Raw genomic sequence first — 55,788 nt, 5'->3', positions numbered from 1 at the left:
TTGGTAAATTTATAATTATGCAACCTTTAATACAATCTAGTTTTAGAACATTTCTATTACCCTAGAAAGCTCCCTTGTGCCCATAAAAAAAACTTAGTGCAGTGTACACTGGAACTTTCTGTATTGTTTGTTTTTCTTGGGCAAATCTGAACTGTTTCAAAAATTAGAAGTTTATTTAAATAAAACAAGTGACACTGTAACATTCCATCAACGTCAAACACCAAAGACATAAAATTCATTCTGTCCTATTAGATGTCAGGAAATTTCGAACTTTGGGAGGTGATTGTGTGGAAGGGTACAGTAGGGGACAGTGGGGTGATAGTAACATTCTTTGTTATGGTCTATGTGCTGGTTACATGAGGCTGTTCCACAATGAAAATGAATGGAGGTAAACACTCATGTGTACTTTCTGTATGTAGTATTTTATTTCAATAAAAAGTTAAAAGCAAAAAAAAAAAAAAAAATACAAGGTCCAAATGATCTATTAGGAACATAGGAGGTAGATAATAAACTAATGATAAATACATCAGTTCAAAAGTGTTATGGGAAAGTGAAGCAGGCAAGAAAAAAAGAGAAGGTACTACAGACACATGCACAATGTCAAAGTACTCTGGGGCAGATAATGGCGGAAAAGGAAAATAAATATTATACCTTTTTACCAAAAAGTATTAGAAAAACAATGTTATGATCTGCCACCTCCTTCCAAAACCCTTTGAATAAATTTTAACTACTGGGCAACTTCAAGAATGTTTTGGTTGAGAACATTCAATTGAAATAGGTCTGCTCTCTCCCACTCACCTTTGTAGATGGGAAGTGGCAAATCAGACTTGTTTCAAAATCTGTGTATTGTATGGGTCTCCATAGATGTGTGTCTTCTCAGAGAGCCACCACTGGGAACTCAGTCTTCAACAAAATAAAAAACCAAAGAGCAGTCTAAAATGGTCATCTCCAATGGTATTAGAATGACAAAGGTGGAAAGTTCCACAGTTCTTATGTGTGAACCAAACCCACCATCATGATAACACCACAGATGAGAAATATAAAGCCTGAAACCACATACATCAAGTCTGTGAGTCTGGCGTTAGGATCTGCATTCTTTTGGAAAGATTTTGTATGTCCTCTGTTAACTGTGAAGTCACACACACACACACACAGACACACACCTATCTACTTTCTGGTAGAGATTCTGTTTAATACCACATTCCTCAAACTGGGAAACCTTGTACTGAACAAGGTCAGACACCTGTTTATTTTCAGGCTGACTGCATAGGATGTTTACTTTTTGTTGTTGAGATACATTTCATGTACAATGAAATGCTCATTTAAGAATTCACGCAATGAGTTTTGAAAACTGCACATACTTGAGTAAACACCAGCTGCAAAAAGATACAGAACATAATCTTCCCCTGAAACCAACTGCCTGTTCTAATTCATCCCCTCACCTCCATCCCCAGACAAGCACTTTCTAAGTTACTACAGTATTCAGTACACATGTATTAAACCCTTACTTGTTGTCATGAATGTCCTGATTATCCCCTATTGCTTGGAGAAACATTATGGGGTGAAAGATGATTAAGTCCCCTATGGAACAAGGTACTATCTCTTTTATTTCTGTCAAACATTCCTTTTATATGGTTTACAGAAATATTAAGTGGAGACACATCTAACCTTTCCTATTTTGAAGGACTGGAATGTTTTATCCAATTAACCCTGTATGTAGAAATGCTTTAAAGTCTACATGGTCTCATTAGGATCTCCTTTTGAGAGTTTCTGCAAATCATGGGCATTTTCTGTATCTTTTGATTACCAATGTCATAGAACCTTGCACAGAGCCTTGTTCACTGAAGGAAACCAGTGACTTGTGACTAACACATACTGCATTTCTGCTCACGAGTATTTTTTTAAATTATTTTTTAATTGAAGGATAAGTGCTTTACAGAATTTTGCTGTTTTCTGTCAAACCTCAACATGAATCAGCCATAGGTGTGTGTGTGTATGTATATATCTCCCCTCCTTTTGAACCTCTCTCCCATCTCCCTCCTCATCCCATCCCTCTAGGTTGATATAGAGACCCTGTTTGAGTTTCCTGAGACATACAGCAAATTCCCGTTGGCTATCTTCTCATGATTATTAAAGGATACCTAGATATTGCAAAATCACTAACTCTTACGTTGCTTGATGTAATACACAGTCCCCTGTGGCATGTAATAAACATCCATGTAGAGGCAAACACAGAAAACAGTAACATAAATTTAAAATGCTCTGGTGCTACAGAGAGCTTCCCTAGTGGCTTTATATCCAACTGAAGGAATTTGCATAGGTCAAAAGCTCCAATTTGTACTATTCCCCAAGTTCCTCTGAATACCATCCCTGTGCATTTCCAATTCATGGTGTTCAAAAGGGCCAAGTCTAATATATCGTTCCAACTCCATAACTTAACTAGAGGAATTTATTTCATAAAGACCTAGATAGAAAGTACAACAGTGGTTACCAGAAATAGAGTTAAGGGACAACAAGTTATTAATAAGTACCAAGTAGCAATTTGGGATGATGAAAAACACCTCGAGATGGATGGTGGCAATTGTTGCATAACAATAAGAATATACTTGGGAATTCCCTGGTAGTCCAGTGGTAAGGACTCTGTGTTCTCATTCCCAGGGCCCAGGTTTAATCCCTAGTTGGGGAGCTAACATTCCACTAGCCTCATAGCAGCCACATCTACCCAAAAAGGTATACTTAATGCAACTCGACATAACTGCATACTTAAAATGGTTAACACAGTAAATTTTACATGATGTACATCTTACAATAGAAAATTGTGAGTAGAGAATTACTAACAGTAGTATTTAATGGATCCTCCAGAAATAACACATCTGGGGAAAAGAGTTTTAAAACCAGCTTGATTGGCAATGCCTCTCTTAGAGACTCAGCTGTATAAAATATCTGTGCAGAGGACCCTAAAGTGCTAGAGGTTTCTTTAGTAATACATAAAATTTTATATATTTCAGCTGTTTATCTAAAATGGATATTTTAAATCAATTAGTAAACCAAAACTCAGATTCTTAGAAAATGTTAGTTTTTAAAAAACTACTGAAGTCAGATTGTAAATGGAGAAATGTAGAGTATGAAAAAAGAGAATATAAAGAAACTGGTTAGCTGGTTATTTCAAAGACTTACTACACTGAACAAAACACCTCACACAAAACATTATTTTTTGTGTGTGATGCACTGGGACTTCAAGGTTGTAAGGGGTTTTTCTCCAGTTGTGGTGCAATAGCTTAGTTGCCCCACTGCATGTGAGATGCTTGTTTCCCACCCAGAGAATGGATCTGTGTCTCCTGAATCTCCTGCATTGCAAGGTGGATTCTTAACCACTGGACCACCAGGGAAGTCCCACAAAACAGTATTTTAAAATACCCACTTGCAGGGTCACTTCTGTAGGCAGCCTGCTGGGGGAGGTCAGTAGTCTCACAAGTACAGCTGCCTCAGTCATACAAAAACAGGAATTCCCTGTTCACAGGCAGGTACCAGAGGGTGGGTCAAATGCAGAAGGTCATGCAAGGACAGTAGTGGACGGACATCACTGACAGTCAGTGCTGGTGGGGAAAGGTGAACTTCATTTAAAAAACGTTTTTTAAATTGGAGAGTAACTGCTTTACCATGTTGTGGTGGTTTCTGCCATACAACATGAATCAGCCATAAGAATACATATGTACCCTCCTTCTTGAACTTCCCTCCCAACATGCACACCATCCTACCCCTCAAACCAGGTGAGCTCCTTGTGTTGTACAGCAACTTCCCATTAGCTATCTATTGTACACATGGTAGTGTATATATGTCACTGAGTGAGTTGCTCAGTCGTGAGTGATTTTCCAAGTTGCTCAGTTGTGTCCAACTCTTTGGGACCCCATGGACTGTAGCCCACCAGGCTCTTTTGTCCCTGGAATTCTCTGGGCAAGGATATTGGAGTGGGTAGTTGTTCCCTTCTCCAGGGGATTTTCCCAACTCAGGGATCAAATCCAGGTCTCCCGTGTTACAAGCAGATTCAAATACTGCTCTCTTAATTTGCCCCACCTCCTCCCTTTCAGCCTAGGTCCAAAAGTCTGTTCTCCAGGTCTGCATTTCTATGGTTTCCCTGAAAATAGGTTCATAAATATAATTTTTTAGGTTCCATATGTATGTATTTGGAGAAGGAAATGGCAACCCATTCCAGTATTCCTGCCTGGAAAACCCTATGGACAGAGAGCCAGGCAGGCTACAGTCCATGGGGTCACAAGAGTCAGACATGACTTAGCAACTAAACCACATACATATGTATTAGTAGGCACTCTTTGTTTTTCTCTTTTTGACTTACTTCACTTTGTGTAACAGGCTCTAGGTTCATCCACCTCACCAGAACCGACTCGAGTATGTTGCTTGTGTTGGTGAGTAATATTCAGTTGTATATATGTACCACAACTTCTTTATCCATTCATCTGTCAATGAACATAAAGCTTGCTTCCTTGTCCTATCCACTGCAAACTGTGGTTCAATGAACACTGGGGTACATGTGTTGTTTTCAATTATGGTTTTCTCATGGTATATGCCCAGCAGTGGGATGCTGGGTCATGTTAGTTTTAGTCCTAGTTTTTAAAGAAATCTCCATACTGTTCTTCATAGTGGCTGTATCAACTTACATTCCCACCAACAATATAAGAAGGCTCCCTTTTCTCCACACCTTCTCCAGCATTTACTGTTTTTAGATCTTTTGATGACAGGCATTCTGACCAATGTGAGATGATACCTCATTGTAGATTTCATTTGTATTTCACTCATAATGTGTGATGTGGAGCATCTTTTCATGTGTTTGAGGGCCACCTCTATGTCTTCTTTAGAGAAATGTCCGTGTAGGTCTTCTGCTGATTTTTTGACTTGGTTGTTTGTTTCTCCGGTATTTGATCTGCCTACGCTGCTTATATATTCTGTAAATTAATCCTTTTTCAGTTGTTTCACTGCAATTATTTTCTCCCATTCTGAGGGTTGTCTTTTCATCTTGTTTATAGCTTCCTTTCATGTGCTAAAACATATAATTAGGTCCCACTTGTTTAATTTTGTTTTTATTTCTATTACACTAGGAGGTGGGTCAAAGAGATAATGCTGTCATTTATGTAAAAGAGTGTTCTGCCTATGTTTTCCTCTAAGAGTATTATAGTTTCTAGCCTTACATTTAGGTCTTTAATCCATTAAAAAAATTTTTTTGTGTATGGTGTTAGGAAGTGTTCTAATTTTATTCTTTTACATGAGGCTGTCCAGTTTTTCCAGTACCGCTTTTTAAAGAGGCTGTCTTTTTTCCAATGTATATTCTTGCCTCCTTTGTCCAAGAAAAGGTGCCCACAGGTTTGTGGGCTTACCTCTGGGCTTTATATCTTTTATCACTGGCCTGTGTTTCTGTGCCAGGACCATACTGTCTTAATGATTGTAGCTTTGTAGTATAGTCTAAAGTCATGAAGGTTGATTGCTCCACCTCCACTCTCTTTCTCAAGACTGCTTTGGCTATTTGGGGTCTTTTGTGTTTCCAGACAAATTAAAAAATTTTTTTTGCCTAGTTCTGTGAAAAGTGCCGTCAGTAATTTGACAGGGATTGCACTGAATCTGTAGAAATTACTGGATAGTAGTCATTTTCAGAATATGGATTCTTCTAATAACAACATGATACATGTCTCCAACTGTTTGTGTTACCTTTGATTTCTTTCATCAGTATCTTATAATTTTCTGTACAGAGATCTTTTGTCTGCTTAAGTAGATTTATTCCTTGGCATTTTATTCTTTGTGTTGTGATGGTGATGGAACTGTCTCCTTAGTATCTTTTATTTTTCAATGTTAGTGTACAAGAATGCAAGGGATTTCCACATATTAATTTTATTTCTTCCAACTTTGCTAAATTAATTGATTAGCTCTAATGATTTTCTGGTGGCATCTTTAGAGTTTTATACATATAGTATTATGTCATCTACAAAAAGAAAGGTGAGTTTTGACACACATCAGCCTGCAATAAGTATTTCAAGGAAGAAGCCCCCACAAGACAGTGCTCTGTATTCCCAGCTCAGGGGAGCCCAGTAGCTCCTGGAACTGCCCTGTAGATACCTGGGCTCCAATCTACCTGACTGGTGCAAAGGCATCACCTTGTCTTTCATGCCACTGCAGGGACCTGGTGTGCAGGAGTCACCATGGGTTGAACTGTGTGTGTGTGTCTAAACATGTTTTGTGATCAAGAACTCTAGGCTTTGCTCTAGAAACAAGACATGATAGATTTAGGCAGAAGGAAATCCTGAACTAGTCTTACTTTTTCCATTACTACTGAGATATGAATGATAAAATTGATCCCCATATTCCTGAAGTTTATGGTGTTTCTCCAGTGTGAATACACTAGTGAATGGTAAAGGGTGAAGAATTGGTGAATCAATCCTTTCCCATGTTTATTACCCTCAAAAGGATTCTCTCCTGTGTTGATTTTGAAAATGTTTAGTAGGGGACCTCCTTGGTTCTCCAGCAGTTAAGGCTCTACCTTCCCATACAGGGGGCATGTGTTAGATCTCCAGTTGGAGAACTAAGGTTTCATATACTGCACAGTGCAGTCAAATATTAAAAACAAAATGTTAAGACAGGAGGAATCAGCAAGGGCTCTCCCACATATCATGTTCCAATGGCTTCTCTCCCAATGTCATTGCACATAGGAAGGAGGTATTGAGGAACATAAAAAGGTTTACCCACGTTCCTTACAAGAATATGGTTTCTCTCCAGTGTGCCTTCGCTTGTGCATGGTAACAGACAAAGAAGTGGTAAATGTTTTCCCACATATATTGCACTCAAAAGGCTTCTCTCCAGTATGAGTTCTAAAATGTTTAGTAAGACGTGAGGAAACAGCAAAGGCCTTCCCACATTTGTCACACTTAAAAGGCTTCTCTCCAGTGTGAGTTCTAAAGTGTTTAGTAAGACACGAGGAATCAGCAAAGGCCTTCCCACATTTGTCACACTTATAAGGCTTCTCTCCAGTGTGTGTTGTCATATGTTGAGTAAGGCCTGAGGCTCGAGTGAAGGTTTTCCCACATTTTTCACATTTAGCAGTCTTCTCCCCGGTATGAGATTGTAAATGTCTACGAAGAATAGAAGAAAACCCAAAGCCTTTCCCACATGTGTCACATTTATACAGCTTCTCTCCAGTGTGTGTTCTCATATGTCGAGAAAGGTATGAGGATTGGCTGAAGGTTTTCCCACATGTGTCACATTTAAAAGGCTTTTCTCCAGTGTGAGTTTTCTTATGTTGAGAAAGGCCTGAGGATTGAACGAAGGTTTTCCCACATGTGTCGCACTTAAAAGGCTTCTCTCCAGTGTGAGTTCTGAAATGGTTACTAAGATATGAGTAAGCAGCAAAGGCCTTCCCACATTTGTTGCACTTAAAAGGCTTCTCTCCAGTGTGTGTTCTCATATGCTGAGTAAGGTATGAAGTTTGAGTAAAAGTTGTCCCACATATGTCACACTTAAGAGGCTTTTCTCCAGTGTGTGTTTTCATATGTTTAGTAAGGCATGAGGATTGAGTGAAGGTTTTCCCACATGTGTCACACTTAAAAGGCTTCTCTCCAGTGTGAGTGTTCATGTGTTCAATAAGGCGAGAGGAACCAGTGAAGGTTTTCCCACATTCTTGACATTTGTATAGTTTTATTCCAGTGTGAATTTGACTGTGAACACGAAGGTGTGAGGACGACCCAAAGGCTTTCCCACATTCCTTACATTTATACAGTTGCTCTCCAGTGTGAGTTTTTGTATGTCCAGTGAGGTCAGAGGATTGAGGGAAGTCTTTCCCACATACCTTACATTTATAGGACTGGTCTCTAGTGTGAGTTTTCATATGTCCAGTGAGGTTTGAGGATTGAGAGAAGTCTTTCCCACATTCCTTACATTTGTAGGGTTTTATTCCAGTGTGAATTCGACTGTGAACTTGAAGGTATGAGGAGGATACAAATGCTTTCCCACATCTCTTACATTTGTAGGGTTTTATTCCAGTGTGAATTCGTATGTGAATGCGTAGGTATGAGGATGATCCAAAGGCTTTCCCACATGTGTCACACTGAAAAGGCTTCTCTCCAGTGTGTGTTTTTATATGTCGTCTATGGCTTAGGGTTGCATCGGAGACTTTTCCAGAATCCTCATGTATGTAATGTTTGTTAGCTGTGTGAGTTGGTACACGTGCATGGAGGCTTGTTGACTGAATGGAAGCTCTCCCACATTCATTCCAATTGTAGTGTCTTTTTTTCTTCTGAGGTCTCACTTGTGCCTGAAGAAAAGACTCATTAGCAAAGGATTGCCCACGATCTCTGTGTTCTAAGGCTTTCTCTTGTATGCTAGATTGCCAGTACACAGTATCTGGAGTCAGCCTGATGGCTTTTCCACACTGAGTAAACATGCAACATTTTTCTCCAGTAAAGGATTCGTTGTGCAGAGTAAGGAAGCTTTCTCCATAATGATTATATTCATAAGAACTGCCTCTGTTTTCAGTTCTCCTGTGTGTACTAAGGTACAAGTAGTCACTGTCACTGAAGTCTTTCCAGCTGTGCTCACAGTCATACAGTTTCTGTCCATTGTGGCTTTGTGTCTGTGGAGAAATGGATAGATGATAATTCAAAGACCTCTCAGATTCATTAAGTGATCCTACCCATCTCAAAACAGAAACATCATTACAGAGAGGATGATGATTTTTACCATCTGTGTTACATTCATACACTTCCTGCCCTGTTGATTTCTTTAAAGTTAAATGATGAAATCCTTTTAACACAATGAGGTGCTGTATACTCTAATAGTAAAACAGTTCACTACTATTTCATTGAATTGTTCTCAAAGTTCATTGTCTAATTATATACATGGGAATGATTCCTTGTGGGAAGTCTGCAGCAACTATCTTGAACCTTGGGTTAGGATATTCCCAAATTGATCATAATCAGAATCTGTTGATAGACATTGCTATCTCTGGGGTGAATGCCACTCAAATATCTATCACTAATGTTCATGCTGTATGGAAATCCCAACATTAACTAAAAGGAAAATAAGTATTTTTTATGAATGAAACTTACTGATCTTACCATTTGTACCCTATTTGATGTTTTTTCCTGCAAAGTATCTTGCTGAATTTCCAAGTCATTGGAGATAAGTTGCATTTCCCATTCTAAAGTAAAAGAGAATAACAAATTTAAGACTTGGCAAAAAGAAGTGGGTGTTAAAGGGGTTAAAAACAATAAGGCTTATCTGTATAAGTTTCCAATTTAACACAATTTTTAAAAAGGCAAAACAGACATGAGAAATTTGACTATGACAAAAATTAAGCAAGAATATATATATGTAATCAAAATTGAGTACTTAATTTAAAAGATGAGTCTATGAAGAGTAAAAAGGAAGAAAAGAGAATATTATTAGGGAAAAATTCTGGACAAAGAATATACATCAACATGATAAGACTAAGGGACTTCACTGGTGGTCCAGTGAATAAGAATCTGCCTACCAATGCAGCGGACACATGTGAGATCCCTGGTCCTGAAACTAATATGGCATGTGCATGGAAGAGTCAAGGCTGTGTGCTACAACTGAGCCTGCACTGTAGAGCCCAAGTGACACAACTAGTGAGTCCGGAGACCCTAGAGCTCATTCTCTGCAACACGAGAAACTACCCAATGAGAAGCCTGCATACCAAAAGTAGAGTAGCCCCTGATCCCTGCAACTAGAGAAAGCCTGCACGCAGCAACAAAGAGCCTATATACAGCCCCCTCACCTCACCAAAAAATAAAATAAAATAACTAATACAGAAACAAAAGGCTATTTTATGAGATCACAGGAAAGTCTGATTAAATGTATGTATATATGAGAAGTTCAAGAAATCATAGAACATTAGAAACCAATGTCCTCAGCCTTCTGAGAGAAAGCCCATTTCAATAAGCTTCCTTCTTATAAATTCAAAACACACTGAAATTTAATTGACATGGGAAGTTCTTTATAACTGCTCACCTTGGAGGACTCCTCTCTCCACAGTTTTTAATACTTCTTGTTCCAACCAAGAGATTAAAGTGGGTTTGAATGCCTGATATCCTGTTCATGAGGAAAGATATATTAATGAAAAAGTCCCTGCCAAACATGACAAACCTTCCCATGAATCAGGTCCTATATCTAATCAAGTCATTAGAATGAATGTGGTAATAATTTTTAAAGAGATAAAAAGGCAAATAGCTCCTCTTTCTGTGTATCAAAGAGATTGTATCTGTGGCCAGTGAAAAACATATTCAGACCTATGTGAGCATTTACAAAGCACTGAGAATGTTGTTAAACGGGAAATGATGTAAATGTAAAAGAGATGTTTGGTCTCATGGAGAAGTCACTAAACAAGTGGTTGCCAAATGTTGGTTTCAAGAATCATGCGCACTGCTTGTTAAAACACAGATAACTGGTCCCAAATTCCAAAGTTTCATTCACTATGCCAAAGGTGAACTCTTGAGAATGCATATTTCAAACAAGAGTCAGTATCATGCTATTAGTTCTCAAAGCACATTGTTACAGAAAGAATACTGGGGTAAAACTCATTCCTTAGATACGAGTGTCTACTACTTTCCATTGTGTTCAGATTGGCATCACCCATCTTGGAACATAGAAGGTACAGCACATATATGTCCGTTCACTAAGAGTGTACTGGAATGATGGCAGCCTTACCTGCTGAGGTCAAGTTCTTGTAGTTTTCCAGCATCACATTTCTATATAGCTTTCTCTGAAAGGGGTTCAGTAAAGTCCACTCTTCCTGGGTGAAGTACACAGCCACATCAGCGAAGGTCACTGAGTCCTAAACCATTGGACACATAGTAGTTTCAGTAAAGTAAGATTTCCAACAATGTACAGTGGAGGATGAGGAAGGGAGCCCCAGTATCAACAGAGGGCCTCAAGGTGTCTCATCATCTCTCCCAGGACACAACGGTCTTAGCTCTCCTTTCTAGCCACACCCACTCGTGACTGATATGGAACCAGTAACACAATCCTAAACAAATTACACATACTTGTGCAAGCTAATAAATAAGGTCACTAAGAAATATATACTCTCATTCTGTACCATGTCAGAACAGTCAAAATAAAACACATGCAGCAGCAATCATGAGACAATATCAGAAGGTAACTACTGAAATACTAAGATTATTCATCCCTCATCAATGAGACCTTTCACATGGGGAGGAAATTCAAAGGGGACTCAGACTGGCTTTATTTAAGAAGCTGTGTACATAGGTCTAACCAGGAGGAAATGTTTCCATGTGGTACATGCAGTAGCTCACTCTGTATTAGGATGCCCTGTCTTCTTACCTGAGAACAATCACTCAAACAGTCAGCTACCATCCTGTCTTGCCTCTATCTTTTCCTCAGGATCACATAAAGGGTCCTTAGAAAGAAGATCTATGAAACAAGAAAGAAGGCATAGGCATTCAGACATGATCATAATTCCCACAATCACTGCATGAAAGTCATTCCATTCTAGTTTGAAACTCCTGAATATCCCTGCACACTCAGAAAATGTCACACTGACAGGAAAGCAGGTAAAGTAGGACCCTGAGCTCACCTCCCCCTCAGGAACATATCAAAAATACATCTATATGGAGCCCCTTCCCACTGAAAACAAACTGGAGACAGTCAGAATGATGTCCAAAACCAAGGCTGTAAAAGTGATCCACAGAGTCAGGTAGGAAAGGAGGGGAATTGATCTGGTTTTAGTGTTTGCTGCCAAATAGAGTGCACACTTGAGGGTATGCAGCAGATCTGGACCCAGTACTGCATCTGAATAAGGTGAGTTAGGCCAGTGCTGGCACTCTTGGAGGTGGTGGATCAGGAGCTGTCTGTATACCTGACTGGCTTCCTAGGCAGTCTCAGTGTGTGTCTGGCCCACAAAAACTCTCCTGTTCCAGCGCTGCTTCCTCCAAGGCAAAGGTACCATTGCTGGCAGCAGAGAGAGCGCAAACATGGAGAGAACAGAACCAACTGAGACGCAACACTCAGGGCTTCTGCTTCCAGGATCTTGGAACCAGACCTGGCTCCTGCTCCTGATGACAGGGTAGTGATAGCCACTGTGCACAGGAGAAAAACAGCTCACACAGGGCTCTAGCTCTAGCCATTGTATCACCAGCACAATCTCCCAACAAGGACATCCCGAGGGAAGACATAACCTGTGCTGACCACATTTTATTTTATTTTTTTTAAAGATTTATTTACTTATTTTTGGCTGTGCTGGGTCTTCTTTGCCACAATCAGTTATGGTGAGCTGGGGATACTCTGTAGTTGTGCATGGGCTTTTCTTTGGGTTGGCTTCTCTTGTTCTGGAGCACAGGCTCTAGGGTGAACGGACTTATTAGCAGTTGCAGCATGTGGGCTCAGTAATTGCAGTACCCAGGCTCTAGAGCACAGGCTCAATAGTTGTGGCACACAGTCTTAGTTGCTTTGAGACATGTGGGATCTTCCTGGACCAGAGATTGAACCCATGTTCACTGCATTGGCAGGTGGACTCTTCACTGAGCCACCAAGGAAGGCCCTTTATTTTAATGTTTAAAGTTTTATTTCTTAAATTTTGCCCATGCCACACAGCTTGTGGGATCCAAGCTCCACTACCAGGAATCAAGCACTGTAGTGGAACATGGAGCCTCAATCAAGGGACTGCCAAGGAAGATTCTTCTCTGCTTAAATCCAGCTCTCCCACCAAAGCTACTGCACACAAAGACAGCATAGGGACCTATAAAAGGACACACCTTCAAAGATGGGATAGGTAAGTGTTTCACTTAATTTCACAGAGACAGAGAAAGTAAAACAAAATGAGAAGATAGAGGAATCTGTTTCAAACAAAAGAACAAGGATAAAACATAGATGAAACAACTCATTTAACATAGATAAATAATATACCAAATAATCTGTTTAAAGCATTAGTGAAAGAACTCCAGGACTTCACCAGATGAAGCAAATGAAGATGAAATAGGTAGTCTACCTGAAAAAGAATTCAGTGTAATGACATTAAAGATGATACAAGACCTCAGAAATAAAATGTGGGCACAGAGAAAGAACGGAGGCACAGATTGAGAATGTATAAGAAACATTTAACAAGGACCTAGAAGAAACAAAGGACAGACAATCAACAATGAACAACATAAGAACTGAAATAAAATTACACTGGAGGGAACCAATAGCAGAATAACTGAGGCAGAAGAATGGATAAATGAGCTGGAAGATAGAATGGTGGAAATAACAAAGCAGAGAAGAATAGAGAAAAAAGAAGGAAAAGAAATGAGGACAGTCTTAAAGACTCTGGGACAAAATTAAATGCTCCAATATTCAAATGACAGGGGTTTCAGAAGAAGAAGAGGAAAAGGGTATGAGAAAATATTTGAGGAGATTACAGTTGGAAACTTCCCTAGGGTGACGGGAAAGGAAATAGTCACCCAAGTCCAGGAAGCCCAGAGTGTCTCATAAAGAAAAACCCCAAAAGAGCCATACCAACACACATACTATTCAAACTAACAAAAATTAAACACAAAGAAAAATGATTAAAAGCAGCAAGGGAATGCTAGTGGAAAAGGAAACTGATACAGCCAAATGGAAAACAATATGGAGATTCCTTTAAAAATTAAGAATAAATCTACCATATGACTCAGAAATCTCACTACTAAATTACAGTGTTTATTGCAGCAATATTTACAATAGCTAGGAAATGGAAGCAATCTAGATGTTCAGTGACAGATGAATGGATACAGCAATTATGGTATATTAATACAGTGGATTTTACCCAGCCATAAACAGGAACAAGTCTGAGTCAGTTATAGTGGATGAACCTAGACCATCTTATACAGAGTGAAGTCAGAAAGAGAAAAAAAAAAAAAAACAAGAATAATACATTAACACATATACATGGAATGTAGTGAAATGGTACCTATGAACCTGGCAGAGAAGAAACTTGTGGACATAGAAGGGGAAGGTGAGGGTGGGCTGTATTCAGAAAGCAGCACTGACATATATACACTATCATGTGTAAAATATTAGTGGGAAGTTGCTTAATAACAAAGGGAGTCCAGTCTGGTGCTCTGTGATGACCAACAGGGGTGGGATGTGGGAAGAAGAGGGAGACTCAGAAGGGAAGTCATACATACATACATACATACATACATATGCATATATATGTGTGTATATATATACATACGTATATATATGTAAACCTGTGACTGATTCTCATAGTTATATGGCAGAAACCAACACAAAATGTAAAGCACAAGAATGCTAGGGCTTTCCAGGTCATTCAGTGGTAAAGAACCCATCTGCCAATGCAGGAGACATGAGTTCGATCCCTTGATCAGGAATATTCCCTGGAAAAGGAAATGCCAACCCACTCCAGCATTCTTGCTTGGGAAATGTCATGGACAAAAGAGCCTGTTAGTCCATAGGGTCGCAAAGAGTTGGACATGACTTGGTGATTTAAGAACAACCACAAATAAGAATGCTAACTGAACTGGAGAAAAGAATGAATGAACATAGTTAAAGTTGTAACAAGGAACATAAACAACAAAAAAGAACCAGTCGGATGTGAAGAATAAAATAACTGAAATAAAAAACATTCTAGAAAGTATTAATATCAGATCAGGGGGCATAAGAGAATGCACAACTGATATGGAAGATAGAATAACAAAAATCACCCAATCAGAAAAACAGAAATAGAAAACAAATTTAAAAAATGAGAACAGTATGGCAACACCCTGGCAGACTAGTGGTTAGGACTCAGTGCTTTCACTACTGTGGGTCTGGGTTTGATTCCTCATTGAGAAATTAAGATCCTGCAAACTGTGTGTTGTGGTGGAAGAAAAAGGGACAGGTTAAGGAATCTCTGGTCTAACATAAATGATTCTAACATTTTTGTAATTGGGCCTCAGAAGAAAAAAGAAAAAGAGGGGGGAAAATGTATTTGATAAAAATATGAAAACATATTGCTGTAGCTCAGAACATGAGTTCCTGATTGCAAAATTTAGCCTTAAATTGAAGAAAGCAGGGAAAACCACTAGGCCATTCAGGAATGATCTAAATCATACCCATTATAAGTGAGGGTGACAAACAGATTCAAGGGATTATATTTGGTAGACAGAGTGCCTGAAGAACTACGGATGGAGGTTCATAATACTGTACAGGAGGCAGTGACCAAAACCATCCCAAAGAAGAAAATGCAAAAAGTCAAAGTGGTTGTCTGAGGCAGCTTTACAAATAGCTGCGCAAAGAAGAGAAACAAAAGGCAAAGGAGAAGAGGAAAGATATATACCCAAATGAATGAACAATTCCAGAAAACCACAAGGAGAGATAAGAAGGCCTGCTTAAATGAATAAAGCAAAGTTAATAGAGGAAAACAACAGAATGGGAAAGACTAGACATCTCTTTAAGAAAATTGGACATATGAAGGATGTTCATGCAAGAATGGGCATGATAAAAGATAGAAACAGTATCATCAAACAGAACCAGGGAAGATTAAGAAAAGGTGGCAAAAATACACAGAAGACCTATTAAAAAAAAGGTATTAATGACACGGATAACCACGATGGTGTGCTCACTCACCTAGAGATAGACATCCTAGAGTGTGAACTCAAGTAGGCCTTAGGATGCATTACTACAAACAGAGCTAGTGGAGGTGATGGAATTCCAGCTGAGCTATTTAAAATCCTAAAAGATGATGCTGTTAAAGTGCTGCACTCAATACATCTGCAAATTTGGAAAAGTCAGCAGTGGCCACAGGCCTGAAAAAGGACAGCTTTCATTCCAATCCCCAATAAGGGCAATGCCAAAAAATGTTCAAACTTCCATACAATTGCACCCATTTCACATATGCTAGTAAGGCTATGCTCAAAAATCCTTCAAGCTAGCCTTCAACAATACATGAACTGAGAACTTCCTGCTGTACAACCTGGGTTTAGAAAATGCAGAGGAACCAGAGATCAAATTGCCAACATTTATGGACCACAGGAAGGCAAGGGAGTTTCAGAAAATCATTTACTTCTGCTTCATTAAGTATGCTAAAGCCTTTGGGTGGATCACAACAAACTGTGGAAAATTCTTAATGAGTGAGAATAGCAGACCACCTTAACTGTTCCTTGAGAAACCAGTATGTGGATCAAAAAGCAAGTGAAGCAGACAGGGAAGGGTGACTGGTTCAAAGTTGAGAAAAGAGTACAAGAAGGCTGTATATTGTCACCCTGCTTATTTAATTTCAATGAAGAGTACATCATTTGAAATGCAAGACTGGATGAATCACAAGTGGGAATCAAGACAGGAGACATTATCAACAACCTCAGAAATACAGATGCTACCACTCTAATGACAGAAAGTGAAGAGGAACTAAGGAGCTTCTTGATGAGGGTGAAAGAGGAGAGTAAAAAAGCTGGCTTAAAACTCAATGTCAAAAAAACTAAGTTAATCATGGCATCTGTTCCCATTACTTCATGGAAAAGAGAAGGGGGGAAAAGTAGGAGCAGAAACCATATTTTCATTATCTCCAAAATCACTGTGGATGGTGACTGCAGCCATGAAGTTAAAAGACGTTTGCTCCTTGGAATAAAAACCTATGAAAAACCTAGACAGCATATTAAATAGCAGAGACATCACTTGCCAACAAAGGTCTGTTTATTCAAAGCTGTTTTTCCAGTAGTCACGTATGGATGTGCGAGTTGGATCATGAAGACTCAGTGCCAAAGTATTCATGCTTTCGAACTGTGGTTCTGGAGAAGATTTTTGAGAGCCCCTTGGAATACAAGGAGATCAAACCAGTGAATCCTAAAGGAATCAACCCTGAATACTCATTGGAAGGACTGATGCTGAAGCTGAAGTTCCAATACCTTGGCCACCTGATGCAAAGAGCTGACTCACTGGAAAAAACTGTGATGCTGGGAAAGACTGAAGGCAAAGGAGAAGGGGGTGGCAGAGATAAGATGGTTAGATAGCATCACTGACTCAAAGACATGAATTTCCCAGAGAAAACTCTGGGAGATACTTAAGGACAGTGAAGACTGACATGCTGCAGTCCATGGATCACAAAGTCAGACACATCTTAGCAACTGAACAACAACAAGAATGACTGAAAATTTCCTGAAATGGAAGAATGAAACAGATATCCAGCTACAGAAAACACAGTCTCAAACAAGATGAACCCAGAGACACACACCAAAATATATCATAATTAAAATTCAAAAGGTAAACAGAGAATTCTAAAGGCAGTAAGAAAAAATAAGGAGTCATACACAAGGGACCCACTTAAGGCTATCAGCTGATTTTTCTGCAGAAACCTTGCAGGACAGAAGGGCATGTACTTTGAAAGTGCTGAAAGGGAAAAACCTACAAATTAAAGATACTCTACCCAGCAAGGTTATCATTCAAAACCAAAGGAGAGACAAAGAACTTTCAAGTAAGCAAAAACTAGAGGAGGTCATCAAATCCAAAACAACTCTAAGAGAAATAGTAAAGGGTCTTCTCTTAAGTGGAAAAGAAAAGGCTACAAGCAGAAGAATGTATAGGAAAGAAAAGTCCCATTAGTAAAGTAAATATATAGTAAAGCCTGTGCAACAACCATTTAAGTAAGCAAGTACAAAGATTAAAAGAAACTATAACTGCAACAATCAATTGTTAAACAAGTAATATGACATTAAAGACAAAAAACGTGCAATAAGGGAGAAATAACATAGATCTTTTAGAATGTGCTTGAAATTAAATCACTATTAGTTTAAAACAAGCAGACCACTATTAGTTTAAAACAAGCAGATCTAGTTACAGGTCAACATATGAATCCCAGGGTAATCACAGATTAGTAAAGCTAAAGACACACATTCAGACTGAAAGTTAAAGGATGGAAAAAAGATAGTCCATGCAAAGGCACACAAACAAGAATTTGGAGTAGCAATACTCATAGTAAACAAAGTAGACTTTAAGACAAAGTCTAAATAAAAGACAAAGGACATTATATAATGATAAAGGCATTAACACAAGAGAATGTAACAGCTATTAACATATGTGTATCTAATACAGGAGAAGCTAAATAAATAAACTAAGTATTTACAGACATAAAGGGAGACATTGAGAGTAACACAATAATAATAGGGAATTTTAACACCCAGCTAGCATCAGTGGACCGGAGAAGGCAATGGCAATCCACTCCAGTACTCCTGCCTGGAAATCCCATGGACGAAGCCTGGTAGGCTGCAGTCCATAGGGTCGCTGGGAGTCGGACATGAATGAGTGACTTCACTTTCGCTTTCATGCATTGGAGAAGGAAATGGCAACCCACTCCAGTGTTCTTGCCTTGAGAATCCTAGGGAAGGGGAGCCTGGTGGGCTGCTGTCTGTGAGGTTGCATAGAGTTGGACACGACTGAAGTGACTTAGCAGCAGCAGCATCAGTGGACAGATCATCCAGACAGAAAATCCAGAATAAAACAGTAGTCTTAAGACACATTTGGCCACTTGGACTTAATAGATACCTACAAGACATTTCAACCTAAAACAGAGACATAAACATTCTTCACAAGAGCACATGGAATGTTCTCCAAGACAGATGACATGTATGCTCAACAAATTTAATGGACAGAAATAATATCAAATATTTTTTCTGACCACAATGCTGGGAAACAAAGAAATCAATTACAGAAAGAAAAATGGGAAAAGAACAAATACGTGGAGACCAAACAACATGTTACTACAAAATGAATGGGTCAATGAAGAAATTGGAGAATACCTCAAGACACATGAAAATAGAAACAAAACATCCCCAAATTGATGGGATGCAGCAGAAGTAGTCATGATGGGGGATTTTATAATGATACAAGCCTATCTCAAGAAGTAAGAAAAATCTCAAGTAAACAACCTAATTTACCATACAAAGGAATTAGAAAAAGAAGAACAAAACCTTAAGTTAGCAGAAGGAAAGAAGTAATAAATATCAGAGAGAAAATAAAATAGAGAACCCCACTCCCCCTAAATTAGAAAAGATCAGTGAACCCAAGAGCAGATCTTTTGAAAAGATAATTAGTGTTGATAAGGCTTTAGCCTGTCTCATTAAGGAAAAAAGAAGACCCAAATAAGCAAAACAAATAATGAGAGAGGAGAAATTATAACTGATTCCACAAACACAGAAATAATCAAAAGGGAATACTATGAGAAAAAAAGAAAGTATACTATAAACAGTTATATGTCAATAAATTGAACAACTAGAAGAAATATGTATCTGGAATTACAAAACCTTTGAAAACTGAATAGGAATCCATGGATAATCTAGGTAGACTGATTACTAATGTTGAAACTGAATCAGCAATCAAAATTCCCCTGAATTAAAAGTCCAGGCAAGGCAGCTGCACAGGAGAATTCTATCCCACAGATAAAGAAGGCTGACTACATATACTTGTGCCACACAACACATGGGATCCCAGTTCTCTGACCACCAGGGGTGAATCAGTGCCCCCTGCATTGAAATAGTCTTAAACACTGGACCACCAGGGAAGTCCCTTAATGTCTATTCCCAAAAACAGAAGAGGGAGGTACTCCCAAATTCTTTCTATGAGATCATGATTACCCTGATGCTAAAACCTTAAAGGGGCAGTATAAAAAAAAATTAGATTACAGGCCAATATTTCTTATGTATAGAGATACAAAAATTCCCAGCAAAATATTAGCAAATGGAATTCAACAGTCTATAAAATGGATTATTCACAATGATCAAGTGAGATTTATTCCAGGGATGAAAGAATGGTTCAACATCTGATCATCAAGCAATGTTATACACTACGTTAATAAAAGGATACTAAAAATCAAAGATAATTTAAATTAATGTAGGAAAAACACTGAATGAATTCACCATCTGTTCACGATAAAGACTCTCATCAAAGTTGGTATGGAGGGAAAACATCTCAACATAATGAAGGCCATTTATGACAAGCCCAAGCTAACATTACACTCAATGGAATACAGAAAGCTTTTCATTTAAAATCAGAAGTAAGACAAGAATGCCCACTATCATCACTTCTCTTTAATGCAGTATAGGATGTCCCAGCCACAGTTATCAGATGAGAGAAAGAAACAAAAGGTATCCAGGTTGGAAAGGAAGAAGTACAACTGCTACTGTTTGCAGATTACATGGTACTATATATAAAAAAACCCTAAAGTCACCATCAAAAAACTATTGGAATAAATGAATTCAGTAAAGTGGCAGTATACAGGATTAATATAAAGAAATCTGTATCTCTTCTATACCGTAATAATGAATTACCACAGAAAGAAAGCAGAAAAAAGAAGTTCCTTTGAAAAACAAATCAAAAAGAATTCAATTACTAGAAATAAACTTAACCAAAAAAAGACCTATACTTTGCAAACTATGTAACAGTGTAGGAAATTGAAGATGATATTACAAAGAAGTGGAAAGACATCCTGTGCTCATGGACTGAAAGAATCAATACAGGTAAAATTCCATACTACCCAAAGCAACCAGAAATTTAATGTAACCCCTAGGAAAGTACTCATGATATTTTTCACAGAAAAACAGAACAAGTAATTCTTAAATTATTTTAAATTACTCTGAAGAGCCAAGGCAGTATAGACAACAAAGAACAAAGCTAGGTGTATCACAGTCGTTGACTTCAAACTACACTACGTGTGTGTGTGTGCGTGCTCAGTAGTGTTCAACTCTGCAATTCCATGGGCTCCTCTGTCCATGGGATATCCCAGGCAAGAATATTGGAGCGGGTTGCCATTTCCTTCCCCAGGGGATCTTCCCAACCCAGGGAGTGAACCTGTGTTTGGTGTCTCCCTCAATGACAGGCAGGTTCTACACTACACTACAAAGCTACAGCAATGAAAACCATATAAAACTGATACAAAAACAGATCCATAGATGAATGGAATAGTATAAAGAACCAAAAAATAAACTCACACACTTAAAGTCAACTAATCTCCTACAATGTAGTCAAAAATACACAATGTAGAAAAGACAGTATGGCCAATAAATGGTGCTGAAAACACTGGACAGCTCATGTAAAAGAATAAAATTGGAATATTTTCACATACCATGTATGAAAAAAAAGCTCAAAATGGATTAAAGACCTAAATACAAGACTAGAAACTTGGGCTTCCCTTGTAGCTCAGTCAGTAAAGAATCTGCCTGCAAGGCAGGAGTCCTGGGTTTGATTCCTGGGTTGGGAAGATACCCTGGATTAGGAAATGGCAACCCACTCCAGTATTCTTGCCTGGAGAATCCAATGGACAGAGGAGCCTGGCAGGCTACAGTCTATGGGGTCGCAAGAGTCGGACACGACATAGTGACTAAACCACCACCAGAAACCGTAAAACTCCTAGAAGAAAACATACACAGAACGCTCTTTGACATACATATTAGCAGAATGCTTTTGGTTCTGTCTCCTAAGGCAAAGAAAACAGAGGGAAAGACAAACAAACGGGATTGAAATAAATGTAAAAGCTTTTGTAAAGCAAAATAACAATCAAAAAAATGTAAAGACAAAAAAAAAGTAAAGACAATCTACTGAAAGGCAGAAAATATCTGCAAATGATATGTCCAATAATAAAGTACAAAATATGTAAATAGCTCATAAAACTTAAAAGAAACCAAATAATCCTATTAAAAAAATGAACGAAGACCTGAAAAGACATTTTCCCAAGGATCACACACAGATGGCCCACAGGCTCATGAGAAGATTCCCAACTTATCGCTAGACAAATGCAAATCAAAACTACGGTGAGCTATCACTTCACACAGAATGGTCATCAAAAAGACCACAAATAACAAATTTGGCCAGACTGTGAAGAAAAGGGAACACTGGTATTCTGCTGGTGGGATGTAAATTGGTGCAGCCACTATGGAAAACAGTATGGAGATTCCTCAAGAAACTACACCATGATCTAGCAATTCCATTCCTTTGGGTGTATATCCAAAGAAACTGAAAACAGTAATTTGAAAAGATACATGTACCCCAATGTTCATAGCAACATTATTTACAGCAGGCAAGTTACGGAAGCAATCTAAGTGTCCATCAACACATGAATGGATGAAAAAGATTCAAAAATGAAATATTATTCAGACTCACTGGAAAAGATTCTGATGCTGGGAAAGACTGAGGGCAAGAGGAGAAGGGGGCAACAGAGGATGAGATGATTGGATGGTATAACTGACTCAATGGAAGCAAGTTTGAGCAAACTCAGGCAGATAGTGAAGCACAGGGAAGCTTCCCATTGCAGTGGTCAGGGGTTCAGTCCCTGTTGGGATAATAAGATCCTGCATGCCTCTGGGAGATAATATCCCACAAACACCATGGTGGGGCCAAAAATATACATAAGTAAATGATGATGGTGGTTTAGTGGCTAAGTCATGTCTGACACTTGCAGCCCCATGGACTGTAGCCCACCAGGCTCCTCTGTCCATGGGATTCTCCGGGCAAGAGTCCTGGAATGAGTTGCCAATTTCTTTTCCAGGGGAGCTTCCCGACCCAGGGATTGAACCCAGTCTCCTGCCTTGGAGGATTCTTTACTACTGAGTTACCAGGGAAGCCCCAAAATAAATAAATAAACACACAAACACACACTAAACAAGGGCTTTCTGTGATGTTCTTCCAGGGCTAATCCTCTAATATGGCTCAAATACAATTCCCAAATCTTTCTTAGATTAATGTTTCATGGACAGTTCAGTTCAGTTCAGTCGCTCAGTCCTGTCCAACTGTTTGTGACCCCATGGACTGCAGCACGCCAGGCCTCCCTGTCCATCACCAACTCTTGGAGCTTGCTCAAACTCATGTCCATCGAGTCAGTGATGCCATCCAACCATCTCATCCTCTGTCGAACCCTTATCCTCTTGTCTTCAATTTTTCCCAGCATCAAGGTCTTTTCCACTGAGTCAGTTCTTTGCATCAGGTGGCCAAATTATGGGAGCTTCAGCTTCAGCATCAGTCCTTCCAATGAATATTCAGTACGGATTTCCTTTAGGATTGACTGGTTTGATCTCCTTGCTGTCCAAGGGACTCTCAAGAGTCTTCACCAACACCACAGTTCAAAAGCATCAATTCTTCAGTGCTCAGCTTTCTTTATGGTCCAGCTCTCACATTCATCCATACACGACTACTGGAAAAACCATAGCTTTGATGACATAGACTTTTGTTGGTAAAGTCTCTGCTTTTTAATATGCTGTCTAGGTTGGTCGTAGCTTTTCTTCCAAGGAGCAAGTGTCTTTTAATTTCATGGTTGCAGTCACCATCTACAGTGATTTAGGAGCCCAAGAAAATAAAGTCTGTCACTGTTTCCCCATCTATTTAACATGAAATGATGGTACTAGATGCCATGATCTGTTTTCTGAATGTTGAGTTTTAAGCAAGCTTTTTCACTCTCCTCTTCCACTTTCATTAACAGGCTCTTTAGTTTCTCTTCACTTTCTGCCATAAGGGTGGTGTCATCTGCATATCTGAGGTCGATATTTCTCCCAGCAATCTTGATTCCAGCTTGTGCTTCATCCAGTCCAGCATTTCACATGAGGTACTCTGCATATAAGTTAAATAAGCAAGGTGACAACATACAGCCTTTTCCCAACTTGGAACCAGTCCGTTGTTCCATGTCCAGTTCTAACTGTTGCTTCTTGACCTGCATACAGATTTCTCAGGAGGCAGGTAAGGTGGTCTGGTATTCCCATCTCTTTAAGAATTATTCACAGTTTGTTGTGACCCACACAGGCAAATGCTTTTGCATAGTCAATAAAGCAGAAGTAGATGTTTTTCTTGAATTCCCTTGCTTTTTCTATGATCCAACGGATGTTGGCAACTTTATCTCTGGTTCCTCTGCCTTTTCTAAAACCAGCTTGAACATCTGGAAGTTCTCAGTTCACGTACTGTTGAAGCCTAGCTTGCAGAACTTTGAGCATTCCTTTGCCAGCGTGTGAGATGAGTGCAATTGTGCTGTAGTTTGAACATTCTCTGCATTGCCTTTCTTTGGGATTGGAATGAAAACTGACCTTTTCCAGTCCTGTGGCCACAGCTGAGTTTTCTAAATTTGCTGGTATACTGAATGCAGCACCATCATCTTTAATAGCATCATCTTTTAGGATTTTAAACAGCTCAGCTGGAATTTCATCACCTCCACAAGCTTTGTAGTAATGCTTCCTAAGACTCACTTGACCTCACATTCTAGGATATCTGGCTCTAGATGAGTGACCACACTATTGTGGTTAGCTGGGTCATTAAGACCTTTTTGGTATGGTTCTTCTTTGTATTCTTGCCCAAAGTTAAACACACCCACGTTAGGTTACCTAATCTGTGACAAAGGGAAGAATATCTGATGAAGAAAAAACAGACTCTTCAATAAGTGGTGCTGAGAAACCTGGACAGCTACATGTAGAAGAATGAAATTACAACACTTTCTAACACCCTACACAAAAATAAACTCAAAATGGATTAAAGACCTAAACATAAGCCGAGACACTATAAAATTCTTAAAAGAAAACATAGGAGAAACACTCTTTGACATAAGTCACAATAAGATCTTTTTTGACCTACTTAGTAAATTACTGAAAATTTAAGAAATTGAATGGGACCTAATTAAACTTAAAAAGACTTTTCAAAGCAAAGGAAACTACAGAGAAGATAAAAAGGCAACCCTCCAATTGGGAGCAAAAATTTTTCTAAGAAAGCAATACAGAAGGGTTAGACTCCAAAATATACAGGCAGGTTATGGAGCTCACTATCAAAAAAGAAAAACAAACAACCCAATCAACAAATGTGGCTTTCCCACATTTCTCACATTTGTAGGGTTTTAATCCAGAGTGAATGAATATTTTTGTGACACTGAAGGCATAAGGAACATTTAAAGTATATTCCACATTGCTTAGACTCTCTCCAATGTGAGATTTTCGATGCATCCTAATCTCAGATCTAACAAAAAAAGTCACCACAGTATTCACATGAAAACTTTCTATCATGGGTTTCCACATGTAAAGTAAGTAAAGAAGACAAGATGAAGGCTTTACCACGTTCCTCATATTTATATGGTTTTGTTCCAGTGTGAATTTGATTGTGACTCTTAAGATACGAAAAACTTTCAAAGAATTTTCCACATTTGTCACATGGAAATGGCCTCTCTTCACTATGAGATTTCATATCTTCTTTAAGTCTCTAGGAATTATGGAAGGGTTTCCCACACCACTTACATTTATGCAGTTTTATTTCACTATGTGATTCTGCATAAAGGGCTTTAATCAGGATGAGATTTTACATGGATCCTAAGACTTAGCCAAATAAATTAAAAACAAACAAACAAAAAACTCCACATGCTGCAGGGTTCAGGCAAAAAAAGAAAAGATATCCCTTATTGTTCTTGACAGATAAACACTGAAAATTAAATTCTTCCCTGAGCAATTTTCCCAATCAAATAAATTGTCTCATCAAACCTGGGGGTAAGCCTTCATGCATTTCACTGTCCCACCCTAGAAATGGAATCAACAAAATATACAAAGTTTTCCCTTCCTCCTACTCCCATCAATTCCCATGTGACAAATTAGAATGCTTTGTCTTTTTATGATTTCAGTGTCAACTCTCTCTTCTTTCCTTCACCTGCTACCATATAAAGATAAAGAATACTATCCTCTATTTAGCTCCAGAGCTCTATTCAATTAGTCACATTACATGGTTGCCTTCCCCAAAGCTCCCTAAGATAGCCCTGGATTTGATTTTTTCACTGAGTGCTAATCAAGCATTCTTTTAGTAGGGCATGTCATCTAGTAAATGGAAATAGGAAATCACTGGATTCCTTCATTTTTACCTCCTACAAAACTCTCAAATCATTTATTTTCTATAATAATCATGACATCTCTATAACCATGAACATATTTTAAAACTTAATCAGCATAAGATTCTAGCTTGACTCAATGCCTTTGGTCTGATCTTCCCTGAAGTCTTTCCAAAGCAGCAGTTAGTCAGTTATACTTAAGATGTACATGGACTCAATGTCTCTAAAATTGACATGAACTTAAGAATATGCCCAGAGCACCTCCTTCCCATGTCCTGTCCTTGTTTTCCACTTTAAATCTCATTACTATCTGTTCTGCTTCTGCAACTCCTTCTTCAGTAAAACATACACTGCACTTTCAACTACACTGTATGTTACTCATGAAGTTCCCTTCATCTGACAATTTTTACCCACTCTATGAATCCTTACTATTGCTCAGTGACCTGAATAGATACTGCCAGCATCCACTGGATCACAGAAAAAGCAAGAGAATTTCAGAAAAAACATCTACTTCTGCTTCATTGACTACACTAAAGCTTTTGACTGTATCAAAACAAACGGTGGAAAATTCTTAAAGATATGGGAATACCAGACCACCCTACCTGCATCCTGAGAAACCTGTATGTAGGTCAAAAGCAACAGTTAGAACTGGACATAGAACAAAGGACCGTTTCAAAATTGGGAAAGTAGTACATCAAGGTTGTATATTGTAACCCTGTTTATTTAACTTATATGCAGAGTACATCATGTGAAATGTCAGGATGGATGAAGCACAAGCTGGAATCAAGATTGCTGGGAGAAATATCAATAATCTCAGATATGCAGATGACTCCACCCTTATGGCAGAAAGCAAAGAGAAATTAAAGAGCCTCTTGTTGAAAGTGAAAGAGGAGAGTGAAAAAGCTGGCTTAAAACTCAACACTCAAAAAACAAAAATCATGGCATCTGGTCCTATCACTTTATTGCAAACTGATGGGGAAACAATTGAAACAGTGACAGATTTTATTTTCTTGGGTTCAAAAATCACTGCAGATGGTGACTGCAGCCATGAAATTAAAAGAGCTTTCTGCTGGGAAGAAAAGCTATAACAAACCTAGACAGCATATTAAAAAGCAGAGACGTTACTTTGCCAACAAAGGTCTGTATAGTCAAAGGTATGGTTTTTCCAGTAGCCATGTATGGATGTGAGAGTTGGACCATAGAGAAGGCTGAGCGCCGAAGAATTTGTTTTACAACTGTGGTGCTGGAAAAGGACTCTTGAGAGTCCCCTGGACTGCAAGGAGATCAAACCAGTCAATCCTAAAGGAAATCAGTCAGTCAAAAAGCCTCCACCATATCTCCTGGAGACTCGTGTTTGACTGTGGGATCTTAAGACCCTAGGTATTTCAAATGAGTTAACTGCTCTCGTTGTGTGTGTGTGTGTTTGTTTTGTTTGTTTTTTAAAAAGTTCTGTAATCTACATACATTTAGAATAGAGTAATATGCGCAGCTTTGATATCTGAGGAATCTGTACCTCTATGTAGCATTCAAAAACAACGCGTAAAGAGAAAGTCAAATTGTTTGGTGAAACGTTATTTTTCATACAAAAGAAGCAGGCGTTTTAACCAACTCTCCCCAATACTCTGAGCAACAGGGCAGGGTGGCCAGGTTACTAACACCCGGAGGACGTGGGGGACGGAGCAACGCACACTGGAACAGCGGAAATTTTTTTCCTCGTGGACGAAAGTCACAAAGAACTCATTGGAGGCTTTCGAATAGGGAAGCACAGTGAATGCCGACACCCCGCAGACGCGCCCTCACAGCACTTACCACCCGACGGTGACTCAGATCCCGAGGACGCGAAAGGAGAGGCCAGGCCTCTCTCAGGAGTCCCCTCGGAAGCCAGGCCCAAGATGCTGTATAACGACCTCGGTGCATCCCAGAGCCCTGCCTCGACACAAGACTCACCCATAACAATGTGAAACACAGGACAACTAGCCTACCTCTTTCCAACAGGCGCAGAGGAGCCCGACCAAAACGCTGTCGCGAGCCAGTGACGCCACTTCCGCTTAGTGCCACGGCTGTAGAGGGGCGGGGTTCCGGGACGCTGGCTGCCTTTCAAGTTCGATTGATTGGCAAGTTCCCCTGTTAGCCGCGATACGGTAGTTTTCACCGCGTTGGGGCGGGACCCCTAGGTCAGCTCAGAGCGCGGACTGCGGGCAGAAGCAGGCCCAGCGGAAGCGGCCGAGGCCAGAACTAAGTCTTTGGGCGGGGCTGCAAGCAGAAGGCGGGGCCCATAGCAGGATGTAGTTTTGGAGGCGAGTTTTGGGACGAGTAACGGTTCTGGGTTTAGAGGGCAAAAGGGAGGGGCTGGCGATGGTTACTCACCCAAACCGATGCTACTGAAAAACTTTTCTGCCTGCCTGTTCTCAGATTCCTGGAGCGCTTAAAATTAGATTCTCCCATATTGACAAACCTGGCGATCCTTGAGATGGCCAGATTCGGCCAGACACCACTTTCTGATCAAATTCGTTGTTGACAGGGGGTAGGGCCACAGAGCAAAGTGGGGCGAGTGCACCACCAACACACATGGACCTGCTCGACTACTACAGAAAATTTGGAAAAAGCAGAGTTATCCAAGAGGCAAAATTCCACCCCAAAGAAGGAAGAACGTTCAAGCCATTGACATGCTACACCTGAAATGGGCTGCAGCTGAGCTGGACACCACAAAGGTTGATGGTCTTGAAGGCGGTCATTCATTTGTGAAAAAGTTAGAAGAAAGGAAGGAATTTCCCCTAAAATAGTATCTGTACAAGATAATGGTGTTTATCATGCTCTCAGGGAAGGAATATTAGATTGTTAGTCAAAATGTGTGGGGTTTTTCCTCGTTTTTCTGATTGTTCAGTCACTCGGTCGTGTCTCCTTGCAACCTCATGGACATCAGCACGCCAGGCTTCCCTATCCTTCGCTATCTCACGCAGTTTGCTCAAAATCATGTCCATTTATCTGGGGGTGTTCATTAATAGGATAAAGTTTCTTTATATTTGGGGACTGCTGTTTGTTTGAATTAGCTTTGCTTTGTCGGTTACCTGGCACAGTGATCAGCTACATGGATGCAGAAAACCAAAAAGTTGTCTCAAAATTCCTCTTCTTGGGACTCTAAGAAGATCCAGACCAGCAGCCCCTCCTCTTCAGGTTTTTCCTGTCCATGTACCTGGTCCTGGTCCTAGTGCTCGGGAACCTCATCATCCTCACTGTCAGCTCTGACCCCAACCTCCACCCCCAATGTACTTTTTCATCTCCCACCTGTCTCTTTCTGATATTTGTTTCAATTCCACTGTAGTTCCAAAAATGCTACCGAATATCCAGGCACAGAGCAAAATTATCACCTATGAAGGCTGTATCACCCAGATGTATTTTTTCTTGGTTTTTGGGTATTTGGACAACTTCCTCCTGACTGTGATGGCCGATGATCACTATGTGGCCATCTGCCACCCCTTGCACTACACAATTACCATGAGTCCCCACCTGTGTGCCCTGCTGGCTCTAGTCTCTAGGTCTCTTAGTGTCCTAGTCGGCCTCTTGCACAGTCTGATGGTATTGCATCTCTCGTTCTGCACACACACAAATTCTGAACTTCTTCTGTGAATTTGCTGTGGTGCTCAAGTTGGCCCGTTCGGATGCTCTCAGCAATTACATCATGCTGTATTCTGTGACTGGATTTCTGGGAATTCCTCCACTTGCTGGGATCCTTTTCTCCTACACTAAGATTATTTCCTCCATATTGAACATCTCTTCGATGGAGGGGAAGTACAAAGCTTTCTCAACCTGTGGGTCTCGCCTAACAGTCACTTCCTTATTCTATGGGACAGGATTAGGAGTGTATCTCAGTTCTGCCTTCTCCCCCTCCTCCTCAAAGCGGGCAATTGCCTCAGTGCGGTACACTGTGGTCATCCCTATGCTGAACCCCTTCATCTACAGCTTGAGGAACAGGGATATGAATGGGGCACTGAGGAAACTTGCCAGCAGGTCTTTCTTGTCCTTGTGAGGAGACATGGATGTTGGGATGGGAGAATCACTGTAATAACCTATATAAATATACTGGCAATCAGAAATACCAAATCTTCAACTTCATTGAGTGTATGCTTTGTCCTTCTTTTTCTGAAATACCATAGCTTGAGTTTCTTCTAAGTTTCCACTTCCTAAAGCAACTGATTCTTGGACTGCTCTGATGACTTAGTGGATAAGAATCTGCCTGCCAATGAAGGGGACAAGTGTTTGATCCCTGGTCCAAGAAGATTCCACATACCGAGGAGCAACTAAGCTTGAGCGCCACAACTACTGAGGCCATGATCTAGAGCTCATGAGCCATAGCGACTGAGGCCCGGTGCTGCAACAAATGACATCAGTGCACCTCGAGTCTGTGCTCCATAACAAAAGAAGCCATTGAAATGGGAGGCCATCCAAAGACAGCTGGAAAGCAGCCTCTGCCAGCCACAACTAGAGAAAGCAAGCCTGTAACAATGAATACCCAGTATAATTAAAAATAAAATAAGTAATAAAAAATAAAACAAAAGCAACTGATTCTCAAGAACTTCCTTTAGTAAAATTTATGACCTCTTTCCTGTGCAGAAATGTTCATCCTTCAGTTCAGTTCAGTCGCTAAGTTGTGTCCAACTCTTTATGACCCCATGGACTGCAGCATGCCAGGCCTCCCTGTCCATTACCAACTCCTGGAGTTTACTCAAATGCATGTCCATTGAGTCAGTGATGCCATCCAATCATCTCATCCTCTGTTGACCCCTTCTCCTCCCTCTGTCAATCTTTCCCAGCATCAGGGTTTTTTCTAATGAGTCAGTTCTTCCCATCAGGTGGCCAAAGTATTGGAGTTTCAGCTTCAACGTCAGTCCTTCCAGTGAATATTCAGGACTGATTTCATTTAGGATGGACTGGTTGGATCTCCTTGCAGTCCAAGGGACTCTCAAGAGTTTTCCAACACCACAGTTCAAAAGCATCAATTCTTTGGTGCTCAACTTTCTTTATAGTCCAACTCTCACACCCATACATGATGACTGGAAAAACCATAGCCTTGACTAGATGGACCTTTGTTGGCAAAGCAATGTCTCTGCTTTTTAATGTGCTCTCTAGGTTGGTCATAACTTTTCTTCCAAGGAGTAAGCGTCTTTTAATTTCATGGCTACAGTCACCATCTGCAGTGATTTTTGGAGCCCGAGAAAATAAAGTCTGTCACTGTTTCCACTGTTTCCACATATATTTGCCATGAAGTGATAGGACCAGATGCCATGATCTTTGTTTTCTGAATGTTGAGCTCTAAGCCAATTTTTCACTCTCCTCTTTCACTTTCATCAAGAGGCTCTTTAGTTCTTCTTCACTTTCTGCCATAAGGGTGGTGTCATCTGCATATCTGAGGTTATTGATATTTCTCCCGGCAGTCTTGATTCCAGCCTGTGCTTCCTCCAGCCCAGCGTTTCTCATGATGTATTCTGCATATAAGTTAAATAAGCAGGGTGACAATATACAGCCTTGACGTACTCCTTTTCCTATTTGGAACCAGTCTGTTGTTCCATGTCCAGTTCTAACTGTTCCTTCCTGACCTGCATACAGATTTCTCAAGAGGCAGGAAGGTCAGGTGGTCTGGTATTCCCATCTCTTTAAGAATTTCCCACAGTTTGTGGTGATCCACACAGTCAAAGGCTTCGGCATAGTCAATAAAACAGAAGTAGATGTTTTTCTGGAACTCTCTTGCTTTTTCTATGATCCAACAGATATTGGCAAGTTGATCTCTGGTTCCTCTGCCTTTTCTAAAACCAGCATGAACTTCTGGAAGTTCCCGGTTCCCTACTGTTGAAGCCTGGCTTGGGGAATTTTGAGCATTACTTTGCTAGTGTGTGTGTGAGATGAGTGCCATTGTGCAGTAGTTTGAACATTCTTTGGCATTGCCTTTCTTTGGGATTGGAATGAAAACTGACCTTTTCCAGTCCTGTGGTCACTGCTGAGTTTTCCAAATTTGCTGACATATTGAGTGCTGCACTTTCACAGCATCATCTTTTAGAATTTGAAATAGCTCAACTGGAATTCCATCATCTCCACTAATTTTTTCATTGTGATGCTTCCTAAGGCCCACTTGACTTTGCATTCCAGGATGTCTGGCTCTAGGTGAGTGATTATACCCTTGTGATTATCTGGGTCATGAAGATCTTTTTTTGTACAGTTCTTCTGTGTATTCTTGCCACCTCTTCTTAATATCTTCTGCTTCTGTTAGGTCCATACCATTCCTGTCCTTTATCGAGTCCATCTTTGCATGAAATGTTCCCTTGGTATCTCTAATTTTCTTGAAGAGATCTCTAGTCTTTCCCATTCTATTGTTTTCCTCTGTTTCTTTGCACTGATGATGGAGGAAGGCTTTCTTATCTCTCCTTGCTATTCTTTGGACCTCTGCATTCAAATGGGCATATCTTTCCTTTTCTCCTTTGCTTTTTGCTTCTATTCTTTTCACAGCTATTTGTAAGGCCTCCTCAGACAGCCATTTTGCTTTTTTGTATTTCTTTTTCTTGGGGATGGCCTTTCTCCCTGTTTCCTGTTCAACGTCATGAACCTCCATCCATAGTTCATCAGGCACTCTGTCTATCAGATCTAGTCCCTTAAATCTATTTCTCACTTCCACAGTATAATCGTAAGGGATTTGATTTAGGTCATACCTGAATGGCCTAGTCGTTTTCCCTACTTTCTTCAATTTAAGTCTGAATTTGGCAATAAGGAGTTCATGTTCTGAGCCACAGTCAGCCCTCAGTCTTGTTTTTGTTGACTGTATAGAGCTTCTCCATCTTTGGCTGCAAAGAATATAATCAATCTGATCTTGCTGTTGACCATCTGGTGATGTCCATGTGTAGAGTCTTCTCTTGTGTTGTTGGAAGAGGGTATTTGCTATGACCAGTGCGTTCTCTTGGCAAAACTCTATTAGCCTTTGCCCTGCTTCATTCTGAGCTCCAAGGCCATATTTGCCTGTTACTCCAGGTGTTTCTTGACTTCCTACTTTTCCATTCCAGTCCCCTATAAGGAAATCATTTTAGGGTGTTAGTTTTAGAAGGTCTTGGAGGTCTTCACAGAACCGTTCAACTTCAGCTTCTTCAGCATTACTGGTCAGGACATAGACTTGGATTACCGTGATATTGAATGGTTTGCCTTGGAAACAAACAGAGATCATTCTGTCATTTTTGAGAATGCACGCAAATACTGCATTTCAGACTCCTTTGTTGACTATGATGGCTACTCCATTTCTTCTAAGGGATTCCTGCCCACCAGTAGTAGATATAATGGTCATCTGAGTTAAATTTACCCGTTCCAGTCCATTTTAGTTTGCTGATTCCTAAAATGTTGACGTTCACTCTTGCCATCTCCTGTTTGACCACTTCCAATTTGCCTTGATTCATGTGCCTAACATTCCAGGTTCCTATGCAATATTGCTCTTTACAGCATCGGACCTTGCTTCCATCACCAGTCACATCCACAACTGGGTGTTGTTTTTGCTTTAGCTCCATCTCTTCATTCTTTCTGGAGTTATTTCTCCAGTGATCTCCAGCAGCATCTACCTACCGACCTGGGGAGTTCATCTTTCAGTGTCCTATCTTTCTGCCTTTTTATACTGTTCATGTGGTTCTCAAGGCAAGAATACTGAAGTGGTTTGCCATTCCCTTCTCCAGTGGACCACATTTTGTCAGAACTCTCCACCATGACCCGTCCATCTTGGGTGGCCCTACATAGCATGGCTCATAGTTTCATTGAGTTAGACAAGGCTGTGGTCCCTGTGATTACACTGGTTCGTTTTCTGTGATTGTGGTTTTCAGTCTGTCTGCCCTCTGATGGAGAAGTGTAAGAGGCTTATGGAAGCTTCCTGATGGGAGAGACTGACTGAGGGGCAATCTGGGTCTTGTTCTAATGGGCGGGGCTATGCTCAGTAAATGCTTAATCCAATTTTCTGTTGGTGGGTGGAGCTCTGTTCCCTCCCTGCTATTTAGTGGGGCCAAACTATGGTGGAAGTTATGAAGATAATGGTGACCTCCCTCAAAAGATCCCATGCACATACTGCTACACTCAGTGACCTCAGTCCATGGCAGCAGGCCACCACTGACCCACGCCTCAGCTAGAGACTCCCAGACACCCACAGACAAGTCTGGGGCAATCTCCTGTGGGGTCACTGCTCCTTTCTCCTGGGTCCTGGTGCACAAGGTTCTGTTGTGCCCTCCGAGAGTCTATTTCCCAGTCCTGTGTAAGTTCTGGCCTCTCTATGTTGGGTTAATGGCGACCTGCTCCAAGAGGGCTTATGCCATACCCAAGTCTGATGCACCCAAAGCCTCTGTCCCTGTGGCAGACCACCGCCAACCCACACCTGCACAGAAGATGGTCAAAAACAGTTCTGTCTCAGTCTCTGTGGGGTCCCTGGGTCCTCGCTTGCACAAGGTTTTTTTGAGCCCTCTGAGTGTCTCTGGTAGGAATGGGGTTTGATTCTAAACGTGAATTCACCCCTCCTACCATCTTGCTGGGGCTTCTCCTTTGCCCTTGGATGGGGGGTATCTCCTCACAGCTGCTCCAGCACTTACCATCTTACAAGGGTATCTCTGACCTTGGACGTGGGATATCTCCATGGGTATCTCTGACCTTGGACGTGGGATATCTCCATATGGCCAGTCCAGCAAAGCACAGCCACGGCTCCTGACCTTGGACGTGAGGTATCTCCTCTCATCTCACATGCTAGTAAAGTAGTGCTCAAAATTCTCCAAGCCAGGCTTCAACAGTATGTGAACCGGGAATTTGTAGATGTTCAAGCTGGTTTTAGAAAAGGCAGAGGAACCAGAGATCAAATTGCTAACATCTTTTGGATCATCAAAAAAGCAAGAGAATTCCAGAAAAACATCTATTTCTGCTTTATTGACTATGCCAAAGCCTTTGACTGTGTGTATCACAATAAATTGTGGAAAATTCTGAATGAGATGGGAATAGCAGACCATCTGACCTGCCTCTTGAGAAATCTGTATGCAGGTCAGGAAGCAACGATTAGAACTGGACATGGAACAACAGACTGGTTCCAAATCGGGAAAGGAGTACTTCAAGGCTGTATATTGTCACCGTGCTTCTTTAACTTGTATGCAGAGTACATCATGAGAAACGCTGGGCTGGATGAAGCACAAGTTGGAATCAAGATTGCTGGGAGAAATATAAATAACCTCAGATATGCAGATGACACCACCCTTATGGCAGAAAGCGAGGAAGAACTAAAGAGCCTCTTGATGAAAGTGAAAGAGGATAGTGAAAAATTGGCTTAAAGCTCAACATTCAGAAAACAAATATCATGGCATCTGGTCCCATCACTTCATGGCAAATATATGGGGAAAGAGTGGAAACAGTGGGAACAGTGACAGACTTTATTTTGGGGGGCTCCAAAATCACTGCAGCCATGAAATTAAAAGATGTTACTCCTTGGAAGAAAAGTTATGACCAACCTAGGCAGCATATTAAAAAGCAGAGATGTTACTTTGCCAACAAAGGTCCATTTAGTGAAGGCTATGGTTTTTTCAGTAGTCATGTATGGATGTCAGAATTGGACTATAAGGAAAGCTGAGCACCAAAGAATTGATGTTTTTGAACTGTGGTGTTGGAGAAGACTCTTGAGAGTCCCTTGGACTGCAAGGAGATCCAACCAGTCCATCCCAAAGGAGATCAGTCCTGGGTGTTCACTGGAAGAACTGATGTTGAAGCTGAAATTCTAATACTTTGGCCACCTGATGCGAAGAGCTGACTCATTTGAAAAGACCCTGATGCTGGGAAAGATTGAAGGTGGCAGGAGAAGGGGACGACAGAGGATGACATGGTTGGAAGGCCTCACTGACTCAATGGGCACGAGTTTGAGTAAACTCCAGGAGTTGGTGATGGAGAAGAAGGCCTGGCGGGCTGAAGTCCATGGGGTCGCAAAGAGTCAGACATGACTGAGTGACTGAAATGAACTGAACTGAACTGAGTACTGTTAGCACTTAATAGTTCTGTAGTGATTATTGTTGTTTCACTTAAGTGTCCATGATATTATCTGATAACAATTTAATTAATTAAATTTGACATTCATTATGCAGGCTAATTTTCTATTCTCATCTTACCACCTTTTTAGTTGTTCAGGAGACTACTGAAATATTGAAGTTGGAATAGACTGACTTGTTCTGTTCATAAATTTAATAAGAATATTTTCATGTTTTAATGTAGAATATCCTTTTGGGTACAGTTTTAAAAACATTTTTAGTGAGTTAAAAATTTTCCTTGATTTCTTCAGTTAGTGAGAGGTTTTGTCCTGGCTGATAACCACAACTGTTAAATGTAATGGTTGGTACATATTCTCAAATGAATTTTTTATTGTAATCGTGATTATGATTTCTCTTCACTGACCTATTTTTGTGTTGAAGTATGTTAACAACCATCATTGTATTAAACAAGCTCTCCATTCTGAGAATAGTTATTACTTATTCATGATATATTATAGATATGAATGCATTTAACTAATATTAGTATTCAATTTTTTTATAAATTCAATGTATGATAAACTTGAAATTTTCTTTGTTTGTGTAATAGTTTATTCTTTTCAACTCAATCTTTATTACATGTGCATCATTTACGTGTGTTCAGCACCTACTATGTGCCAGGCATTATGCAGGTCCCTGGAAAGACAATGATGAGCAAAAACAGTCATGACCTCTGACCAACAAATAAATACAAAATTATCAACATGAGAAGCACAATCAAAAATAGTACAGGGTGCTCAACTTTGGGGCCTCATACTTTGTGCTCCATTACCAAGCCCAAGTTTACTCTGCTCACTGCATAGTAGGTTAATAAATTCACATATGAGATGTTGAGGCAAGGAATATTACTTTATTTCAGAACCCAGCAGACCTAGAAGATGGCAGACTAATTTCTCAAAATAACCATCTTATCTGGGTCTAGATGCCAGATTCTTTTATAGAACAGAGATGGGGGTAGGTGAGGAAGTAAAGTAAAAAAGCTGTTAATCTTGCAACTATCTCCTGGAATGGCCAGCGTCAGAGAAGGATGTATTAGTTTCTTCTTTCCTGCAGCCATTCACAGGTGGACAAGGTCTTGAATAAAGGCACAAACAAAGGTTTAACATTCAGGCACAGGGGCAGAGTTCTCCCAGGCAGGCTATTATGTATAGACAATATCCTTTTAGTGAACAAAAGGAACTGGAAGCAAAGGTTAAAGTGAAAGAAACAGATCCACATGTAGTCAGACTTTGTTCTTCCCTGTAGCACTCCTGAACCTCACTCTGCTCTCCATTTCACAGGGCTCTCACACCCCTTCTGTTTGTTACCAAGCTCACTGACCCACATGGCAAATGGGAATTCTGCCTCTCACCCAAAATGCTTGCCCTTTCCTTATTTCCTCTGATTAACAATTAGCCAGCCTTCTGCTCATAACTTAATATTCATATGTCAGAGAGACCTTTTCTACCTACCTCTCCCGGGCAAACTGGTTCTCAATGATTTTTTCACTCTTTAATGAACTGCATTTTCTAGGCTTTTATAATGCCAATACTTTTTTTTTTTACTATGGAGAAAATGCACATTTGTTTCCATTTTAAATTTGCCTTTCAATTTTTAGGGTGATCTATACAGGCTTTGAATATTTTTAATTAAAACTTTCAATACTTTTTTGCAATTATCTCCACTGATTTTTAATAAAATACAACCCCACTTGTGAGCGTGAGCACATGAGCTCACACTCTCCCACACACTTTGTATTTTATATTAATGGTTTTGTAATCATGTTTCCCCATCTTTTTTTTAATGTGTAGTTCATTTATTTTCTTTCATCTTCTTGGAATAAGCCACCTGGCAGGCATTCTCTGAAAGAGACAGCCATAAGAATCATCAGTAACCAGAAGTGCTGCATGGCAGGCAAAAGAGGTAACAGATCCATTGTGCTTGAATCAGAATTCCATCTTTGATGGCTGTCCTTATTTAAGGGGACTAGTGATCAACGATAGTTGTGTAGGACAAATTTATCATTTTTTTGAACATGCTCACATTTATCAAGTGTCTGCTGTATACGTGATAAGAACCACACTTGAAAAATTGTATCATCTCATTTAATTCACTCTTTAGTCTTACATTTTACAGTTTATTACTCCCATTGTTGAGGTGACGGGTCTGCACCAAAAGAGATTAAATAACTTTGTCAAGGTCACACAGATAATATGTTCACAGACCAAAATTCTGTTCTAGAAAATCTGACTCAAGATCTCATTGTCTAAATCACAACTCTATACTGTACTTTGGGAGAGTTATGTATCAAAATTATTGTCATAAAAACAGAAAAAAATAATAAAGTTATCATTTATTAAGATGGCATTTTCAAACCTCACAAAGAATGTAATAACAGTAATCACAATTTTAGAAAAAAAGTAAGGTACATGAGAGTTAACTGTGACATCAATATGGGTCACAGAATTAAGTTTGTTGGAATTGATAACCCATATCTTTGTTGCTGTTCAGTTGCTCAGTCGTGTCCAACTCTTTGCGACCCCATGGACTGGACCCCATATCTCAATCACAACTAAAAGAGTTACTGAATGAAAGAAGTATGGAGATTTTCAAAGCAAAGGCTATCAAGTGTCTTCAATTATTTTCAAAACTTCTTATCAAAGAAGAACTCTGCCTATGTTCATAGATTTGAGTAGGAAAATTAGAACCAGTGAGTGAGAGGCAAAAAGAGACACAGGGATTTCTGCTACATTAAAGTCTGAATAATTACACACAATTAAAATGGAAATGGGCTACCACTTGAATGAGTGAATCACTGCTATTGGAAGGACTAATGGAGAATGATATCCATGAAAATGTGGAATCAAAGGTGATAACTAGCTGTGATGCCAGTTGGCTGTGCATTGAATGTGTGTTTTGCCTCCTTCCCCAGCAGACACACTAGCTACATGGGATCGGGAAACCACACAGGAACAGTTCCTCCTCTTGGGCCTCTCAGATGATCCTGAACTGCAGAACCTCCTCTTTGGAGTTTTCCTGTCCATGCACATGGTCACTGTGCTTGGAAACCTTCTCATCATCTTGGCCATCAGCTCTGACTCCCATCTCCATACCCCAATGTACTTCTTCATCGCCAACCTGTCATCTGTTGACTTGTGTTTCATCACCACTACTGTCCCGAGGATGCTAGTGAACATTCAGACACAGAGTAAAGACATCTCCTATCTAGGATGCCTCACTCGGGTGCTTTTTTATGGTTTTCGCTGGAATGGATGATTTCTTTCTGACTGTGATGGCCTGTAACCAGTTTGTGGCCATCTGCCACCTGCTGCAGTACATGGTTATCATGAACCCTTGCCTCTGTAGCCTCTTGGCTCTGATGTGTTGGTTCATCACTTTATGGGTCTCCCTGCTTCATATTCTACTGATGATGAGGCTGACCTTCTGCACTGACATGGAAATTCCACATTTCTTCTCTGAACTGGCCCAGATTCTCAAGGGAGCCTGCTCAGACACCCTCATCAATAACATCTGCTTGTTTGCAGCCACTGCCCTGCTATGTGTGTTTCCTCTGACTGGGATCCTCTTTTCTTACTCTCAGATTGCTTCCACCTTAATGAAGATGGCCTCCACTGAGGGCAAGTATAAAGCATTTTCTACCTGTGGGTCTCATCTTGCTGTGGTTTCTTTGTTCTATGGGACAAGCCTGGGGGTTTACCTCACTTCTTCTGTGATCTATTCTTCCCAGAGAAGTTCCATTGCCTCAGTGATGTAAACTGTGGTCACCCCCATGCTGAACCCCTTCATCTATAGCCTGAGGAACAAGGATGTGAAGGGGGCCCTGGGAAGGCTCCTCAGTTGAGAAGCACCTTGTCTGTGATGGGCCTCTGTCTTCAGAACTAAGGCATGTCCAAGGGAAAATATTTTGAATTTAACTATCTTGGTTCTTTTTCTCCCCTAAATGGCATTCTTGATTTCTTCTATTTCCAAAGGATTTTTGACTTCGCATTTCTTTGTTTCTTTATTTATTTTTGGCTACACTGGGTCTTGGTTGCAGTGCACAATCTCTTTGTTGCTGCCCATGTGGTTCTTTAGTTGCAGTGAGTGGGGCTACTTTCTAGTTGTGTTGAATGGGTTTCTCCTTGTGGTAGGTTCTCTTGTTGCAGAGCATGGGCTCAAGAGTGGCCAGGCTTCAGCAGTTTGGGTTCATGGGCTGTGGGGCGTGTGTTCAGTTGCTTTAGCACATGCTTAGTTTCCTCGCAGTATGTGGAATCTTCCTGAACTAGGGATCAAACCCATGTACCTTGAATTGGCAGGCAGATTCTTAACCACTGGACCACTAGTGAAGGCCCATGTTTATTTTTGTATTGGGTTTTCCTCAACAACCTCTCCAGTATAATCCTTTTGACATTTTTTACTTATATGCTGTCCAAAAAATTCCATGTTTGCCCAGATTTTTGCAGTCATTCTTAAGATTTATAATGTTAGATTTAAAGCACTATGCCATATTCAAATATAAAGAATGCATAAAGCCAGATTCTCAGGTGAAACATTCTTTTTCATAAAGAAGAGGTAGCACATAAGTCAACATTCCCTAATACACTGGACAATAAGGCAGGGTCATCAGGTTCATAATACTCGGAGGATGTGGGTGATAGTATAACAATGACTGGACACAGAAATTCTTTTCCTCATCGGTGGCTTTTGAACAGGGAATCACAGTGAACGACAATAACCTGCAGATGCATCCTTAAAGCATGTTCCACCCTCAAAAATGCCTCAGGTGAAGGCAGACCCAAGCAGAGGGACCAGTCCTCTCTAAGGAGTCCCATCAGAGGCCTGGACACAACATGCTCTTTAATGATGTCCTTGTATTCCTGAGCCTTCCCTTGATGTGGGACTTACCAAGAACATTCTGACCCACACAACCAACCAGTGTGACTGGATGCCCCAGGTGCAGAGCTCTTGGACAAAAAAGCCTTCCTGAACCAGTGAGGCCACTTCTGCTTCGTGCCTTGTCTGTAGAGGGGCGGGATTCTGCGACTCTTGCAGACAGTCAAGTTCCATCCCTGTTAGCAGGGAAATAGTAACTTCTCCTGGCATTAGGGCTGGGGACCCCTGGGTTGACTTAGAGAATGTACTGGAGGCACAAACAGGCCCAGTAGAGGAGCCTGAGGCTAGAACTAAGCCTATGGGCAGGGCTGCATTTGGAGGATGGGCCCATATCTGGAAGTGGTTTTGAAGGTTGGACCAGTAGCAGTTTAGAGGTCAGAAGGGAAAGGCTGGGCATGGGTACTTATCCAATGGGATGCTCCTTCAAAAGGTTCTCTGCTTCACTGTTCTCAGCTTCCTGGAGGGCTTAGAATAAGATTCTGACCTGTTGATGAACCTGCCAATCCAAGATAGGGTCTATCTCCCAAATTCAGTCCATCTCATATTTAACCTTATATACATTTCTCCTTATATATACATATTTTTTATGAACTGTGGATGGCGTGGTAAAGTCTATTCATTGATTTCTTTGCATTTTCAAAGTAGTGACAATTTTCTGTAACCTTTCTGTTTTTCTTCTTCAAATATGTGTTTCTCTTTGTAATTGTTATGATCTTCAAATACCAGCTGGGCCTCCAAAACTAAATTGAGAAACAGCACCGATACTCAAGTGGAATTGGGAATCTGTATTCTGACTCCAAATCAATTCTCAGAGACAGAATATTGGGTGAAGTAGAATTGTTTTATTGCTTTGCCAGGCAAAAGGGATATAGCAGGCTAATGCTCTCAAAAGTGTGTGTCCCAACCTGGAGGGGGTAGTGAGAAGTTTAATAGTAATGGTTCAAAGAGGGCAATGCATTCTTGTGATTGGCTGGTACTGAGGTATGTGAGAGTCAGCATAATCAGTGTTCTGGTTCCAATCAGTCTGGGGTCTACTTGCTTGTGTGCACCATACCATTAACTTCTCCCACATGAGGGGGTTTTCACTACCTTAAAAACTGCTCAAAGATCTTGTTATACATATTGCATGATGGGGAACCAGGCCTCTGCCCCAAGGCTGCAGTATTGTTTCTTTTGAATATTCCTCCATTACCTCCACATCCCCTGTGCATACAAGCGAGGTCGCTTCAGTGATGTCTCTTCGCAACCCTATGAACTGTAGCCCACCAGGCTCCTCTGTCCATGGGATTCTCCGGGCAAGAATACTGGAGTAGGTCGTCATTTCCTTCTCCAGGGAATCTTCCTGACTCAGGGATCTAACCCATATCTCTTAGATCTCCTGCATTGGTAGGTGGCTTCTTTACCACTAGTCCACCAGGGAAGCCACATCCCCTAGTTTCTCTAATTAGCAACTATTTGAATCAGCTCATTGGAACCCAGGGAAGGTTATGGACACTGAATGAAGTCTCTTTCCTATTATCAAGAAACAGGGTCTCTTTCTGCTTCTGGCTGCCAAAATAACAGAAGTTGGCACCATGTCCATGCAACTGCTCCAGCTTCTTGATTAACAGTCAGAAGCAGACATACAACACCAAACACAAAACCTGATGGCCCGCAATTCCATCTGCTACAGTGGGCTCATTTTCCTCAAGACTATGGGTGTGGATCCATCAGTGGAGGGCAAGGCATCATGGTGGTCATGAAGCAAAGACCCAGCAAGTAAAAGTTGGCTACTTCCTATGTGCATACCACCATTAATGAAGATGCCCAGCCCAGCAGTATCCAGCACATGATCTGAAAGAACAAGTACTCCCTGGATTTGTGCATGGCCGCCATCTGCAGAGCAAGTGCCATCTTGCTTGTCCAGATGGCAAGCAAGTGATGGAGACAAGGAAACAGAACCACCCCACCAAGAGCTCCTGAGCGATCTCTTGTCTCCCCAAAGCAACAAAGCGGTCAGACAACTTTTCTCAAAAAAGGGGGGGGGGGATGCAGAAGTGGGGGATGTGCCTAGCAGCCTCACAGTGTCCTGCTTGGTATCAATACCAGGCATTCTTGACTCATTCAAGAATAGCTCAACAATGAGACTTCACCTCACATCGGTCAGAATGGCCATCATTAAAAAGCCTACAAACAATAAATGCTGGAGAGGGTGTGGAGAAAAGGGAATGCTCTTGCACTGTTGGTGGGAATCTAAATTGATATAGCCACTATGGAAAACAGTATGGAAATTCCTTAAAAAACTAGAAATAAAACCACCATATGACCCAATCCCACTCTTAGGCATATACCCTGAGGAAACCAAAATTGAAAAAGACACATGTATCCCTTTGTTCACTGCAGCATTTTTTACAATAGCTAGAGCATGGAAGCAATGTAGATGTCCATTGACAGATGAATGAAGAAGTTGTGGTACATATACACAATGAAATATTACTCAGCCATAAAAAGGAACACATTTGAATCAGTTCTGATGAGGTGGATGAACCTGGAACCTATTATAGAATAAAGTGAGTCAGAAAGAGAAAGATAAATACTGTATTCTAATGCACATATATGGAATATAGAAAAATGGTACTGAAGAATTTATTTACAGGCAGGAGTGGAGAAACAAGACATAGAGAATAGACTTGTGGACATGGGGAGAGGGAAGGAGAGGGTGAGATGTATGGAAAGGGTAACATGGAAACTTATATTACCATATGTAAAACAGAGAGCCAATGGGAATTTGCTGTATGGCTTAGAAAACTCAAACAGGGGCTCTGTAGCAATCTAGAGGGGTGGGATGTGGAGGGAGATGGTAGGGAGGTTCAAAAGGGAGGGGATATATGTATACCTATGGTTGATTCATGTTGAGGTTTGAAAGAAAACAACAAAATTCTGTAAAGCAATTATCCTTTAATTTAAAAAATTAAAAAAAATAAAGAATAGCTCAAAAATTCTCTATAATCATGTTTGCCCTATATTTCAGAGGTGACTGCAGAACAGTTTATAAAGATCCTTAAAAGAACTATTTATGAGCACCTCTCACCAGAGGTGTTCATATGCATTATGAAAAACATATTTTGCTGTGTTAATGTTTCATTAGTTGTGTACAAAATATTTGCTTTTTATGTAGCCAAAGACTCTTTTTCTTTTTAAAAACACTTCTGAGTTTCCCGCGTTGCCTTAAAAATTCTCTTCAAACACTGGGTTACAAGCAGATTTCTTAAATATCTCCTAAAATTTTTGTTTCTAAGGTCATTTTAATCTTTAATCCTCAAAGAATGTTTTTGGGCATGTGGTATGGGAGAGTGGATCAGTTGCTTATTCCCTTCAGAAAGATGATCAATTGTTGTAATATCTCTTATTGATAAACTATTGTTGACGTCAGTTCTGTTCAGTCGCTCAGTCATGTCCGACTCTTTGTGACCCCATGGACTGCAGCACGTCAGGCTTCCCTGTCCATCACCAACTCCCAGAGCTTGCTCAAACTCATGTCCATCGAGTTGGTGATGCCATCCAACCATCTCATCCTCTATCATCCCCATTCCTTTTGCCTTCAATCTTTCCCAGCATCAGGGTCTTTTCCAATGAGTCAGTTCTTCCCACCAGGTGGCCAAAGTATTGGAGTTTCAGCTTCAACATCAGTCCTTCCAATGAATATTCAGGACTGATTTCCTTTAGGATGGACTGGTTTGATCTCCTTGCAGTCCAGGGGATTCTCAAGAATCTTCTCCAACACCACAGTTCAAAAGCATCAATTCTTCAGCACTCAGCTTTCTTCACAGTCCAACTCTCATGTCCATACATGCTGCTGCTGCTGCTAAGTCACTTCATGGAAAAACCATAGCTTTGACTAGATGGACCTTTGTTGGCATTCTTGACATACTGATTTGAAATTCTACATTTATTAAACAGTAAATTTTTATGCTTACTTATATTAGGTTTTAGACACTTGTGTGCCATTAATATTTACTTATGCCTGTACCAGACACTTCGGATAACAATACTTTTGTTATTTTAATATTTAGTGGTCAAAATATTACCAAAATGTATGTGGGGGTCCAGCTGCTTGCCACTCAAAAACAAACAGGCCAGGTTGGTTGAAAGGAAAGCTTGCTTTATTTCAGATGCCAGAAACTGTGCAGGGACAGTGGCAGGCATTTGTCCAAAGGCTGATTCCCCTCCCCCCCGCCCCCAACAATCAGGTAGTGAGAGCTTTTATAGACAGAGTGGGAGGAAGGGTTACATGCAGAAACAGCACAGTCATCTTTAACAGTCATCTTCAACTGGTCATCAGTGGTCCGACTAGCATCATCTTGGTTGTTTTTAGGTACAGTTAATCGTCAGGTCTGGGGTGCACTTGTTCCCATATCTTTGAGGTCAATTTCCAGAATTGTAGCTGCTCAAGTCCTGGGTACAGTCTGGTCATCATGTAGTTAACTTCTCCACCTGGTGTTTTGGTATCTATAAGACAGCTCACAGGATGTAGCTCAGAATATTATATATAGCCCTTGAGAAAGAACTAAAAGTCCTTGACTATGTTTAATGACTAGGTCATTAATGATTTAGTCTGCTTAGAGTGTTTTTGTTTCAGCATTTCTCACTTCTCTGATTAAACTTATTCTTTGATTAAAGGTTTCCACAGGCAAAAGGCATGCAGAGGATATGGTGGGGGTGGGGGGACAAGAACCATATGGTCCTGCTCCGTTTCAAAAATAGAGTGGAATTTGGTTCCATTATAAAGTACACTTTTGTTGTTATACAACAATATCCCTACATAACATCCAAGCTTTCATGATTCTACTCTCTCTAGAGATTTGTCTTTCCTAGACATTTAATGTGAATAAAGTATTTAAACTGTTTAATTTTTCACTTTATATCCAAGGTTCAATATGTGCTGTAGGATATATCATTTCTGTGTATTACAGATTGATAGTCCATACTATGAATACATTATATTTACTCATCAGTTGATGAACCTTTGGGTTGTTTCCAGTTCATGCATGTTATGAGTAATGCTTCTATGAAAAATACATATATATATTCATTCTTCTTGTGTATTGTGTTAGGGTCCTCCAGATGAGAGAGTCCTTTCCTAGGCAGGTTGATAAGAAGTCTAGGGGTCCCCAAGGAGAGAGGGGTCTGGAATTCTCAAGGAGGAAAAAGGACAAACTTTTTTTTTCTTTTCTCTCTACATTCCTTAGGATTATATAACAATAATGTATCCTGCCTGAGGACTGTCTCTGGATTAAACTTTCTGGCTAATTCTGTTATCTTAAAATGTAAATTATGGGCGTAGATCTGTCTTTACAAAGATTATATAACAATAATATATCCTGCCTGAGGACAGTCTCTGGATTAAACCTGGCTAATCCTGTTATCTTAGAGTATATAACTCCACTGCTAACACTAGCAAGTGGGTTCTCTTTCTGCCCCCTTCTGATGCCTATGTCAGAAGCTTTCTCTGGCTCCTTTATACTTTAATAAAACTTTATTACACAAAAGCTCTGAGTGATCAAGCCTCGTCTTTGGCCCTGGATTGAATTCTTCTCCTCCAGAGGCCAAGAATCCCGGCGTCTTTTCATGATTCAGCAAACAACCTTTCAAAGAGACACAGAATATACAATATTATTATCTTCTAGAGAAGGAAGAAAAACCAAACCAATCTAAGTAATCATCATTTTGATTACAGAGCAGATTCCCTCAGATGTTCCACAGTATGTCAGACAAGCTTCAGGGCAGGAAGCAGAAGGTACTTAGCATGGGCCTATGGCAAGATGCTGTCTACTTGGAGCTGGGCAAAGTTTGTCACTGCTTTCATTTAAATAATTACAGCAGCATGGCCCAAATAAATGATGGGGCAGGAGGATTTTTGTACTAGTGCCATTATTAGTTTGCTGGGGCTGCCAAAGTTTCCTCTCAGGCATGTCTCCTTGGATTGAATACAGACATCCTCTTACTGCCTCTGCATATGGTCATTCCATGGAGCACGTGTGCCCTAGTTTCTCTGTATTTCCTGATCTTCTCTTCCTATAAGGGCAGCAGTGAGATTGCATTAGGGTGCACCCTAATGACCTCATTTTAAAATTACTTACCTCTTTTTAAAGTCACTTTCTCTGAATAAAATCATAATCTGAGGCACTGGGATTAAGACACCAACATAGAGATTTTGAGTGAATACAATTCCGTCCAAAATATTGGGTTGGCCAAAAGTTTCCTTTGCTTTTAAAGCAAATACAATTATCATTTTCACCGAGAACTACATTGAACAACATATTCACCATTTTGTTCTGCTACCTTCTGCCATTTTTTTCAGGCAACTTCACAATTCCATCTTTTTATCTTTTAGAACATAGGATTGTTCTAGGTACCTGTTACAGTCTTCCAGGGAATGGAAATTTTTTTCCATTAAGAGAATTTGATAAAGACTGACATAAATGGGCATCCAAAGGTGCAATGTCTGGTGAACACAATGGGTGAATCAGAACTTCCCAGCCAAGCTGTACCAGTTTTTGCCTAGTCATCAAAGAAACATGTGCTCTTGTGTTAGTTATCTTGATATCTCTCGAAGTATTGTCATTTTAGGTGTCAAGGCTTTCAAACATACAGAGGCCAGATATGTGGAGATCTGAAGCACAAATTCCTCATATGGCTCTTGGGAGTGACCTTACAAGGGTTCACTTCTGCTGCCAACCCTTGATTCCTGGATCCATGTCCTATAAACTAGAGATACAGCATATTATGACTGTCATTGGTTTAGAGTGTATAATGCATTCTGTGAATTATGCACCCAGAAATTCCTGTTGAATTCAAATGCTTGCACTAAATACCATCATTACACTTGAAATTAGATGCGATACCATAAATTTACTAAATGTAGCTTTAACCTTCTCATTTCAGATACATTTAATTCACTCATCAATCTTACACTTTACAGTTTATTACTCCCATTGTTGAGATGTCTGCAACTAAAGAGATTAAATAACTTTGTCAAGGTCACACAGATAAACCAAAATTCCATTCTAGAAAGCCTGACTCAAGGTCCCATTGTCTAAACCACAACTCTATACTGTACTTCAGGAGAGTTATGTATCAAAATTATTTTCATAAAAAAATAATAAAGCTATCATTTATTAAGATGGTATAAGGCAAGTACAGAGAAAAAGAGTGAGCCAGTCAGTCAGGCAAGAAAACAAAACTTATTAGAGGGAAACGAGAGGGTGACTGGCCCTTAAGGAGAACCAGTGTCCTCCCTTTCTGATGGAGTCTTTCTTAGACCTCACCAATGAAAAATTCACTAAAGGCATGGTTAAGTTTTAGCCTGTAGCTGAGTCCTGTGGTCACATAGCCAGAGGTCTGGAATCTGGTGGTCTTGTAGCCTTAAGAAGGTAGGTGCCAGTGGGCAAACAGAATGGCATTTGGGTAATTTGTTCAGTCTCAAGGGTCACTGATTTTATTCTTTGTTTGTGAAGTCAACATAATGAGCCATTTCAAACATGAGCCCTCATGGAAGCCCTATCATTCCAGCCTTTTTGATTTGGGATAAGGGCCGAAGATCAATCTTCTGTAACTGCTTCCCGTGGGACAGGGGTGTCGTGGAGGTAAGAGAAGAAAAGGCTGGAATGTGAGTGAAAGGGATTTGTGTGGGGTTGAAATTTTTGATAATTTGAGTTAGAAGTAGCTCATGGATAGTTTGGTTAGTGAAGGCTTGTAAGTGGTCCTGAAGAAATTTTGAAAAAGATTTATTAAACATGGGCCAAAAGTTAGAGGAAGGATAAGGAGAGGGCCGAGAAGTTAGGACCCAGGGTATCCAATTCAAATTGCTTAGCCAGTTTTCCCGTGAATTACTGAGGTACTGATGTATTCATGGGGCCCTGCTTGTCAGAGTTCTTGCTGCTTCCTTTACAATGCCTGATTTGTTGGCATAGTAGCAGCAAGCTTCCTCCAAAAATAGACATAGGCTTCCTTTTTCTGCCATGAGGTCTAATCCTCTTTTTTGGAAGACCATGGTTGCCAGGGAACCTGGCTGGTTTGGGATAGGGATAAGGCTAGTAGTTATTCTAGACTCTCAGTGAGGTCTTCAGAAGAGATTTGGTAGTAATTTAAAGAGGTTGTGAGTGAAGTCTATTTTCCAGGCCTCTCCTGGGATATGCCCTTGTGCCTGATGTGTTGGGAATGAAGGAACAGGCCTTAGGGCTCCCTGCAGTGAGAATGAAGAGCAGATAATGCAGGAGTGAGTGATTTGTTGTAGGAGTGAGAAGGTTAGGTGATAAGAAGTCTTAAGAGATGATAAAGAGGTTTAGTGCCTATGTGCAGTGCCTGATAAATATAAGAATCTATGTGGACTGAGATCGGGGAAGGACATAGTGGCCCTGTTTTTGTAACCAATCTCCTGTGGTTGGGCTCCCTCAATAATAATAATTATAAACACCATACACAAAAATAAACTCAAAATGGATTAAAGATCTAAATGTAAGACCAGAAACTATAAAACTCCTAGAGGAAAACATAGGCAAAACACTCTCCGACATAAATCACAGCAGGATCCTCCATGACCCACCTCCCAGAATACTGGAAATAAAAGCAAAAATAAACAAATGGGACCTAATTAAAATTAAAAGCTTTTGCACAACAAAGGAAACTATAAGCAAGGTGAAAAGACAGCCTTCAGAATGGGAGAAAATAATAGCAAACGAAGCAACAAACAATTAATCTCAAAAATATACAAGCAACTCCTGCAGCTGAATTCCAGAAAAATAAACGACCCAATCAAAAAGTGGGCCAAAGAACTAAACAGACATTTCTCCAAAGAAGACATACAGATGGCTAACAAACACATGAAAAGATGCTCAACATCACCCATTATTAGAGAAATGCAAATCAAAACCACAATGAGGTACCATTTCACACCAGTCAGAATGGCTGCTATCCAAAAGTCTACAAGCAATAAATGCTGGAGAGGGTGTAGAGAAAAGGGAACCCTCTTATACTGTTGGTGGGAATGCAAGCTAGTACAGCCACTATGGAGAACAGTGTGGAGATTCCTTAAAAGACTGGGAATAGAACTGCCATATGACCCAGCAATCCCACTGCTGGGCATACACACTGAGGAAACCAGAATTGAAAGAGATGCGTGTACCCCAGTGTTCATCGCAGCACTGTTTACAATAGCCAGGACATGGAAGCAACCTAGATGTCCATCAGCAGACGAATGGATAAGGAAGCTGTGGTACATATACACAATGGAATATTACTCAGCCATTAAAAAAATACATTTGAATCGGTTCTATTGAGATGGATGAAACTGGAGCCCATAATACAGAGTGAAGTAAGCCAGAAAGAAAAACATCAATACAGTATACTAATGCATATATATGGAATTTGAAAGATGGTAACGATAACCCTATATGTGAGACAGAATAAGAGACACAGATGCATAGAACAGTCTTATGGACTCTGAGGGAGAAGGTGAGGGTGGGATGGACGTTCTGGAACAATAGCATTGAAACATGTATATTATCATATGTGAAACAGAACACCATTCCATGTTCGATGCATGAGACAAATGCTCAGGGCTGGGGCAATGGGATGGCCCAGAGGGATGAGATGGGGAGGGAGGTGGGAGGGGGGTCCAGGAAGGGGAACACATGTAAACCCATGGCTGATTCATGTCAATGTATGGCAAAAACTACTACAATATTGTAAAGTAATTAGCCCCCAACTAAAATAAATAAATTTATTTGAAAAAAAATAATTATAATTATATACAATTGTGTATAATTGTAATTATAATTATAAACGTGATTGTAATAACCACTTTTTTTTTCTTCAGGAGGTAAAGTGGCTTTATGTTAGGGATTACTATGAATTGTTGAGCCAGTGATAGGAGTGAGCCTTGTTTTGCTTCCCTATCTGTAGCGTTGTTGCCCTGTGAAATGGGTGGGGTCTGAGGCACCTGGTCACCTTGGCAATGTATGATGCCTACTTCAGTTGGCATGTCAGCTGCCTTTAAAAGCTGGAGTATAAGCGGGGTGTTAGTTATGGGAGCACCTTTAATAGATAGGAGCCCTCATTCTTTCCAGATAGCAGCATGAGTGTATGGTGTGGAAAGTATATTTAGAATCAGTGTATGTCTGCTCTCTTGTTAGCTGCCAGGGTAAGTGCTCTAGTTAGCGCAGTAAGTTCTGCCTTTGGGAAGAGGATCCTGAGGGGAGAGCTTGGGATTCAATAATTTCAGTGTCAGAGACAATTGTATATCCAAGTACCTTTTTTCCTTCTGGTGTTGTAGATAAGCTGCCATCAATATACCAAGTAAAGTCACGGTTATTTAAAGGGGTTGAGGAAATATGGGAGAAATGCGGCAATTTTTTTGTGTGTCCCTTTGCAAGTATGGATGGGGGCACAGAATTAGGGATAAGGTTGGCAAAGTTGAGAGTAGGACAGTGTTCAAAGGAGAAGTGGGGAGATTCGAGAAGGGTAACATGAATTAGTTGGACACGTGAGGTAGATAGAAGGGTCATGAATTTGTGAGAGAGTAAGTCTTTAAAGTCAAGTGGTTAACAAATGACATTGGGTGGTTCAAAAGTAATTTTCTTACTTTCCTGAGCAAGGAGTGCTGCTGCTGCCAGAGCACATAGGCAGGATGGCCATCCTTGAATTGTGGTATCTAATTGCTTTGATAGATAAGCAACAGGGGTAATGGAGGGGCCTTAATTTTGTCCCAAAACTCCTAGGGCAATTTTGTCTCAGTAGTGTAAAAGGGGTGAGAAAGGTCAGGAAGTGTTAGTGCTGGGGCTGAGAATGACTTGCTTAAGGGTGTTAAAGGCTGAACGAATATTTGATTTTAGCTCTGAGGTTTTCAAAAGACCTGCTCGGGTGGCTTGATAATATGAAGGCAAAATTAGAAATCCAGAGGCATAGATATCCAGCTAACCCCAAGCAGGACAGGATTTGTTTTTGATATAGGGAATGGTAGGGTGGATATAAGGGACTTTCTATCAGTAGTTAATATATCTTTTGGTTGATGACAAAAGGACTCCAAGATAGGTGACTCTAGGAAGAGAGAACTGAACCTTGGTGGAGATACTCAGTAGCCTTGATTGGCTAAAAATTGAGGAGTTGTATAGTATGTTGTTGAGAGAGTGTAAGCAAAGGACTACAAAGGAGATCATCCACATATTGGAGGATAGTACTCACAGAGTAAGATCAAGAGAGGTTAGGGCTGATGCTGGAGCTTGGCCAAAGAAATAAGGACTATCATCATGAAAGCCTTTTGGGAGGACTGTCCATGTCAGCTGTTGGGAGTGATGATTGTCTGTATTGGTCCAGATAAAGGCAAAGCGGTCTCTAGAGTCTGGGTGTAAAGGGATGGTAAAGAAGGCATTCTTGATGTCTAGAACAGTGAAGTGGGTATTGGAGGAGGGAATGAAAGAGAAGAGCATAGGGATTTGGAACTACTGGGTATATGGGGATAACAGCCACATTGATAAGTCTCAGATCCTGGACCAGGTGAAAGGATCCATTTGGCTTCTTGACGGGTAAGATAGGGATGTTATAAGGAGAGTGGGTTGGGCACAAGAGGCCCTGACATAGGAGTTTAGTGACAATAAGCTTAAAACCTTGTTGATATTTTTGGGAGATGGGGTATTGTGGTTGACTGGGGCAATTTAGAGGGGTCTTTGAGATGGATATGAATTGGGAGCATGGTGAGAAGTTGTATCCCAAACTATGGGGTTTATGGGCAAAGAGGGCAATTGGGAAGAGGAAGATGAGGTGGGGTTGAGGAGCGGTAGCCAGGTTAGATCAGAGGATGGGCTTGGGATAGTAACAGAGGCTTTGAATTTTGAGAGAAGGTGTCTCCCAAGAATAGGAGTGGGGCACTTTGGGAGTATGAGAAAAGAATGGGAAAATGGGGTATCTTGCAGTGTGTAAGGTAGAGGCTCAGTATTCATGGCACAGATATTAAACTGTCAACCCTTATAAGAGACCTGAGAGACCTTGGTTTTTCCAGAGTAGGCAAGCATAGCAGAGTAAGTGGCCCCCATGTCGATGAGAAAAAGAGATCAGCTTACCTCACCCCACTGTGAGAGCCAACTTGGGCTCCACAGAGTTGATGAGAACTAAGGTGATAGCTTAGTTGCTGCACAGCATGTGAGATGCTTGTTTCCCACCCAGGAAACAGACCTACATTCCTACATTCCCCATATTGTCACCATGGGCTGAACTGTGTGTGTGCCTAAATATGTTCTGTGATCAACAACTCTGAGCTTCGCTCTAGAGAAAAGACATGATAGATACAGGCAGAAGGCAATCCCCAACTATTCCCCTTACTTTTACCACTACCTTTGAGATAAGAATGATAAAATTGATTTCCAAATTCCTGAAGTTTATGGGGTTTCTATCCAGTGTGGATACACTTGTGAATGATAAAGGGTGAAGAATTGGCGAGTCTCTTTTTTTTTTTTTTTAATAAATTTTATTTTAGTTGGGGGCTAATTACTTTACAATATTGTAGTGGTTTTTGCCATACATTGACATGAATCAGCCATGGGCTTACATGTGTTCCCCATTCTGAACCCCCCTCCCACCTCCCTCTGGGTCATCCCATTGCACCAGCCCTGAGCTTTTGTCTCATGCATCGAACTTGGAATGGTGTTCTGTTTCACATATGCTAATATACATTTCAATGCTATTCTCTCAGAACGTCCCACCCTCACCTTCTCCCTCAGTCCATAAGACTGTTCTATGCATCTGTGTCTCTTATTCTGTCTCGCATATAGGGTTATCGTTACCATCTTTCAAATTCCATATATATGCATTAGTATACCGTATTGATGTTTTTCTTTCTGGCTTACTTCACTCTGTATAATGGGCTCCAGTTTCACCTATCTCAATAGAACCGATTCAAATGTATTCTTTTTAATGGCTGAATAATATTCCATTGTGTATATGTACCACAGCTTCCTTATCCATTCGTCTGCTGATGGACATCTAGGTTGCTTCCATGTCCTGGCTATTGTCAACAGTGCTGCGATGAACATTGGGGCACACGTGTCTCTTTCAAGAATTGGCAAGTCTTGTCTGAAATTTATTGCTCTCAAAAGGATTCTCTTCTAAGTTGAGTTCAAAAATGTTTAGTATAGGACCTCCCTGGTTGTCCAGAGGTCAAGACTCTGCCTTCCAATGCAGGGGGCATGGGTTTGATCCTTGGTCAGAGAACTAAGGTCTCATCTGCTGCAGATGCAGTCAAATATTAAAAAATAAAATGCTAAGTATGATAGGAGGAATCAGCAAGGGCTTTCCCACATTTGTCATATTTCAGCGGTTTCTTTTCCAATGTCATTGTCTATAGCAAGTAAGTATTGAGGAGCAAAAAAAAGTTTACCCACGTTCCTTACACAAACATGGTTTCTCTCCAGTGTGACTTCGCTTGTGTGCAGTAACAGGTAAAGAAGTGGTACATGTTTTCCCATGTATATTACTCAAAAGGCTTCTCTCCAGTGTGAGTTCTAAAACGCTCAGTAAGACGTGAGGAAATAGCAAAGGCTTTCCCACATTTGTCACACTTGAAAGGCTTCTCTCCAGTGTGCGTTCTAAAATGTTTAGTAAGACATGAGGAATCAGCAAAGGCCTTCCCACATTTGTCACACTTAAAAAGGCTTTTCTCCAGTGTGAATTCTAAAATGTTTAGTTAAGACTTGAGGAATCAGTATAGGCCTTCCCACATTTGTCACACTTAAAAGGCTTCTCTCCCATGTGTGTTGTCATATGTCAAGTAAGGCCTGAGCATTCCGTGAAGGCCTTTCCACATGTGTCACACTTACAAAGCTTCTCTCCAGTGTGTCTTTTCATATGTTTAGTAAGGTATGAGCACTGAGTGAAGGCCTTTCCACATGTGTCACACTTATAAACCTTCTCTCCAGTGTGTGTTTTCATATGTTGAGTAAGGTATGATAGAGTGAAGGTTTTTCCACGTGTCACACTTAAAAGGCTTCTCTCCCATGTGTGTTTTCATATGTCTAGTAAGAACTGAGATTTGACTGAAGACTTTCCCACATCTGTCACATTTAGCAGTCTTCTGCCCAGTATGAGATGGTAAATGTCTAAGAGGATTACGAGAAGAGACAAAGCCTTTCCCACACGTGTCACACTTAAAAGGCTTCTCTCCAGTGTGCGTTTTCAAATGTATAATAAGGTGAGAGGGGCAAGTGAAGGTTTTCCCACATTCTTGACATTTGTAAGGTTTTATTCCAGTGTGAATTTGACTGTGAACATGAAGGTGTGATGACGATCCAAAAGCTTCCCCACATTCCTTACATTTATAGGGTCGCTCTCCAACGTGAGTGTTCATATGTTCAATAAGGTGTGAAGGGAGAGTGAAGATTTTCCCACATTCCTGACATTTGTAAGGTTTTATTCCAGTGTGAATCCGACTGTGAACATCAAGGTGTGAGGACAATCCAAAGGTTTTCCCACATTCCTTCCATTCATAGGGTTTCTCTCCAATGTGAGTTTTCATACGTCCGGTGAGGTCTGAGGATCGATGGAAGTCTTTCCCACATTCTTTACATTTATAGGGTTGCTTTCTAGTGTGAGTTTTCATATGTCCAGGGAGGTGTGAGGATACAGAGAAGTCTTTCCCACATTCCTTACATTTGTAAGGTTTTATTCCAGTGTGAAATCGATGGGGAACATGAAGCAGTGAGACCAACCTAAAGGCTTTTTCACATGTGTCATACTTAAAAGGTTTCTCTCCAGTGTGTGTTCTCATATGTGTAGTGAGCGCTGAGGATCGAATGAAGTCTTTCCCACAATCCTTACATTTGTAAGGTTTTATTCCACTGTGAATTTGACTGTGAATATGAAGGTATGAGGACTGATGAAATGCTTTCCCACATCTCTTACATTTGTAGGGTTTTATTCCAGTGTGATTTCGTATGTGAATGCGAAGAGACAAGGATGATCCAAAGGCTTTCCCACATGTGTCACACTGAAAAGGCTTCTCTCCAGTGTGTG

At 40.4% G+C, this 55,788-nt stretch overlaps 2 protein-coding genes, 1 long non-coding RNA gene and 3 pseudogenes across 14 annotated transcripts in view; 4 read left to right on the top strand and 2 right to left on the bottom strand.

Moving 5' to 3' along the window:
* Positions 1-5,882: 5,882 nt before the first annotated feature.
* On the bottom strand, positions 5,883-27,825 carry LOC145509448 (uncharacterized). Of its 4 annotated transcripts, none has more exons than XM_081498069.1 (6): positions 27,626-27,825; positions 11,362-11,451; positions 10,726-10,852; positions 10,030-10,110; positions 9,105-9,196; positions 5,883-8,629 (listed from the first exon to the last, which is right to left on the bottom strand). In XM_081498069.1, exons 2-6 carry the CDS (start codon positions 11,392-11,394, stop codon positions 6,743-6,745), a joined length of 2,220 nt encoding a protein of 739 aa, XP_081354195.1. In that variant the 5' UTR covers positions 11,395-11,451; positions 27,626-27,825; the 3' UTR covers positions 5,883-6,742. The 4 variants fall into 4 exon arrangements, with proteins under 4 accessions (XP_081354195.1, XP_081354197.1, XP_081354194.1 ...); XM_081498071.1 differs by having other exon boundaries at positions 9,114-9,196; XM_081498068.1 differs by having other exon boundaries at positions 27,799-27,825.
* Positions 27,826-27,908: 83 nt separating this feature from the next.
* On the top strand, positions 27,909-28,664 carry LOC145509463 (uncharacterized). Its single transcript, XR_014056101.1, has 2 exons — positions 27,909-28,113; positions 28,338-28,664. It is a non-coding gene; the product is annotated as an uncharacterized LOC145509463 (long non-coding RNA).
* Positions 28,665-28,904: 240 nt separating this feature from the next.
* Positions 28,905-29,843, top strand: LOC145510852 (olfactory receptor 7D4-like; annotated as a pseudogene).
* Positions 29,844-38,804: 8,961 nt separating this feature from the next.
* On the top strand, positions 38,805-39,718 carry LOC145509458 (olfactory receptor 7D4-like; annotated as a pseudogene).
* A 1,352-nt stretch (positions 39,719-41,070) lies between these two features.
* Positions 41,071-42,711, top strand: LOC145510851 (large ribosomal subunit protein eL28 pseudogene; annotated as a pseudogene).
* A 2,162-nt stretch (positions 42,712-44,873) lies between these two features.
* LOC145509461 (zinc finger protein 266-like) overlaps positions 44,874-55,788 on the bottom strand; it is a 27,269-nt gene continuing 16,354 nt past the window's right edge. For 7 of the 9 annotated variants that reach the window (XM_081498124.1, XM_081498126.1, XM_081498127.1 and 4 more), the window contains one exon: positions 53,226-55,788. This exon is cut by the window's right edge and continues 504 nt beyond it. The gene's annotated coding sequence lies outside the window, so the exon portion shown is untranslated. Of the gene's footprint in view, positions 46,374-53,225 lie in introns of those variants that run through there. The other 2 variants (XR_014056099.1, XR_014056100.1) reach the window with 1 other exon arrangement.

The sequence above is a fragment of the Giraffa tippelskirchi genome, chromosome 6 (genome assembly GCF_054371585.1).
Source record: "Giraffa tippelskirchi isolate mGirTip1 chromosome 6, T2T-mGirTip1v1.2.pri, whole genome shotgun sequence".
In the NCBI taxonomy this organism is placed as follows: Eukaryota; Metazoa; Chordata; class Mammalia; order Artiodactyla; family Giraffidae; genus Giraffa; species Giraffa tippelskirchi.
Note: the sequence above shows the minus strand (reverse complement) of the source record. Positions and strands in the feature narration are given on the sequence as shown.

Bases quoted from the DNA above. Each gene is read 5' to 3' on its own strand.
- LOC145509448 (XM_081498069.1), bottom strand. From the start codon at position 11,394: ATGGTAGCTGACTGTTTGAGTGATTGTTCTCAG. The intron at 10,853-11,361 runs GTAAGAAGACAG...CCAATGGTTTAG, and splicing joins GTTTGAGTGATTGTTCTCAG to GACTCAGTGACCTTCGCTGA. The intron at 10,111-10,725 runs GTAAGGCTGCCA...CCTCATGAACAG, and splicing joins CAAGAACTTGACCTCAGCAG to GATATCAGGCATTCAAACCC.